Raw genomic sequence first — 60,948 nt, forward strand, 5'->3', positions numbered from 1 at the left:
CCGTACCTAGGGCAAGATTAGTTACTGATTGACAGGAATAGAAACCTGCCGCTGTTGCACTGTGAGGTGATGGTCATGTCTTCAGCAGATACTAACTATCGCCAGTAGGTGGAATCCCCCTCTTTGTGACACCATCTGCACTGTGGCTGGACAACTCACAGGCTGCAGTGCTGGGATTTCATTTAACCCTGTACAGTATTGCTATGTCAGCCTATATCTGTGCCCCTGACTGATATACTGCCCTGTGAGATTCCCTCACATTTACACTTGTTAATGAAGCCGGTGAATATCAATAGCTCAGTTGTTCATGTAAAACATATAGGCACAAACAGAGCCAGTCAGCTGATATCCCCTCCATGCTTTAACATAATGGGTTTCCTCAGCCCCCCATGGCTTCATTCAAAGCCACCCTTCTTATTGCCACAGGCACAACCCATGCCTTCCAGTAATCATTCCCCTGCCCCCACCAAATCTCTCCCAGAGTGACTGCATAGCATGTCATTTCCTACACCTACGCGGTGGGCCCTATGGGATGTCTGGTGTTGATCTGGAGACAGCGGTCCACCCTCGCCTCGGCCTGCTGCCCAGCCAGTGACTGAGCATTCTGCTCTCTGACTTGCTGTTTGTTATGGAGCAAAAACTCTGTGGGCCACACCAAGATATCTGGGGGAGAAGGCGAGCATAGTAAAATCTACACAAAGGAACTCTCGCCCTCACTCTTGATGCAACAAGTAACATTTTTCTATTGGCTGTCACTTGGAATCAAAGGCTTTTATGACGCAGTGGCTATTACCTTTATCTTCAAGAATCTCTTCTAGACCACGCACTCTAGCACAATGTTAAGCAATAGTTGGAATTGTCAGTTTAGGTGGGGACGTCAGCTCACCACTGAGACAATTGATGGAAGACTGAAATCCCCATGGGAAGGGTTTCCCTTTCATAATAAAAATATATGTTCTTTAGCAGCTTTGATCCAAAGTGACTAACAGTCATGTTTCATTGCTATATTTATGGTCAGTGATGAAATTACTTTATCAGCTACAATATAAATACACACAGCTCAACAACACACTCACACAACAAACACAACATACTCACACAGCACACTCACCAACACACTCACACAACACAATCACACAACACACTCACCAACACACTCACAAAACACTCACACAACACCCTCACCAACACCCTCAACACACACACTCAACACATTCACACAACACACTCAACACACTCACCCACACAACACAATCACACAACACACTCAACAACACACTCACACAAAACACTCACCAACACACTCGCACAACACACTCAACAACACACACCAACACACACACCAACACACTCACCAACACACACACCAACACACTCACACAACACACTCACACAACACACTCAACAACACACTCACCAACACACTCAACAACACACTCACACAACACACTCAACAACACACTCAACACACTCACCAACACACTCAACACACTAAACAACACACTCAACACACTCAACAACACACTCAACAACACACTCACACAACACACTCAACAACACACTCAACAACACACTCAACACACTCAACACACTAAACAACACACTCAACACACTCAACAACACACTCAACAACACACTCACCAACACACTCAACAACACACTCACCAACACACTCACCAAAACACTCAACAACACACTCGCACAACACACTTACACAACACACTCACCAAACACACTCAACAACACACTCACACAACACACTCACACAACACACTCACACAACACACTCACTAACACACTCACACAACACACTCAACAACACACTCACACAACAACACACTTAACACACTCACCAAACACTCACCAACACACTCAACAACACACTCACACAACACACTCACCAACACATTCACCAACACACTCAACAACACACTCACACAACACACTCAACAACACACTCAACAACACACTCAACAACACACTCAAAACACTCACCAACACACTCAACACACTAAACAACACACTCAACACACTCAACAACACACTCACCAACACACTCAACACACTAAACAACACACTCAACACACTCACCAACACACTCAACACACTAAACAACACACTCAACACACTCAACAACACACTCAACACACTCAACAACACACTCAACAACACACTCAACAACACACTCACACAACACACTTACACAACACACTCACCAAACACATTCAACAACACACTCACACAACACACTCACCAACACACTCACACAACACACTCAACAACACACTCACACAACACACTCACACTTAACACACTCACCAAACACTCAACAACACACTCACCAACACACTCACCAACACACTCACACAACACACTCAACAACACACTCACACAACACACTCACACAACAACACACTTAACACACTCGCCAAACACTCAATAACACACTCACACAACACACTCACACAACACACTCACCAACACACTCAACAACACACTCACCAACAAACGCAACACACTCAACAACACACTCAACAACAAACGCAACACACTCAACAACAAACGCAACACACTCAACAACACACTCACCAACACACTCAACACACTCAACAACACACTCACCACCACACTCAACACACTCAACAACACACTCAACAACACACTCAACAACACACTCACACAACACACTCAACAACACACTCACCAACACACTCAACAACACACTCAACAACAAACGCAACACACTCAACAACACACTCAACAACAAACGCAACACACTCAACACACTCACCAACACACTCAACAACACACTCAACAACACACTCACCAACACCAGCTTTGTGTAAGATCAGACAATGACAACTCTATGCTATATCCTCCTGGACCACATTAAAATGTTATTGGACACACTGATGACTATGCATTACCATGAAACTCATGAAACATTTAAAACCATTAGAATAACGTCTGCCATAGGGAATATATCCATTAAAAACAAATGGTCCATCTTTGAAAGCTATGTATCATTTTGTCTGCGTAAATGAGTAAGAAACAAAATATACATATTGCATTATTGTTGTGCTTTGATGTCTTAAACTCTGACACTCCCATCATCCCATCATTTGTCTAATATATCATATATTCTCTTGAGGAGTACTTTACCTTGATGAGAAGAAACTCTTTGGTGAAATGATGATACTCCAGATCTGGCTATTAGGAAAAGTATCCTGTATCATGTGTGTGTGGTTTGGTTTTACTATTCTTGTGGGGACCAGAAGTCCTCACAAGAATAACAAAACAAGGAGAATTTTGTTATGGGTTAGATTTAGTTTCAGGGTTAGTGTTAGGGGTTAAGATTAGGGTTGGGTTATGGGTTAGGGAAAATAGGATTTTGAATGGGAATACATTTTTCTGTCCCCACAAGGATAGTAAAACCAATGTGTGTGTGTGTGTGTGTGTACTTGTTTTCCTACATTATCAGGACCCCAATGTCCTCACATTTCAACCGAATGTAGTGAAAATGTAGGAAAACAATAGCTTTTTTGAAAAGTCAGGACTTTTTTTCAGGTCCTGAATTTGTTCAAATGCTATTTTAAGCTTAAGGGTTGGGGTTTTGGGGGTAGGGTTAGGTTAGGTTAAGGGTTAGGTATTTAGGGAAAATAGGAATGATAATGGGCAAATATGTTTACACTCCAGATAGTTCAGAAATATGTCCAATTGGATGTTTTGGTGCCTATAGGGCAATTCAGACCTTATTACTGTTTCCTATGATCGTGTTTTGTATTTCTGTTTTGCACTGTGTATTTGTATTTGATGTGTATATTTTTGTAATTACAAGGCTCATCTGTAAAAGAGACCTTGGTCTCAGCATGAATCCCTGTCAAAATAAAGGTTAAAGTGGCAATATGTAATTTTTTTAGTCGGCCCAAATTCACATTGTTAGTTATAGATCTATCATTCTACTTGAAAGCAAGTCTAAGAAACGGTAGATATGTTCTATGTGTACTATTTCTGTGCTTCCAGTTATTAAGTTTTTGTTTTTGTGTCTATTACTTTTGATTTTGTACACCAGCTTCAAACAGCTGAAAATACAATATTTTTTTTAATGGAAAATATATTTCACAGCGGCTTAGAGGGTACAATGATCCCCCCCAAACAAGTTGTCAAGGAAACAGGGGGCGGGGTACTGGGTTCCTACACGCCTTCACTTTAAAAGTTGTAGCCCGACATCTCTGAATATCTTCCACAATATCCAAGACAGTTTTCACTTGAAAGACTACGGTATTCTGTTGGACCATGTGTGGTAAGGCAAATATGTACTATTTCGTGACTATTATGATTATTAGCTAGATAACTTCTTAGCAAATAGCAGTAACTAACACAGCTGGCTAGCTCGCGGATGGGATACAGTTTATGTCAAATTGACGTCTAAAGTAATGTTTTGTTGTTGTATTTTAGCTAACGCTAACTCTTTTCCTAACTTTGACCTGTTTCTTATAACCCGTTACGTTAATTATCCTAACCTCCTGCGTAAGTTCTCCTAACCTGTTTTTAAAAGTCCATTTTTTTAATGATCAATTCTGACGTAAGAGAGTATCAACTCGACGTTCTCCTCGGGATACAGACCGTGGCCACATTAACAGTTACGCCCACGACCTCATAATGTATATAATAGATCTTTATAATTGTACTGCCATTAAAATGCATATTCATTGGTATTTGTGGAAGTTTCTGCACGCATTTGCGTTAATGACCTATGTAGTTTTGTGTCATACTAAACATGACTAACATTACTAACCTTTACATTACTAACCTCAACATTACTAAAAACAAATAATTAGATAATTCACTAATGTTTGGCTATTGAAAGTTAGAAAATACAGTTTGGCATCCCGTATGTAAAACTCGACCGACCACATCTGGACTGCTCTGTTAAACACAGAGCTTTGCATATAGCTGTTAGACCTGGGTCTCTGAAAGGAGCTCATTTTCACGGATGAAACAGCTGCCGTCAAACTGCTACAGACGTTGGAAATACAGTGAGCTCCAAAGGTATTGGGACACTGACACATTTTTTGTGTTGTTTTGGCTCTGTACTCCAGCACTTTGGATTTGAAAGGATACAATGACGATGAGGTTAAAGAGCAGCCTGTCAGCATTAATATGAGGGTATAATCATCCATGTCGGGTGAATCGTTTAGAAATTACAGCCCTTTCTGTAAATAGTCCTCCCATTTTAAGGGACCAAAAGTATTGGGACAAATTCACGTACACTGTATGTGTATTAAAGTAGCCAAAAGATTAGTATTTGGTAACATATTCCTAGCACTTAATGATTACATCAAGCTTGACTCTACAAACTTGTTGGATGCATTTGTTGTTTGTGTTTTCAGATGATTATGTGCCCAATAGAAATTAATAGTAAGTAATATGGATGCTACCATGATTATGAATAATCCTGAATAAATTGTGAATAATGATGAGTGAGAAAGTTAGATGCACAAGTATCATACCCCCAAGACATGCTAACCTCTCACCATTACAATAACAGTTGAGGTTAGCATTTTGGGGGGGGGGGAATTCTATTTGTGCGTCTAACTTTCTCACTCATCATTATTCACAATCTATTCAGGATTATTCATAATCATGGTAGCATCCACATTAATTTAGAAGTGTTTAGAAACATTCTATTCTTATTCACAATAAAAGTGACTCCAAATGACACAATACATTATTTATCATTCATTTCTATTAGGCAACAAATGAATCTGAAACAACCAAAACAAACGGTTCACCCGATATGGATGAAAATACCCTCCAATTAAAGCTGACAGTCTGCACTTTAACCTCATAGCTCCAAAATGTGTCACTGTCCCAATATTTTTGGAGCTCACTGTAGATCCAGCCCACTGACTCTTCATACCAACCCATTCAATGTAGCAAAGATGCAACCCCATGTATAATATAATGGTTTGAGTCTAAGACATGTAATTTGGGATACTGGCCGTTGTGAATCATGTTAGTTTGTTATTTCTTGAATATAACACTTTTGTGCTTGTTGAAAAATAAAACAACTTGTCCCTTTTATTTCTTGCAGGAATTTTTGCCTACCTGAACTACAGAGTGCCACGGACAAGGAAGGAGATCTTTGACACGCTGGTAAAAGGACTGCAGAGACTTGAGTACAGGGGATATGACTCTGCAGGTAAAAAACCCCATCATGTTGTGGTCTTATTTGATCTCAATCATAGACGAGAGACACCCTGAGGCCAAGGAAGATATCTTGTCTCCACATAGCCTCTTGATAAAGTCCAACAGGTCACTATGGTTCAGGGTTGTAATAATCTCAGTTAACCCAGAACTAAATTATTGTGTAATTTGATGAGATGCTCATGTTTACATAGTCTGCCCACCAGTGTTGTGCTCGAGACCACCTGAAGCGAAATTCTGACAAGCGCGACAAAGTTAGAAGATATTTTTCAATGAAAGTAAAGGACCTTAATGTTACTAGTGAAGTAGGAAGCCCAGGTTTCAATAGGCAATACGTTATGAATGGGTTATGAGGGAGTGTGGATATTTGGCCTGGCGAAGTGGTTTTATGAGCTGATAATTATTAAATTTTTTTTGCTTAGCTGGTCTCGGGAAGAAATTATGAGTTCTCATTGTTCGAGACCGAGTCAAGACCGAGTAAAAATGTATCTGACACCGAGACAAGACCGAGTAAAAATGTATCTGACACCGAGACAAGACCGAGTAAAAATGTATCTGACACCGAGACAAGACCGAGTAAAAATGTATCTGACACCGAGACAAGACCGAGTAAAAATGTATCTGACACCGAGACAAGACCGAGTAAAAATGTATCTGACACCGAGACAAGACCGAGTAAAAATGTATCTGACACCGAGACAAGACCGAGTAAAAATATATCTGACACCGAGACAAGACCGAGTAAAAATGTATCTGACACCGAGACAAGACCGAGTAAAAATGTATCTGACACCGAGACAAGACCGAGTAAAAATGTATCTGACACCGAGACAAGACCGAGTAAAAATGTATCTGACACAGAGACAAGACCGAGTAAAAATGTATCTGACACCGAGACAAGACCGAGTAAAAATGTATCTGACACAGAGACAAGGCTGAGACACTCACTATGTGGTCTATATTACAACACTACCATCCCAAGAGATTATGGTTGTAATAGATTCATGTTTTTTCTGCGTTTGGCTTTCAGGTGTCGGAGTGGATGGCCCTAGGAGAAATGACAATGGTGACAAGGTCAACATTTGCCTGATCAAGAAGAGGGGGAAGGTCAAGGCTCTGGATGAGGAGCTCTACAGTAGGCTGAACTCTCTACTCTCCCTCGCTACACTCCTACATTAAGCTGAACTCTACTCTCCCTCGCTACTCTCCTACATTAAGCTGAACTCTCTACTCTCCCTCGCTACTCTCCTACATTAAGCTGAACTCTCTACTCTCCCTCGCTACACTCCTACATTAAGCTGAACTCTACTCTCCCTCGCTACTCTCCTACATTAAGCTGAACTCTACTCTCCTACATTAAACATTAAGCTGAACTCTACTCTCCCTTGCTACTCTCCTACATTAAGCTGAACTCTCTACTCTCCCTCGCTACTCTCCTACATTAAGCTGAACTCTCTACTCTCTCTCGCTAAACTCCTACATTAAGCTGAACTCTCTACTCTCCCTTGCTACTCTCCTACATTAAGCTGAACTCTCTACTCTCCCTCGCTACTCTCCTACATTAAGCTGAACTCTCTACTCTCCCTTGCTACTCTCCTACATTAAGCTGAATTCTCTACTCTCCCTCGCTACTCTCCTACATTAAGCTGAATTCTCTACTCTCCCTCGCTACTCTCCACCATTAAGCTGAACTCTCTACTCTCCCTCGCTACTCTCCTACATTAAACATTAAGCTGAACTCTCTACTCTCCCTCGCTACTCTCCTACATTAAGCTGAATTCTCTACTCTCCCTCGCTACTCTCCTACATTAAGCTGAACTCTCTACTCTCCCTCGCTACTCTCCTACATTAAGCTGAATTCTCTACTCTCCCTCGCTACTCTCCTACATTAAGCTGAACTCTCTACTCTCCCTCGCTACTCTCCTACATTAAGCTGAACTCTCTACTCTCCCTCGCTACACTCCTACATTAAGCTGAACTCTACTCTCCTACATTAAACATTAAGCTGAACTCTCTACTCTCCCTCGCTACTCTCCTACATTAAGCTGAACTCTCTACTCTCCCTCGCTACACTCCTACATTAAGCTGAACTCTCTACTCTCCCTCGCTACTCTCCTACATTAAGCTGAACTCTACTCTCCCTTGCTACTCTCCTACATTAAGCTGAACTCTCTACTCTCCCTCGCTACTCTCCTACATTAAGCTGAACTCTCTACTCTCCCTCGCTAAACTCCTACATTAAGCTGAACTCTCTACTCTCCCTTGCTACTCTCCTACATTAAGCTGAACTCTCTACTCTCCCTCGCTAAACTCCTACATTAAGCTGAACTCTCTACTCTCCCTTGCTACTCTCCTACATTAAGCTGAACTCTCTACTCTCCCTCGCTACTCTCCTACATTAAGCTGAACTCTCTACTCTCCCTCGCTACACTCCTACATTAAGCTGAACTCTCTACTCTCCCTTGCTACTCTCCTACATTAAGCTGAATTCTCTACTCTCCCTCGCTACTCTCCTACATTAAGCTGAATTCTCTACTCTCCCTCGCTACTCTCCTACATTAAGCTGAACTCTCTACTCTCCCTCGCTACTCTCCTACATTAAGCTGAACTCTCTACTCTCCCTCGCTACTCTCCTACATTAAGCTGAATTCTCTACTCTCCCTCGCTACTCTCCTATATTAAGCTGAACTCTCTACTCTCCCTCGCTACTCTCCTACAGTGGGGGAAAAAAGTATTTGATCCCCTGCTGATTTTGTACGTTTGCCCACTTACAAAGAAATGATCAGTCTATAATTTTAATGGTAGGTTTATTTGAACAGTGAGAGACAGAATAACAACAAAAAAATCCAGAAAAACGCATGTCAAAAATGTTATAAAAGGATTTTGACACACACATATTGATGTTTTAGTCTGATCGTTGATTGTGTGTGTGATCAGAGAATGACTCCATTGACCTGGACATTGAGCTGGACACACACTTTGGCATTGCTCACACCCGCTGGGCGACACATGGAGAGCCCAACGCTGTCAACTGCCATCCACACCGCTCCGACAAGAACAACGGTAAGAACACACTCGTACTGTAGGATCCCACATTAGATGGTGAGAATTGCTGAAGCAATGTTAGTACAGTATTAAGCGGTTTGTAAACATACTATAATGCAGTCATTCACTAAATACAAGAGAACCTTGGTACAATATAATGTGTCCCCATTGGCTTTACATTGCAGCCCCTGAAAGAGCATCTTGAAAACAGTCATCTGCTTTAACATTTAGAGGTCGTTAACTGACCCCTGATGTTGCCTTCATTTAATGGGCCCTGTTTTCCTTAAGGAAGAGAAACACCGGAAAGCAGATGAAAACTTTAAAGAGAAAGGTGTCAGGGGTCATTTTTGCTAGATAATGAGATGGCTTAACGCCATGCTGTCTGATGTATTGCCTGGTGTCCTAGCCTGCCTGAGCTTTCTCCTGAGGCCTATGCAGATATGCTTGAGTTCACCTTAGAGAGTAGCTCCATCATGATAGTAAATCATAAAGAAACCAGGATGTTCGCCTATGACAGGGATCATCAACTAGATTCAGCCGCAGACCAATTTAAATTTTTTACGTATTATTTTTATTGAGTGGATGGTTGGGTGGCCAGAACATAATAATTTGTAGACCGCAAATTGACCGCAAGAAGCTTAAACAGATATAATATTTGACTAATACATAATAATTTGAATCCTTGCTTACATTTGTATAGGATCACGTGTCTCTCTATAATGGGTGGGAATACTTAGATTTCCAAAATTAAAATCACTTGGAGCTGATTTCCTGGTCCAATAATGGGAAATAATAATAATTATATATTGGCTCAGAAAACTATTGGCCAAATAAAACCAGTTTGTGGAACCCTGGCCTAGGACATAAAACAAGAGAGACTGTGACCTTAAATACAAGCATGTTTGTGCTTCTGCATGTACATTGCTTGCTCTTTGAGGTTTTAGCCTGGGTATCTGTAAAGCACTTTGTGACAAGTGCTGACGTAAAAAGCTTTATGAAATAAAATTGATTGATTGTTTGAAAGACTAGTTAGAGCAGAGTAGATATTTACTTACAATAATTACACTGTAGCTATTAACCCATGTTTGACACAAGATAATGTTACGCTGTCACAGAGGAATAGGTATTCTGTGAATGCCAAATATTTGACATGTGATCTCTGTTCTTCACCTTAGAATTTGTTGTGATCCACAATGGCATCATCACTAACTACAAGGAGCTCAGGAAATACCTGGTAAGTTGTGAGAACACACAAGGCCTTCCAATTTGGACATTTATTTACACACCTTGAACACATTATTGCTACTAGACCTTTGTGCACGTGTATACAGCTCTGTACAGACGTCATAAACCAGAAGAAGTGTCGTTTTACAAGTGTAAAGACCACACAGACACGCCCTTAGGCCGTTGGTCATTAGGCCCAATAGAGATCATGTATGTGGGGTTTGTTTGTAGACGTTAGCTAATGTTATTTAATGAAAGGACAGTATTCTATTTCTGTAGCGTGGATGTATAAAGGTGTTGACGTAGAAATGGAATCGATAGAACTGGCCTCCCCATTCAAGTCAATGGTGGCATAATGGGTGGACTGGCAGCCATTGTGATTGTACCCATTAGTTTACCAGTGAAATTACCAGGGTCAGAGTTACCAAGCCCTTTCTATGGATTCTATTTCTGTTGTTGTTGATGGGTCAGACCGTAGATTCCTGTACAGATTGTCAGTTGTTTATTATCTACTTCACTTGCTTTGGCAATGTTAACATATGTTTCCCATGCCAATAAATCCCCTTGAATTGTCTTGTCTTTGCCATTCATGGATGCGTTATGTCAGGGTCTGCATTGCTATTTCATTAGCCAGACTGAGCTAATAACTGAGACTGAGAGTTAGGCTACATCTCTTATTTTTGTTGAGAGAAATCTTGTCTGTTTTGAAGGTTGTTGTGTCTGTAACTAACAGCAGTGTTTTGTTGTATACTGCCGTCAGAAATCCAAGGGGTACAAGTTTGAGTCAGAGACGGACACCGAGGTCATCCCCAAGCTGATTAAATATGTCTATGACAACAGCGAGAACGATTATGTGTCCTTCTCCACCCTGGTGGAGCGCGTCATCCAGCAGCTGGTAAGCCTCATGGAGGGGTGTGGGTTCTTCTGGGAAAATCTCAGTATATGACCACACACAATTAACAGTCCCGTCCGCATGTGGTCTGGTAGTTGATTATGTTGTGACAAACAAACAGAATTAATTTAGGATATGTCAGCTGGGGTTGTATGTTGCAATGTCCGTCCGTCCCCCCCCGTCCCCCCCGTCTGGCTTGTTTTACTGTTTCCCTTTAACCACATCACATAATCAACAGCAGTTGTCCGTATGTAGCAGCTAACCTAATGCCCTCCACAACCTAAAAGGAAAAGGTTTTTAGGGTCTAAAAGTCCTGCTGTGTTCAGCGTGCTGGGATCTGGTTGAGTCTGGTTTTAGAAGTGGCTCTGAAAGATGACCTAATATCCTGAATATCAGCCCACCCCACCCAACTACCCCAGAAGAAAACGAAGACCTCACTCTGTAGCTTCAATAAAAGAAGGGGAAAGTTGAACAACGAGATTAGCTCTTGGCATAATTGAAAACAGACTGAATCATAAGCTGTGTGTGTGTGTGTGTGTGTGTGTGTGTGTGTGTGTGTGTGTGTGTGTGTGTGTGTGTGTGTGTGTGTGTGTGTGTGTGTGTGTGTGTGTGTGTGTGTGTGTTTATTTGTTTTACATTTCTCCTCCCCTCTCAGTTTGGCCAATGAGAGAGCTCAGGGCTAGGGAGCAGAGTAGTGCTTCCACAGAGAGGCCTCTTATTCCTCCTACAGCCTGAGTGTGTGGAGCTCAGGTTCTCTGCCTCCCAGCGTACCCCATCTATCACCCTGCCTCCCAGCGTACCCCATCTCCTCACCTTACTGGGCCCCTGGGCTGGGGTTTAGGCAGGGGATAGAGGGAGGAGGGATGGAAGAGGGAGCATAGTGGCTGGGCTGGGGTTTAGGCAGGGGATAGAGGGAGGAGGGATGGAGGAGGGAGCATAGTGGCTGGGCTGGGGTTTAGGCAGGGGATAGAGGGTTCAGCTGATTTGCCATAGTTTCCTATCTTTTTGTCCTCTATCGCTTTCCTTTGACTGATGTCTATTGGGTTTAGCCCGTCTAGGGACTGATGTCGGACATGAGTGCAAGCTATGAAGTCTAAACATTATAGTGCATCTGACTGTTGTTGATGACTCATTGTGTCAATATCATCCTGTCCTAAATGAGATCATATTGGATGTGAATTCACTGAGGTCTACAGGATGTAATTTCTGACACTGCTAACTTGCTGTACTGCTTTTGTCTCTTCTCTCCAAGGAAGGGGCTTTTGCTCTGGTTTTCAAAAGCATCCACTTCCCGGGGGAAGCTATAGCCACCAGGTCAGTATGATCCCTCTGACATTTCTCTACTCGGCCACATCCCTTCTTTCTCACACGTTCGCCCTGCCTACCAGAACACTTTACCTTCCATTATAGATTGACCCCCTGCCTGACCTCTAACCCTGTTGCTGATCTCAAGGGTTGCATAATATCCTGTAGAACTCTCACTAAGCACAAAGTTCCGTGGAAGTTCAAGTGGAAGCCCCTGAATCAGGGAATCTGATCCTGTTTCAAAGAGTTCGGTCACCACATGCCCACTATAATGCAATGTTCTGGTTTAGGTGAAACGGTAAAGCCAGGTATGAACAAGGCATGAGGGTTATGTAAGAAACCTATACACATTTTGTCATCCTTTTTATCAGCATAATGTTAACTGTATACCTGTAAAAGTGGCACATTATGCACAGTAAGCAACACTGTTCACTGTGTGTCTGTCTGTGTGTGTGCAAACTAGTGGTTGTGTGTGTTTTGTGTTAGTTAAGATTTCTCCTCCCCTCTCAGTTTTCAAATGAGAGCGCTCAATGGGCTAGGGACCAGAGAGGAGCTTTTACAGAGAGGGCTCTTATGCCTCTTTCAGCCTGAGTGGGCTAGGGACCAGAGAGGGTTCTTATGCCTCTTTCAGCCTGAGTGGGCTAGGGACCAGAGAGGGTTCTTATGCCTCTTTCAGCCTGAGTGGGCTAGGGACCAGAGAGGGTTCTTATGCCTCTTTCAGCCTGAGTGGGCTAGGGACCAGAGTGGAGCTTTTACAGAGAGGGCTCTTATGCCTCTTTCAGCCTGAGTGGGCTAGGGACCAGAGAGGGTTCTTATGCCTCTTTCAGCCTGAGTGGGCTAGGGACCAGAGAGGAGCTTTTACAGAGAGGGTTCTTATGCCTCTTTCAGCCTGAGTGGGCTAGGGACCAGAGAGGGTTCTTATGCCTCTTTCAGCCTGAGTGGGCTAGGGACCAGAGAGGGTTCTTATGCCTCTTTCAGCCTGAGTGGGCTAGGGACCAGAGAGGGTTCTTATGCCTCTTTCAGCCTGAGTGGGCTAGGGACCAGAGTGGAGCTTTTACAGAGAGGGCTCTTATGCCTCTTTCAGCCTGAGTGGGCTAGGGACCAGAGAGGAGCTTTTACAGAGAGGGCTCTTATGCCTCTTTCAGCCTGAGTGGGCTAGGGACCAGAGAGGAGCTTTTACAGAGAGGGCTCTTATGCCTCTTTCAGCCTGAGTGGGCTAGGGACCAGAGTGGAGCTTTTACAGAGAGGGCTCTTATCCACTGAGTGTAGTTTGCTGTCTCTTGTCAGAGTTGCTTTCCAGGGGAAAGAATGGTTACAATTAAGTCATTCTACAAGTGTTTGTAGTTCCTCACCCCCTCTATCCAACAATGCCCTCCTTCATGGTATTGTTGCTTGATATTGGCTTCCTTTCCTTCCAGTTCTCTGCTGCCAATGACTGGAACGAATTGCAAAAATCACTGAAGCTGGTCTTATATCTCCCTCTCTAACTTTAAGCATCAGAATTTCTGCAGGCCCATGCCACTGGTCTAACCATAAATATTTCAGGGTATTATAATGAACAAAACAAGTGATTGTACAAGACCAAATTGAGTGATGTTTGTGGTGTGTGGGATGCTGTTGGCCTGTCTTTATAGCTGAGTGAACGGATGTGGTCTACTCTGTGTGGGAGAAAGTGGAGGGTGTGTTATGACTGCCTTTGTCTATTCTAAGAGAGCTGGTCTCAGACAGCGGTTTGATTTGGCCCAAAAAATGTAGGTCTAGTTCATACCAGTTTCTCACATTGGCTCACTCTCTCATTCCAGCCTCAGCCTCTAACGGCCTCTGTCATCCTCTCTCACCCTGTCTCATTCCAGTCTCAGCCTCTAACGTACTCTGTCACTGTCATCCTGCCTTAGGAGAGGAAGTCCTCTGCTGATTGGCGTGAGGAGCAAGTATGAGCTGTCTATGGAACAGATTCCTATTCAGTACAACAGTACTGGTGAGTCCCTCATTGCCTTCTCTCTCTGGGTGCCTCTGGAAAAATAGGCCAGCTGTTGGCAGACAACTCTTGATGGTGGCAAACTGATACTTTTAGTCCTGGTGTTTTTAAGTATTCTCCTTTATAATTTGTAATACCCCTGTTGTGTATTGTAGCTGTAATGAGCATGTGGAGTTGTAGGTTGGGATTTGTGACCAGAGTTGCTTGTGCAATCTCGTCTGTATAGGTAAAGTGCTGTTTGTCATCAAGCAGAGCACTTAGCTTGACATTTTTATGAATTTATGTCAACTTCAGCTCTCAACTTTCTTGTGCTCGGAACCATGCTTTTGATAAATATGTTTTAATTTAGCTGAAAATAAACATGACTGATTTGAAATTAAGTGTAATATTAAGGAGGTGAAAAGGGAAACTTACCAAAGACAAAATGTTAAGAACACCCTTTCACCTTTTGGGTGAGCCTAAATAATATCTCTCTGTAATGTTTAGTGTCAATTACATTTCAAAAGGTTTAGTAATGAGTTATGTTATAAGCTGTTATACAACGGAAGTTCCTTCTGGAAAAATACATTCTGTTCTATTATGTTCTGTCTGCATGACCCCTTCTACTTTCCAGGTCACTTTATAGAAGGCATCCAGCAGAGGAACTTCAGGAACAGGGTGGACAGCACCGTAGCCTTGCACTCAGTCAGTGACAGGAAGGCAGTGGAGTTCTACTTTGCATCTGATGCCAGGTGAGAGCCACGAGAACATGAATCTCCCCTCAACTGGATAACTAACCCCAGATGTAATTCATGTAGCTCTTCCAGTTCAATACTGATTGTGTTCTACACTCCTATCTACTGGCCGTCAACTGTCATTACATGTACTGTATATTACTGCCATGTTCCTTACACACTCTTATGGAAAAAAACTAAGAAAACAACATATCTCTGTCCTTCCTGCTTCACCCCTAGTGCCATCATTGAACACACCAACAAGGTGATCTACCTGCGGGATGATGACATAGCAGCGGTGGCCCAGGGAAAGCTGTCCCTGCACCGTATGAGCCGCTGTGCCGGGGAGGACCCTAACCGGGCCATCCAGACCCTACAGATGGAGCTGCAGCAGATCATGAAAGGTCAGGGGTCATCACAACACACAGTCACACACTGATAACAAGAGCCATGTATTTAGAGAGTTGGAACTTTGAGGTTTCTGATGCATTGACATGACACTACAACATTCTATGGTAGCCATTTTAGTGTCCCGTTAACATGACATGGGGATTATTTAAACTATGGAACGGATTGACTAGAATTAGAACCATATTAGACATTCTAAAAGTTAGCCCCACCCCTCTAAATACATGTCTCTGCTGATAACCATTCAGTGTACAGTAGATACGGCCAGGGTTATGCAGAGGTGCTGGGATAGTTAGAATTATTAAGCACTTAATAGCTCTGTGCAGTTTTCAGAAATGAGTCAGAGCCTGATGCAGTCTTCTTTCACTTGGGGTCTGTCTGTATTCCTGGGTGATCTGTTATTGGGGTTGGTATTGATGCATAACATGGATGTTTATATGTACATATTCTTATTCATCCCTTTACATTTGTGTGTATTTGTGTGTGTATAAGGTAGTTGTTGTGAATGTGTTAGATTTTACTGCATAGTCGGAACTAGAAGTACAAGCATTTCGCTACACTCGCATTAACATCTGCTAACCATGTGTATGTGACCAATAAAATTTGATTTGATTTGGATGTTGACTCACAGGGAACTTCAAAGCCTTCATGCAGAAGGAGATTTTTGAGCAGCCAGAGTCTGTCTTCAACACCATGAGAGGAAGGATCTGTTTTGACACCAACACAGGTATGGCATAGCCTGAAATCCACTCAATGTACTCCGTGTGATGCTAAACATGACGACGAGTGGAATGATAACTCAGACAGACTGATACCCAGGCTAGGAATGGCACACACACTACCCCAAACAGCAAACTTTAGAAATAGATCCGCAGCTGAAGATCAGAAAGGCATCTTGTTGTTTTGTGTCAGAGATGTGCTTTTGATCACCAGTGGTCCTGGGGGGGCTGAAAGACCATCTGAAGGAGATCAGGCGCTGCAGACGCCTCATCCTGATTGGCTGTGGGACCAGTTTCCATGCTGGAGTGGCGGTGAGTGCTAAACGGGTCAGGGGTGGGGGGGCGATTTGATGGACATTTGGCTGCAGACTGAGTAGGAGAATCACTAATTGACACTTGTGTGGGTGTAACGAGAAAGGTCCTGTATGGGTCCTGGTCCTGTATTGCTCAGTTGGAGCGGGACACTAATCCGGATACATATTAGAAACCTTTCGACGAGCCGTCAAATATGCAAAGCGTCAATACAGGACTAAGATCGAATCTAATTTCCTGCAATAATGTGTTATCATTTACACACTGTGTCACGTTTATTTTGTCTTAGTGTGCCTCTTTCAGACAACAACAAAAAACTTTGACTTGACATAATTATTCTCCTTTTTGGCAGTTCTTACTTTCAATCAAGTCATTGCCTGACAATTAAAAGGGACAGCGTTTTAATTGAAGTTTTAATTGAAGTTTTACGGTGTGCGGCTGCTCGGCCATGGAAACCCATTTCCTGACGCTCCAGACGAACAGTTCCAGTGTTGACGTTGCTTCCAGAGTCAGTTTGGAACTCGGTAGCGAGTGTTGCAACCGAGGACAGACGATTTTTATGCGCTGCGCGCTTCAGCACTCGGCGGTCCCATTCTGTGAGCTTGTGTGGCCTACCACTTGGCAGCTGAGCAGTTGTTGCTCCAAGACATTTCCACTTCACAATAACAGCACTTACAGTTGACCGGGACAGCTCAAGCAGGGCAGAAATTTGACGAACTGACTTGTTCGAAAGGTGGCGTCCTATGACGGTGCCACGTTGAAAGTCACTGAGCTCTTCAGTAAGGCCATTCTACTGCCAATGTTTCACTATGGAGATTGCATGGATGTGTGCTCGATTTTATACATCGGTCAGCAACGGGTGTGGCTGAAATAGCCGAATCTACTAATTTGAAGGAGTGTCCACATACTTTTGTGTGTATATAGTGTATCTACCTCATTTACCTGGTACCCGTGTATATAGCCAAGTTATCGTTACTCATTGTGTATTTATTCCTTGTGTTACAATTTTTCTCTGTAATCTGTTGGGAACGTCCCGTATGTAAGCATTTCACTGTTAGCCTACACCTGTTGTTTTACGAAGCATGTGACAAATAAAATGTGTATTTTATTTGGTAGAGCATGGCGCTTGCAACGTCAGGATTGTGGCTTCGATTCCTGAGACCACCCACACATAAAAAATGTATGCACACTTCACTGTGGGTCGTTTTGGATAAAAGCGTCTGGTAAATGGCTTATATTAAGACAAAGGACTCAAATAGTCCAGACTCCAGGCTGAACAGTCGGTTGTTCATAGATGAAAAATAGAGTGATTGATGATACCCAGCGCGGATAAATGAAACCCTTCCTTGATGCCTCTAGACCAGACAGATTCTGGAGGAGTTGACTGAACTACCTGTGATGGTGGAACTGGCCTCTGATTTCCTGGACCGCATCACTCCTGTCTTTAGAGATGACGTCTGCTTCTTCATCAGCCAGTCTGGTACGTGAGACTGCACATTATCTGGTCAGATATGGTGCTTGCTGCGATTGATTGTGCTTTGTTTCACAAGACGCTATGACTCCACCTCCTTCCAGGTGAGACAGCAGACACCCTGATGACGCTGCGTTACTGTCAGGGCCGCGGAGCTCTGACGGTGGGCATCACCAACACAGTGGGCAGCTCCATCTCTAGGGAGACAGACTGCGGTGTTCACATCAACGCCGGCCCTGAAATCGGCGTGGCCAGCACCAAGGTACACTACCACCACCACCACACTGCTGTCTGTTCACAGGGAAGCCTCAGTTAATGTGAACTCAGTGGTGTCGTACTGAGCACGGCGACTATATTGATATCATGATTCACATGTGTATCTAGGTTGAGGTTTGGAGGAGATGGTGTACTGTGTTTATGCGAGTGCCTCGTAGACTTGTGTTTGTGCATGACTACTCACAGTGCCCCATACTTTCTCCAGGCGTACACCAGCCAGTTTGTGGCCCTCACCATGTTTGGTTTGATGATGAGTGAGGACAGAATCTCCCTGCAGAAGAGGAGACTGGAGATCATCAACGGATTGAGGATGCTGCCAGGTCAGCCTGACTCTCTGTGCCTCTCGTCACCCCCCCATAACCTCCGCCCCTCTCATAGCCCCTGTCAACTCCTTATCTATAACTTCTAGCCACCCCTGTCATTTTACACTCCTTATCTGTCTACCTCCAATGCATTCCCTCACTGTGACGTCCTTGTGAGCTAATGCAGAATGTGTATGGTGTTCCTCTCCTCAGGGTTGATTAAGGAGGTTCTGACTCTGGACGACCAGATCAAAAACATTGCAAGCGAGCTGTACCAGCAGAGGTCCCTGCTGGTTATGGGCCGTGGATACAACTACGCCACCTGTATGGAGGGGGCGCTGGTGAGCACGGAAACTACTCTTCATGCAGGGCTCTCCAACCCTGTTCCTGGAGAGCTACCCTTCTTTAGGTTTTCGCTCCAACCCTGTTCCTGGAGAGCTACCCTTCTTTAGGTTTTCGCTCCAACTCTGTTCCTGGAGAGATACCCTCCTGTAGGTTTTCGCTCCAACCCTGTTCCTGGAGAGATACCCTCCTGTAGGTTTTCGCTCCAACCCTGTTCCTGGAGAGATACCCTCCTGTAGGTTTTAACTCCAACCCTGTTCCTGGAGAGCTACCCTCCTGTAGGTTTTCACTCCAACCCTGTTCCTGGAGAGATACCCTCCTGTAGGTTTTAACTCCAACCCTGTTCCTGGAGAGCTACCCTCCAATGTGGTCTAGTGGATCCTTGTGGTGCGCTGGGCGCCTGCAGGCTGACTTTGGTCGTCAGTTGATCTCTGTTTCCTCCGACACATTGGTGCAGCTGGCTTCCGGGTTAAGCGAGTGGGTGTTAAGAAGCGTGGTTTGGCGGGTCATGTTTCGGAGGATGCACGACTCGACCTTCGCCTCTTCCAAGCCTGTTGGGGAGTTGCAGCGATATGACGAGATCGAAAAGGGGATAAAAAAATAACCACAAAAAAATATAGGACGGTAAGCTCTCCAAGAACAGGGTTGGAGTGAAAACCTACAGGAGAGTAGCTCTCCAAGAACAGGGTTGGAGTTAAAACCAACAGGAGGGTAGCTCTCCAGGAGCAGAGTTGGAGAGCCTCGGGGTAGAGAGCTCTAAGGCACTGCATCTCAGTGCATCTACAGACACCCGGGTTCGAATCAAGGCAGTATCACAACCAGCTGTGTTTAGGAGTCCCATAGGGCGGCGCACAATTGGCCCAGCGTTGTCCGGGTTTGGCTGGTGTAGGCCGTTGTTGTAAATAAGAATTTGTTCTTAACTGACTTGCCAAGTTAAATTAAAAAGGTCAAATAACTCTCAGTAGGACCAGATGGCTTATTGACTTTCATTTTATTATTTTCCTGTTACAGAAAATCAAAGAGATCACGTACATGCACTCAGAGGGCATCCTGGCTGGGGAGTTGAAGCACGGTCCCCTGGCTCTCATCGACAAACACATGCCTGTCATTATGATCATCATGAAAGACGCCTGCTACACCAAGTGTCACAACGCTCTGCAGCAGGTCACTGCACGCCAGGTGACACACACACACACACACACACACACACACACACACACACACACACACACACACACACACACACACACACACACACACACACACACACACACACACAGAGGGGGGGAACTCTCTCCCTCTCTCTGACTTTGACATTAAGTAGCTTTTGTACCCCCTGCTATTCAAAAATAATTCACCTGAGGGAATATCACAATGGACAGAATAGTTTAATGATTATATCGTTATTGATGCTGTTTTTCCCCTTCCTGTCAGGGGCGGCCTATTATCCTGTGTTGCCAGGACGACCCTGAGATCACTAAGAATGCTTACAAGACCATTGAGTTGCCACAGACAGTGGACTGCCTTCAGGGCGTCCTCAGTGTCATTCCTCTCCAGCTCATGTCCTTCCACTTGGCTGTGCTCCGAGGATACGATGTAAGTCACCAGGCCCCAATGGTCCTCTGTTACAGCCGACAGCAGTCATAGTATGTGTTGTGTCTGAGGGTGTTTTTAAAAAGCTGTGTGTGTGCTCTGTGTGCGTGCTCTGTCTGCGTGCTCTGTGTCTGTGTGCGTGTGCGAGACCTTAACACTAATGTAGATTTTCTTTCCGTCTTCTCAGGTGGACTGCCCCAGGAACCTAGCCAAGTCTGTGACAGTGGAGTAACTACTAGTTTCAAACCAGTCAAAATACCGTAGTGCAGTCAGGCGTGTCTTTCTCTGTACTGTGTGTGTGTGTGTGTGTACTGTGTGTGTGTGTACTGTGTGTGTGTGTGTACTGTGTGTGTTGGCAGGTACTGAATGTGTAATTTTAACTGGGTATTTATCAGGGTTTGGGTCAATTTGAATTGAAGGCAGTCCATTCAGGAAGTAAACTGAAATTCCAATTAAATTATTGAGAAAATGTATTTTCAATGACTTTTCAATCAACTTAAAAGGAAAACCTATTTAAAAATGTTGGGATTTTCAATTAAAATCCTGAATTTACTGACTTCAATTTGAATTGACCCCAACCCTGGTATTTATGGTAGACGTTAAACTCTGAAGAGTCGTCATGACTAAAGTGGTGTGTTGGAGTTCTATCAGTGAGTTAAAATCAATGATGCTTACTCAATAAGTGCCTTGTGAATGTTTATTTTTTTAAATTTTATATATACATAAGGAAGGGACATCTATATTCTGTTTACTGCTCGGCACTGAAGCAAAGGAACAATGTCAGAGCCTATTGTTTACATTTAGTCTCGAAATGTTTACAGTTGTGCAATACGTAGACTGACAAGGACTAAAGTGTCTTGGTGTTTGTTTGTAATAGCTCGCACATCATTTAATTTGCATGATGCCTACTATACCTTTTTAAACAGTGAAGGAACAGTTGAATCTTAACATTACAGAAGGTAGAGAGATAATATGCTTTGACAATTATGTATTCCAACTCTATTTCTCTGTATTTGTTTGAGCCAAAGAGAAAACAAGCAAAGGACTGTTGGCTATGTGGACAATTTCTCGTTTGATGTCCTCTTTACAACGGGAAGATATCTGAGTACTTTGAGGCTGTTACTGTATAACGCCCTTATCATATGCAAACTATTTTAGACCAAACGCGTGTACATGTACATTGCGATATATGTTTAAAATTGTAGATATTTATTGTATTTTATATCTGATTATTAGTCTTACATGTCTAATTTTGAATAGGCCAGAATCTGTCCCCTAATCTTTGACTATGTATATTACTTTTTTAACATTTTTAAATACAATTCTTTTTTTGCCTTTATGTTTGTGTGTGTGTGATGGTTTCCAGATCATATAGTGCTAGCTGAATGAAGACCAATATTCTCTTGATTTGATTTAATCTATATAAAAACAGTACCAGTCAAAAGTTTGGGGACACCTATTCATTCCAGAGTTTTTCTAATTTTAACTATTTTCTACATTGTAGAATAATAGTGAAGACATCAAAACTATGAAGTAACACATATGGAATCATGTAGTAACTCAAAATGTTAAACAAATCAAAATATATCCTTTGCCTTGATGACAGCTTTGCACACTCTTGGCATTCTCTCAACCAGCTTCACCTGGAATGCTTTTCCAACAGTCTTGAAGGAGTTCCCACATATGCTGAGCACTTGTTGGCTGCTTTTCCTTCACTCTGCGGTTCAACTCATCCCAAACCATCTCAATTGGGTTGAGGTTGTGTGACTGTGGAGGCCAGGTCATCTGATGTAGCACTCCATCACTCTCCTTCTTGGTCAAATAGCCCTTACACAGCCTGGCGGTGTTGGGTCATTGTCCTGTTGAAAAACAAATGATAATTCCACTAAGCGCAACCAGATGGGATGGTGTATCGCTGCAGCATGCTGTGGTAGACATGCTGGTTAAGTGTGCCTTGAATTCTAAATAAATCACTGACAGTGTCACCAGCAAAGCACCATCACACCTCCTCCTCCATGCTTCACTGTGGGAACCACACAAGCGGAGATCCTCCGTTCACCTACTCTGTGTCTTACAAAGACACGGCGGTTGTAACCAAAAATCTGAAATTTGGACTCGGGGGCTGTTGGGGCTCGGGGGCAGTATTGAGACATTTTGAAAAAAATATGTGCCCATTTTTAACTGCCTCCTACACCAACTCAGAAGCTAGGATATGCATATTATTAACACATTCGGATAGAAAACACTCTGAATTTTCTAAAACAGTTTGAATGGTGTCTGTAAGTATAACAAAACTCATATTGCAGGCAAAAACCTGTGAAAAATAGATCCAAAAAAATGTGAATTTTGTGACTGTACTATTTAGTGTCATTGTTTTATAGATACCATAGTGAGAAAGGATTCCTTTCGCAACACCTACGGCTTCCACTAGATGTCAACGATCTTTATAAAGTTGTTTGAAGCGTCTATGATAAACAGAGCAAATTAGAATCCAAGGAAGTTGACATGTCATCACTTCATTTTTTTGCGCCTGCGCATAAATCTGAGAAACGTGAGTTTGTCATCATTTTTTTTATCTAGACATAGGATAGGTTGTGTGAAAATATTACTGATGTTTAACGTTAAAAATGGACCAAAAGATTAATGCTAAACAACATTTGACATGTTTGAACGAACATAAATAGATTATTTACTAGGTTTTTTTTAGCTTTTCGGCGTGATTTTACCAGCCCCCCACCACGTTTTGTGGGAGCATAATGAACGCTAAGTACTTGGTGTTATTTGGACATAAATTATGAACTTTGTCAAAAGAAACCACATTTGTTCCGGACCTGGAATGCCTTCCGGACCTGGGATCCTGCCTTCTGATGGAGATAATCAAAGGTAAGGGGGTATTTACAATGTTATTATCGATTTTAGATGATGCTAACTGTATAGCATAGCCTGTTGTTCTTAGCATAGCACCCCGTTTATTGCAAAATGTGATTTCCCAGTAAAGTTATTTTGAGATCTGGCCATTCGGTAGCAATTACGAGATGATAATATATTATTCTTTGAATGACAATATTATAATTTACCAATGTTTTCAAATAGTAATTTTATGTTCACCGGAAGCATTTCAGAGAAGAAAAAATTCTGAATTTCACGCTACTGTAAAATGCTGTTTTTGGATATAAATATGAACTTGATGGAACAAAAAATGCATGTATTGTATAACATAATGTCCTAGGAGTGTCATCTGATGGAGATTGACAAAAGTTAGTGCATAATTCAAGCTGGTTTCTGCTTTTGGTGACGCCTGACCTTGAATTGAAAATGGATGTTTGTACTTTTGTGGCTATGTACTGTCCTAACATAATCTAACTTTATGCTTTTGCCGTAAAGCCTCTTTGAAAATCGAACAATGTGGTTAGATTAAGGAGATGTTTATCATTTAAATTGTGTAAAATAGTTGATTGTTTGAGAAATTGAAATTATTAGATTTTTGATGTTTTGAATTTCCAGCCTTGTTAGCAATCCCGGCTCGGGGTTCATTGCTAACCTGTAGCCCAAACAGGTTTTAAGACCAAAGGACAGATTTCCACCGGTCTAATGTCCATTGCTTGTGTTTATTGGCCCAAGCAAGTCTCTTCTTAGTAATGTCCTTTAGTAGCAATTCGACCATGAAGGCCTGATTTACGCAGTCTTCTATGAACAGTTGATGTTGAGATGTGTCTGTTACTTGAACTCTGTGAAGTATTTATTTGGGCTGCAATCTTAGGTGCAGTTAACTCTAATGAACTTATCCTCTGCAGCAGAGGTAATTCTGGGTCTTCCTGTCCTGTGGTGGTCCTCATGAGAGACAGTTTCATCATAGCGCTTGATGGTTTTTGTGACTGCACTTGAAGAAACTTTTAAAGTTCTTGAAATGTTCCGGATTGACTGACCTTCATATCTTAAAGTAATGATGTACTGTCATTTCTCTTTGCTTATTTGAGCTTGGTCTTTTACCAAGTAGGGCTATTTTCTGTACACCACCGCTAACTTGTCACAACACAACTGATTGGCTCTAAAGCATTAAGAAGGAAAGAAATTCCATACATTTTAACAAGGCACAGCTGTTAATTGAAATGTGTTCCAGGTGACTACCTCATGAAGCTGGTTGAGAAAATGCCAAGAGTGTGCAAAGCTGTCATCAAGGCAAAGGTCTCAGTTGCAAATGAGAACTTGTTCTCAACTAGCCTACCTGGTTAAATAAAGGTGAAATAAATATGTATAAAAAAGGGTGGCTACTTTAAAGAATCTCAAATATAAAATACATTTTGTTTTGTTTATCACTTTTTTGATAACTACATGATTCCATATGTGTAATTTCATAGTTCTGATGTCTTCACTATTACTCTACAATGTAGAAAATAGTAAAAATAAATAAAAACCTTGGAATGAGTAAGTGTGTCCAAACTTTTGACTGGTACTGTATATAACCATGAATAATATGTAACAATATTTATAGAAAAATAAATAATTATTACCATTATTTTTTGTTAGTGTGTTTTATTTTGAAATCTTCAGTGTGCAACTTGAAGTGTTTACAGGAATGATGTCTGTAAACCTTGGATTGCTGATGCTATGTATTGGCCGTTGAGAGGATTTGAAGCCACCTGTTGGCCATAATTGCACTCCCCAGTAGGAGTAGTCCACCATAGGAATGGAATTCTATGGTATTTCAATTAATTGTTTTATGGACAAAATTACATGTATTAAAGTATTTTTGTTGTTGTAGTGGGGACAGTAACATTAGTAATCTTCAGAAATGATATATTAAGGAAAATGCTAATATTTTTATTTTTGTATGTTTAGCTCACATAATATAATTTAAAAGTATGCATTAAAGTGTCTGTAATAGAACAAACATGGTATAAATTAATGTAGACATTAATACATGCATTTCTAGAGCTTCCAAAATATTTTTTACAACGGTGAGGGAGTGCCAAGATGGACGCGCGGAGTATATTTATACATATTTTACATATTTTTTTATTTAATCTTTATTTAACTAGGCAAGTCAAGTATATAGAACTCATTGGTTCGCAATCGCAGACAGCATCATATATTGTGTCACAGTTGTTTGTGTGAGTTTGTGAACGGTCTGTCGGGATGTGTAGTTACAATATAACAAACTACTGTAGCTACATTGTATCAATTAACGTGCGCTAACTATTACTGCTACGCGATTACGTCATGCACGCTCGCTCGTGGCCACTCGTGGTACTGTGTGGAATTGTCCCAGCAGCACCCCTTCGCCTGCCTCCGCCCCACCGGTCATGCTACGGACAGGACCGCAACGTTTTCAGCCAAACTACAAGGAAACATAAACACAAAGTCGCCAATTTCACTGAACATACCAAGTGGAACGATTGTTCTTCTAGACACATCTGGTGGCGCGACATTTCATTTGGTTAGCGGGTGTACGCATGGGAGTGATCCGGCAAAAGAAAAGGCAGAAGGTAAATCAGGCTATCGTTTTCATCCAGATTGTTCTTCGGCGCACTGTCTGCTGTGACTGGTACATTTACTGTTACTTTAGCTTTGCTATCGAGAAAATAAATGACAGGAATAAAATACAAAATGATGATACTGATAGCATTGAATATGTGAATAAGATACAAAACATGTTAGTCTAACTCTTTAATACTGTACATGTGAATAGGTTTGGCCTTTGTAGCTGGCAACCTGGGTTGAACGTGTCATGATGTCGGTATAGCACGCATACTGAGTCATTCATTCGACTAGAATCAGTCTGTGCGATGCATCCAGGTAGCCTATTGAGGACAGAACGCAAATCCCTCAATGTACAGTGACTGTGTGCCTGAGGTATAGAATGTTTGGCAACACTTACACATATTTTGTTCCATGGTAATTATTAGTAGGCAGTAGAATACTTTGTTTAAAAAAAAAAAAAGCATGTAGCCTACAATTTCAGGTAGAACATAGTTATAGGCCACAGTTGGCTAAATCGTAGCAAGTTATTACATAGGTTATTATTATTACTGTGGTCTGGTGTAAAGTCAAATGTGCTCGAATGTTTTGTAGCTAATTAGCAAAATATAAAAATAAAACAAATGTGTATCATGTAAATGCGAGAAATGAAAACATTATGACAGTCAGCCTCAAATAATATCTGGTTATTAGGCCAACTGAAAAGCCTGACTATGTCCGAGCTAGGCCTACAGTTGTTTAACTCACCCATGTCATCTTGCACAACACAGATGCCCCATAATCACTTCTGACCACTAGATCATATTATTTAAATGACATGTTGGCAACTGTGGGGTCATATCTAACCCGTGGGATGAACCAGTGGTTTACAGTTGGCAGCTGCCCATTGCGCCATTGCTGAGGGACCATGAGGCTTTTCTAGGTCACCATCTATCTACTAACTAGCCACAAGACTCTTGACATACTAGTGTATCTGTCTGCCCTTACCAACGTGTGAGAGAGAGAGTGCATGCGTTTGCGTGTCTAACATAGGATTGACTGCAATATTTTTTCCTGATTGTACGCGTCTCTTAACAGGTCTGCATGCTGTTAGTTGCTGCCGATCTGAGCTCTACCTGACCAGGATCAGGTGAAACACAGCCTTGTCCTCCAGGCATTTAATTGTGAACGTTCCAAGGGGAGATGAATCATGGTGTTTTTCTTCTTTGTTTTATTCACCCAGAACAGCACAGCTTTATAACTTTGAATTCAGGATTTGTATGTAGATGTGGTGTATGCCACCCAAGCACTACATCTGCTGCTCCGGGTAGAGTTCTGCTGCAGCCCACTAAGAGGGTACTGCTCACCCTGAGTCACATTCAGCATGCCCTCCACTCTGTCCATGTTATGGCTGACCGGCTCTGGGAACCATGGAAAAAAGGGAGAAAACAGGACAGAGTCATATCGCCCAAGGTTCCTCTATGTCATCCAGCATCACGCAGATTACTGTTATGGCCAAGAGAGATTGTGTGGGCGCCTGAACAGCGTTGCGTTTGCTGTGTGTGTGTGTGTGTGTGTGTGTGTGTTTGCCAGCTAACAACATCCACTATGTACCATAACTACATTATTCATTTTGTTTATTACATGCTATCATGCAACTATAATGAAATATTGGTTCCACATGAATTGGTCTGTTATTTGTGAATCTTTCCTAATTTATAGTTATTTCCCTCTCTACTGTAGAACTAGTGGTAATAGTAGTAGTGCTATAACATGCCCTAAGAACATAATCTGATATGATATTGGATGATATTATCATAATATTCGAATTCTTCTGTTCTCTCTCTCCTCAGGTTGTATCCTATTCGTTAGTGGCAGCACGGGGGGAGGAGCCATGAGTGAGGGGGAGGGGCTCTTCCACAGCGTGCAGGTGGGTGACTCCACCTTCACTGTGCTGACCCGCTATCAGCAGCTCCGCGCCATCGGGTCTGGTGCCCAGGGCATTGTCTGGTGAGTGGGCATGGCACTGCCACACTGTTATTTAAACTCCTCACAATCATCCTGCTGTTGCATTGACTGTGAACACGATGAGTCATTCCTTCAATAGACGATGGAATACTTTGTTCCACAGTAATCAAGGTGTGGTGTCCTATTTTCATGGAAAACAGTGATAAATCAGATGGTGTCTCCTCTCCTCCCACTCCTCTGTGTGTCTGTCTATGTAGCTCGGCCCTGGACAGTGTCCTTGGGGTCCCTGTGGCGGTGAAGAAACTGAGCCGGCCCTTCCAGAACCAGACCCACGCCAAGCGGGCCTATAGGGAGTTGGTGCTGCTCAAGTGCGTCAATCACAAAAATGTACGTCACTGTGGACATACTCAGCTGTCCACGTATGTGGGTCTTTTAGACCTCGTCATTATGGCGAATTCCTTTGTGTGTGACTTCATTGGCTAACTATACTGTATGTGTGTGTATGAAATTATTGATTTAGTCTTATATCACCAAATTAGTGTCATATTTCAGTCTCCTGATATATTGTCTCTTCTCCTCCAGATTATTAGGCTCCTGAATGTCTTCACACCACAGAATTCACTGGAGGAGTTCCAGGATCTGTAAGTCGGCTGCAGGCTCATACTTTTTGCTTATCCTTTTATGGTAAGCATTATTCTCCTCATCACTGCTGCTGGGCTGCACTGCCTCCTTCCTATGAGAGTCTGGTTGCTTGAGAGAGAGGATGCTATGTAATCACAAGCTTAGTAGTGACCTTCAAAGCACATACACATTTTAACACATTATTATACATAAAAAAGATCTACATGACCGTATTGCAGGAGACAGAGGAAATAACTGAGAAATAACCTCAATGACTGTATTGCAGGAGACAGAGGAAATAACTGAGAAATAACCTCAATGACTGTATTGCAGGAGACAGAGGAAATAACTGAGAAATAACCTCAATGACTGTATTGCAGGAGACAGAGGAAATAACTGAGAAATAACCTCAATGACTGTATTGCAGGAGACAGAGGAAATAACTGAGAAATAACCTCAATGACTGTATTGCAGGAGACAGAGGAAATAACTGAGAAATAACCTCAATGACTGTATTGCAGGAGACAGAGGAAATAACTGAGAAATAACCTCAATGACTGTATTGCAGGAGACAGAGGAAATAACTGAGAAATAACCTCAATGACTGTATTGCAGGAGACAGAGGAAATAACTGAGAAATAACCTCAGAGTAATATATAGAGGGATACCTTAAAATGAAAGTTGAAATAGTTTTTAGGAATAAAAGAGCTCATATTACGACTTCCGACTTCCGACGTATGTTATAAAACTCTAGATGTCAGTGGGCGGGGCTCCATAATAGAGGGGTCCTGGTTGGCTGGACCAGATGTAAGTACTGGAATCTTAGGAGTGGTTGTCCCATGAAGTTAGATAGAGGACTCTAGATGGATATAAGCAGTTTTAGCATGGATATTGATGGGGAGTAGGGCTGACCCCATTTAGTCGACTGGTCGATTGTTTGGTCGATAGGCTGTTTGTCGACCAAGATCTTTTTGTTGTTGAGCACCACGAGACACCTGTCTGATTTGCTCCTGCCTCAGTGGACTAATCCATTGAGGAGGCGGCAGGGATGCAACGTTCCAAGAATAAGGGGAGTGTGGCTCAGATGCACAAGGCACATCTCTCTCCAGCCATTTTGTGTGTATTTATTGTTTCATAACTTCATTATGAGCATTATTTGCTGTGTCTATCAATTCCCCATTACATATATCACCAGTAGTGGCCTACATTTACTGTTAATTCCCATAATTTCTAATCTGCAATGTTTATTTGGTTATGGTAATTTCTGTTAGGCTAATGCATTCAACATGTTAAACTCAGCAAAAAAAGAAACGTCCCTTTTTCAGGTCCCTGTCTTTCAAAGATAATTCGTAAAAATCCAAATAACTTCACAGATCTTCATTGTAAAGGGTTTAAACACTGTTTCCCATGCTTGTTCAATGAATCATAAATAATTAATGAACATGCACCTGTGGAACGGTCATTAAGACACTAACAGCTTATAGACGGTAGGCAATTAAGGTCACAGTTATGAAAATGTAGGACACTAAAGAGGCCTTTCTACTGACTCTGAAAAACACCAAAAGAAAGATGCTCAGGGTCCCTGCTCATCTGCGTGAATGTGCCTTAGGCATGCTGCAAGGAGGCATGAGGACTGCAGATGTGGCCAGGGCAATAAATTGCAATGTCCGTACTGACAGAGCTACAGGGAGACAGGATGGACAGCTGATCGTCTTCGCAGTGGCAGACCACATGTAACAACACCTGCACAGGATCGGTACATCCGAACATCACACCTGCGGGACAGGTACAGGATGGCAACAACAACTGCCCGAGTTACACCAGGAATGCACAATCCCTCCATCAGTGTCAGACTGTCTGCAATAGGCTGAGAGAGGCTGGACTGAGGGCTTGTAGGCCTGTTGTAAGGCAGGTCCTCACCAGACATCACCGGCAACAACGTTGCCTTTGGGCACAAACCCACCATCGCTGGACCAGACAGGACTGGCAAAAAGTGCTCTTCACTGACGAGTCACGGTTTTGTCTCACCAGGGGTGATGCTCGGATTTATGTTTATCGTTGAAGGAATGAGCGTTACACCGAGGCCTGTACTCTGGAGCGGGATAGATTTGGAGGTGGAGGATCCGTCATGGTCTGGGGCGGTGTTTCACAGCATCATCAGACTGAGCTTGTTGTCATTGCAGGCAATCTAAACACTGTGCATTACAGGGAAGACATCCTCCTCCCTCATGTGGTACCCTTCCTGCAGGCTCATCCTGACATGACCTTCCAGCATGACAATGCCACCAGCCATACTGCTCGTTCTGTGCATGATTTCCTGCAAGACAGGAATGTCAGTGTTCTGCCATGGCCAGTGAAGAGCCCGGATCTCAATCCCATTGAGCACGTCTGTTGGATCGGAGGGTGAGGGCTAAGGCCATTCCCCCCAGAAATGTCCAGGCACTTGCAGGTGCCTTGGTGGAAGAGTGGGGTAATAACTCACAGCAAGAACTGGCGAATCTGGTGCAGTTCATGAGGAGGAGATGCACTGCAGTACTTAATGCAGCTGGTGGCCACACCAGATACTGACTGTTACTTCTGATTTTGACCCCCCCCTTTGTTCAGGGACACATTATTCCATTTCTGTTAGTCACATGTCTGTGGAACTTGTTCAGTTTATGTCTCAGTTGCTGAATCTTATTATGTTCATACAAATATTTACACATGTTAAGTTTGCTGAAAATAAACGCAGTTGACAGTGAGTGTCACGCCCTGACCATAGAGAGCCCTTGTTTCTCTATGGTGTGGTAGGTCAGGGCGTGACGAGGGGGTGTTCTAGTTTAAAATTTCTATGTTGGTGTTTTGGTTTGGTTCCCAATTAGAGGCAGCTGGTAATCGTTGCCTCTAATTGGGGATCATATTTAAGTAGCTATTTCCCCACCTGTGTTTGTGGGATATTGTTTTGTGTTTGTGCATGTGCACCATGTAGTCACGTTTCGTTGTTCGTTTATTGATTTATTTGCTTTTGCTTAAAGTTTCACTTTGTAATAAATATGTGGCACTCAACATCCGCTGCGCCTTGGTCCCGTTCTTACGACAACCGTGACAGTGAGAGGACATTTCTTTTTTTGCTGAGTTTATTATTACAGTCGTTTACCGTTCTCGTTGCAAAGTTCACAACCTATGATACGCTTGTGAGAAACTTTTTTTTTTATTACATCCCATTTAGGAGTTCTGTAAATGTATTCATTGTCTTTTGTTTGAAACACTCCTGTCAATGTTGAGTAAGACACGCACCTGATTATGCACATGGAAGTAGGCCTAGGCTACCTGGCCTGATTGGTCTGATTAGTATAATTCCAGCTCTCTCCAATTCGATAACGACTCAGCATGAAAGGGAAAAATGTAATGCTCTTATCCAGTGGAAACGTCATAAAAAACTTGTGCACTTCTTATTCCTTGTACAAATAGCCTACAGCTATGTCTGGCCCGAGCTCACTGGCGGGGAAACTCTGAGGGCCCAGAATATTTTATACAATGCTGCAAGTTTGCTAGCGTGAGTTTCGGGCTGACCAAGTTGATAGTTGATACATTGTTGTAAGTTTGTTGCAAACAGGCCATGTGTAGCCAATGTGATTTATTTTTATCAGGATATTTTCTACCTGCAGGCTGCAATGTTTTATTTGTTGGCTTTATGTAGGCTATTTTTTTTACATTGTTGGTTATGGCAATAAAAATTACTTTTAGATTTGTATAATTTTCATTTAGACTGAAATAGAATGTAGATTAACCACAGACAATGATTTTGAGATACAGACCATTAAAAATGAAACTGTTCCACAAAAATGTGCATATGAAAATCATAACTGGCACGCAGATTGGTAGAAATGGTAAGATAAATTGGCACTCCAAATGGAAAAGGTTGCCGACCGCTGGTGTAGCCTATTACTGGCAACTTCAGGAGAATAACGGCCAGCAGCTGCAGGAGGAGGGCCGGGAACAGGTTTATTTTTTTTCATGTTTAGGCTATCTTGATCTCTGGCTCCCTCTTGAGTCATTTGTGTATCTTAGTTATTTAATCAAACAGCGTGCTTGAAGCAAGTTCAGTAGATATACATAGAGTTGCACATTTTGGGGAATATTCAGAGGTGGAAACTTTCCGTGGGAATTAACGGGAATATATGGGAATTAACAGAAATATATGCAAATTAATATTGATGCCATTTAAATGTAGATGTTTGTTGCATTGGATATATTTATCATATCATATGGAGACGGAAACATAAACCTTTTACCTTATCATAAGTAGACATAATTGCAATTGATAAAATCCTTCCAATAGAAATTTAAAAAATGATTTAGTTACGAATTGAACTTTAATTAAATGAGTTGACTCTTCACATGGGATGATTTCACTGAACAACAAAATAAAGGGAATATCGCATCTCCCAAAAACATTTTCAACATACATCTGTAAAATGATAGTCTAGAAACTAAAGCTTTAGTTCTCTTCCTCTCAGGCTTCCATGTCTTCTCCCTGGACCTCCTCAATGTCCACACCTCTTGAACATCAGACTCTGAGGCCTCATCTTCACTGTCACTTTCCAACCTTGTTGAGGATGGCTTGTTGTCAGGCTCAAAAAGCCTCAATGGCCACCAATTTTTCAACCCTGTTGCGTGCTTCGGTGTGTGTGTGTTCCCAAACAAGGACCAGTTGCGCTCTGAGGCGGCTGATGTTGGTGGGATTTGGAGGATGATCGAGGAAACAGGGGAAAGAGCCTCAGATCCACAAAGTCCCTTCCACCAGGTGGCTGATGAGATATGTTCGCACAACTGCCATATTGCATCTCCATCCCAAAGCCCTTGCTTGGAAGTGTACTTCACCAGACTGCCAAGAACCTTGCCCTCATCCAGGCCAAGGTGGCGAGACACGGTAGTGATGACACCATAGGCCTTGTTGATCTCTGCACCAGACAGGATGCTCTTGCCAGCATACTTGGGATCCAACATGTACGCTGTGGCGTGTATGGGCTTCAGGCAGACGTCTTCACGCTTTTTAAGGTATTTCAGAATTGCAGTTTCCTTTGCTTGGAGCAACAGTGAAGTGGGCAGGGCAGTACGGATTTCTTCTCTTACATCTGCAAGCAGAGTCTGAACATCAGACAGGATGGCATTGTCTCCCTCAATCTGTGCAATGGCTACTGCTATAGGTTTCAGGAGTTTCAGGCTGCTTACCACTCTCTCCCAAAATACATAATCCAGGAGGATCCTCTTGACGGGGCTGTCCATATCGGCAGACTGTGATATGGCCATTTCTTGGAGAGACTCCTTCCCCTCCATGAGACTGTCAAACATGATGACAACACCACCCCATTGAGTGTCGCTGGGCAGCTTCAATGTGGTACTCTTATTCTGTTCACTTTGCTTGGTGAGGTAGATTTCTGAAATAACTTGATGACCCTTCACATACCTAACCATTTCTGTGGCTCTCTTGTAGCGTTTATCCATTGATTTCAGTGCCATGATGTCCTTGAGGAGCAGATTCAATGCATGAGCAGCACAGCCAATGGATGTGATGTGAGGGTAGGACTCCTCCACTTTAGACCAAGCAGCCTTCATGTTCGCAGCATTGTCTGTCACCAGTGCAAATACCTTCTGTGGGCCAAGGTCATTGATGACTGCCTTCAGCTCATCTGCAATGTAGAGACTAGTGTGTCTGTTGTCCCTTGTGTCTGTGCTCTTGTAGAATACTGGTTGAGGGGTGGATATTGATGTAGTTAATTATTCCTTGCCCACGATCATTCGACTACCCATCAGAGATGATTGCAATACAGTCTGCTTTCTCTATGATTTGCTTGACCTTCACTTGAACTCTGTTGAATTCTGCATCCAGCAAATTAGTAGATAAAGCATGTCTGGTTGGAGGGGTGTATGTTGGGCGAAGAACATTCAGAAATCTCTACAGCTCTACACATTGCCTGTGAGCATAGCTTCCCTGTGGCTCAGTTGGTAGAGCATGGTGTTTGCAATGCTAGCATGGTGTGTGGAATCAAACCCAGGGTTGTGGGTTCGATTCCCACGGGGGGCCAGTACCAAAAAAAAAATGCATGAAATGAAATGTATGCATTCACTACTGTAAGTTGCTCTGGATAAGAGTGTCTGCTAAATGACTAAAATGTAAATGTAAGCATCAGAAGTGAACCAGTTGCATACACAGCTTCAGCAAGACATTCATCAGCATTTCTCTGACTATGTTCCTCCATTGAATCCAAGAAATGTCTGGTTCCAGGAGGACCATGAGCTGTTGCTATCGATAAGGTGTCTGATTCATCATTTTCACCTCGAATAGAAGTAGAGGGACTTTTGTCAGGGTTTGCTTGTTGTGAGCCTTTACGGAACTTTATGCACTTGGCCAGATGATTCTGCATTTTTGTTGCATTCTTCACATATGATTTGGCACAGTATTTGTAAATGTACACAGCTTTTCCTTCTACATTAGCTGCAGTGAAATGTCTCCACACATCAGATAGTGCCAGTGGCTTTTTCCTGTATAGATAAAAATAATAATAATACAATTCCATGTACATGTAAATATTTAAGCAGTTAGATTAAAGAACTCCTTTGTAAGATGTTTTAAAATGAAACATGTATGGACACAGGTGAATTAACACTCCTCAGTTAGCAGGCTCAAGCAAGCTAAAACCCATATGGTAGCAAAAACTAACTAGCAGAAATTGTTAACAAGTTAGAATTGATTTAAACACGCTTTGCTGTGGGCTACTATTTATTAGTTAACACAAAATCATGTATATCATATAAAATATATTCACCCCACCCAGTATTGTAATGAAAACTTACCAGAAAGCATGTAGTCCTTGGCTCAGACAGTGTAGTAGTGTGGGCTCTGTAGCATCTCATTAGTGTGCAAGATCTTGAGAATCAGCTGTACATGTGATGGAAGAGTGCACTGCACATGTGATGGAAGAATGCACTGTGCATGCAGAGGGTTGCAATTCCATTGGATTGGGGATAGTTTAACCAAAATATGCCACAAGACCTAGAATTGCCTTATGTGTATCCCACAAAAAAGGTACACTGTTATAAGCTGACTTTTTAAATAAATTTAAGCAAAATTCCCCATATTCCAAGGCTTAACTTCCCATGGAAAATTTCCGGAAAGTTACCGACGCTTTGCAACCCTGCATATACAGAAGTTTATTTTATTAAAACACATATGGTGTTTCTATATATGGAAAAATGCACGTTTTACAATTTCGTTTAAATGATTGGTCGAAAGAAAAGACGATTCTCGGTTGACCATTAGGCACAGCCCTAATGGGGTAGTCTATCTAACTCTATGGGTGGTCCCCTGTCTGTTTGCCAGTTACCTGGTGATGGAGCTGATGGATGCCAGTCTGTGCCAGGTCATCCACATGGATCTGGACCATGAGAGGATGTCCTACCTGCTCTACCAGATCCTCTGTGGCATCAGACACCTGCACTCCGCTGGCATCATCCACAGGGTCAGTCATTGGCTGATCATAAATGGTTGTGAATATGTGTTGTATGCAGATAATAACGTAAGCCATGTAGACATCTACTGTACTTGCCTAACATATTGATTTGAATTTGTATTACATCATCATTATCATCCCCACCATCATAACCATCACCATCATCATAACCACCATCATCATCACCACAATCATAACCATCATCATCACCATCATCATAACCACCATCATCATCACTACCATCATAACTATCATCATCACCACCATCATAACTATCACCATAACCATCATCACCACCACCATCATCATCACCACCATAACCTTTACCATCATCATCATAACCATCATAACATCACCATCATCATCATAACCATCATAACCACCATCGTCATCACTACCATCATAATCACCATCATCACAGCCACCATCATCACCACTATCATCACCACCATCATAACATCATCACAATCATTACCTTCACCATCAACACCACCGCCATCACCACCACCACTATCATAACCATCACCATTGTAACCATCACCATCATAACCATCATCACCACCATCACCGTCATCACCACCATCATAACCATCATCATCACCACCATAACCATCCACATCATCATCACCACCATCATCATCATCACCATAATCACCACCACTACCATCATCACCACCATCATATCATCACCACCATCATCATTCACCGCCATCATAACCATCACCACCACCATCATCATAACCATCACCACCATCATAACCATTATTCACCGCCATCATAATCATCACCACCATCATCACCACCATCATAACCATCATCAACATCATCACCACTATTATCACCATCATCACCACCATCATAACCACCATCATCATCACTACCATCATAATCACCATCATCAACACCATCATCTTCACCAAAACCATCATAATCATCACCATCATCATAATATCATCATCAACATCAAAACCATCATCATCACCACCATCATTACTACCATCATCATCGCCACCACCCTCATAACAATCATCATCACCACCATCATCACCATCATCACCACCACCATCATCACCACCATCATAACCATTATAACCATCATCAACATCATCACCACTATTATCACCATCACCACCATCATCATAACCATCATAACCATCATCAATACCATCATCATCACTACCATCATAATCACCATCATCACCACCATCATCTTCACCAAAACCATCATAATCATCACCACCATCATAATATCATCATCAACTACATAACCATCATCATCTCCACCATCATCACTACCATCACCACCACCACCCTCATAACAATCATCATCACCACCATCATCCCTACATCATCATCACCATCATAACCATCATCATCACCACCATCATCATAACCATAATCATCACCATCATGACCATCATCATCATCATCATCATCATAACCATAATCATCACCATCATGACCATCATCATCATCATAACCATCATCATCACCATCCTTACCATCATCACTACCATCATCACCACCATCATCACCACTATCACCACCATCATAACATCATCATCACCACCATCATCATAACCATGACCATCATAACCATCATCATGACCATCATCACCGCCACCATCATAACCATCATCATCATGACCATCTTCACCACATCATCATAACCATCATCATCATGACCACCATCACCACCACCATCATAACCATCATCATCATGACCATCATCACCACCACCATCATAACCATCATCATCACTACCATCATAATCACCATCATCACCACCATCATCTTCACCAAAACCATCATAATCATCACCACCATCATAATATCATTATCAACTACATAACCATCATCATCTCCACCATCATCACTACCATCATCATCACCACCACCCTCATAACAATCATCATCACCACCATCATAACCACCATCATCACCATCATCATCACCATGCCAACCATCATCACTACCATCACCACCATCATAACCATCATCACCACTATCACCACCATCATACCATCATCACCACCATCATCATAACCATCATCATCATGACCATCATCACCGCCACCATCATAACCTTCATCATCATGACCATCTTCACCATCATCATGACCACCACCACCATCACAACCATCATCATCATCACCACCACCATCATAACCATCATCATCATAACCATCATCACCACCATCATCATAACCATCTTCATCATGACCATCATAACCATCATCATCATGACCATCATCGTCACCACCATCATAACCATCAACACCACCGTCATCACCACCACCATCATAACCATCACCATCATAACCATCACCACTGCCATCATAACCATCATCACCACCACCATCATATCCATCACCAGCATCACCTCCACTATCATAACCATCATCATCATGACCATCATCACCACCATCATAACCATCATCACCACCACCATCATAACCACCACCATAACCATCACCATCAACACCACTATCATCACCATCATCACCACTATCATCACCACCATCATAACCATCATCACCACTCTCATCACCACCATCATAACCTCATCATCACCATTGTGACCATCATCATCACCACCATCATAACCATTATAACCATCATCAACATCATCACCACTATTATCACCATCACCACCATCATCATAACCATCATAACCATCATCAATACCATCATCATCACTACCATCATAATCACCATCATCACCACCATCATCTTCACCAAAACCATCATAATCATCACCACCATCATAATATCATCATCAACTACATAACCATCATCATCTCCACCATCATCACTACCATCACCACCACCACCCTCATAACAATCATCATCACCACCATCATCCCTACATCATCATCACCATCATAACCATCATCATCACCACCATCATCATAACCATAATCATCACCATCATGACCATCATCATCATCATCATCATCATAACCATAATCATCACCATCATGACCATCATCATCATCATAACCATCATCATCACCATCCTTACCATCATCACTACCATCATCACCACCATCATCACCACTATCACCACCATCATAACATCATCATCACCACCATCATCATAACCATGACCATCATAACCATCATCATGACCATCATCACCGCCACCATCATAACCATCATCATCATGACCATCTTCACCACATCATCATAACCATCATCATCATGACCACCATCACCACCACCATCATAACCATCATCATCATGACCATCATCACCACCACCATCATAACCATCATCATCACTACCATCATAATCACCATCATCACCACCATCATCTTCACCAAAACCATCATAATCATCACCACCATCATAATATCATTATCAACTACATAACCATCATCATCTCCACCATCATCACTACCATCATCATCACCACCACCCTCATAACAATCATCATCACCACCATCATAACCACCATCATCACCATCATCATCACCATGCCAACCATCATCACTACCATCACCACCATCATAACCATCATCACCACTATCACCACCATCATACCATCATCACCACCATCATCATAACCATCATCATCATGACCATCATCACCGCCACCATCATAACCTTCATCATCATGACCATCTTCACCATCATCATGACCACCACCACCATCACAACCATCATCATCATCACCACCACCATCATAACCATCATCATCATAACCATCATCACCACCATCATCATAACCATCTTCATCATGACCATCATAACCATCATCATCATGACCATCATCGTCACCACCATCATAACCATCAACACCACCGTCATCACCACCACCATCATAACCATCACCATCATAACCATCACCACTGCCATCATAACCATCATCACCACCACCATCATATCCATCACCAGCATCACCTCCACTATCATAACCATCATCATCATGACCATCATCACCACCATCATAACCATCATCACCACCACCATCATAACCACCACCATAACCATCACCATCAACACCACTATCATCACCATCATCACCACTATCATCACCACCATCATAACCATCATCACCACTCTCATCACCACCATCATAACCTCATCATCACCATTGTGACCATCATCATCACCACCATCATCATCATCACTACCACTATCGTCACCACCATCATAACCATCATCATCACAATCATTACCTTCACCATCAACACCACTGCCATCACCACCACCACCATCATAACCATCACCATCGTAACCATCACCATCATAACCATCACATCATCACCACCATCATCATCACCACTACCATCATATCCATCATCAACACCACCGTCATCACCACTATCATCACCAACATCATAACATCATCACCATCGTGACCATCATCATCACCAGCATCATCATCACCACCACCATCATCACCACTATCGTCACCACCATCATCACAATCATAACCATCACCATCATAACATCATCACCATCATGACCATCATAACACCACCACCATCATAACCATCACCATCGTAACCATCACCATCATAATCATCACCACCATCATCATCACCACTACCATCATATCCATCATCATCACCACCATCATAATCATCATCACCACTACCATCATAACTATCACCATCATCACCACCATCATCATCACCACTACCATCATATCCATCATCATCACCACCATCATAATCATCATCACCACTACCATCATAACTATCACCATCATCACCACCATCATTATCATCTTCATCACCACTCTCATCACCACCATCATAATCTCATCATCACCATTGTGACCATCATCATCATCATCATCACTACCACCATCATCACCACTATCGTCACCACCATCATAACCATCATCATCACAATCATTACCTTCACCATCAACACCACTGCCATCACCACCACCACCACCATCATAACCATCACCATCGTAACCATCACCATCATAACCATCACATCATCACCACCATCATCATCACCACTACCATCATATCCATCATCAACACCACCGTCATCACCACTATCATCACCAACATCATAACATCATCATCACCATCGTGACAATCATCATCACCAGCATCATCATCACCACCACCATCATCACAACTATCGTCACCACCATCATAACCATCATCATCACAATCATAACCATCACCATCATAACATCATCATCACCATCATGACCATCATAACACCACCACCATCATAACCATCACCATCGTAACCATCATAATCATCACCACCATCATCATCACCACTACCATCATAACTATCACCATCATCACCACCATCATCACCACCATCATAATCATCATCATCATCACCACCATCATAACCATCATCATCACCACCATTGTAACCATCATTATCACCACCATCGTAACATCATCATTATCACTACCATCGTTACATCATTATCACCACCATCGTAACCATCATCACCACCATCATCATAACCATCATCATCATGACCATCATAACATCATCACCACCACCATCATTACCACCATCATCACCACCATTGTAACCATCATCATCATCACCACCATCATAACCATCATCATCATGACCATCATCACCACCATCATCATAACCACCATCATCACCACCATCATAACCATCATCATCATGACCATCATAACTATCATCATCATGACCATCATCACCACCACCATCATTACCATCATCACCACCAGGCTATCTGCATTGTGTTCCACCACCCACCAACCCCTCTTTTACGCTACTGCTACTCTCTGTTCATCATATATGCATAGTCACTTTAACCATATCTACATCTACATACTACCTCAATCAGCCTGACTAACCAGTGTCTGTATGTAGCCTCGCTAACTTTATAGCCTCGCTACTGTATATAGCCTGTCTTTTTACTGTTGTTTTATTTCTTTACCTACCTATTGTTCACCAAATACCTTTTTTACACTATTGGTTAGAGCCTGTAAGTAAGCATTTCACTGTAAGGTGAAATGTGCTGAATACCTGTTGTATTCAGCGTACGTGACAAATAAACTTTGATTTGATAACCATCATCATCATGACCATCATCACCACAAGCATCATAACCATCATCACCATCAATTTATCAACTTTGTTTGTATCTCCTCCAGGACCTGAAGCCCAGTAACATAGTGGTGAAGTCTGACTGTACTCTGAAGATCCTGGACTTTGGGCTGGCCAGAACAGCCTGCACTAACTTCATGATGACCCCTTACGTTGTGACCCGATACTACAGAGCACCAGAGGTCATCCTGGGCATGAAGTATAAAGAGAATGGTAAGAAATGCTCAAGGATATTACCTTCTATTCTCAATCTCACCAACAGGATAAAACACTATTAGTTACTTGATTATAAATGTCCATCTTGCACTGTTGACCATCTATGGCTGTTCTCCTTTTACCAGCAGCAAGGGTCCACATATGACTGGTTATGGTGCTGTGTGAGATGAATGTGTGTGATGTGTGTGATCTCTATGTTTGTTTTCCTCCAAGTGGACATCTGGTCAGTGGGATGCATCATGGGAGAGATGGTGAAGGGCAGCGTTATATTCCAGGGCACGGATCGTATCCTTACCCAGTCGATCTATGACTCCCTATATGCTGTTTTTACATCTATAATATTACCATTTTGTCTGTGTGTTTAAACTCTATTTGGTTCACTTTTAGAGACATTGTATTATGTGTCTGCCAGGTTGACTTCCGCATGGCAAGGTCAGGCATGTCGGGATGTTCTTCCCCACATTCAATTGAAAAAACAACATCAGCTAGCTACTTCCTTAGCATACAGGCATTTCATTCACATTGATGAATTGATGGTCCGTACTAACTCGAAAAGTCTGGATCCTAATTGCTAAAGCCTCTTGCTACTGCTGTGTATGGTGCAATAATCAATATCCCATTTCCTATGTTTCTCTACCTCCCCCTGAGGTATAACTAGGTGTTTTGCATTAGTTTGTATATGTGTCCTGAACCAGCTCCGTATCAGACATTGACCAGTGGAACAAGGTGATTGAGGTTCTGGGCACGCCCCCCATGGAGTTTATGAACCGTTTGATGGAGACTGTGAGGAACTATGTGATGAACAAGCCCCAGTACCCAGGGGTCAGCTTCTCTCAACTCTTCCCTGACTGGGCCTTCCCAGCAGAAACAGAGCAGGATCAACTCAAGAGTAAGACTTATACCACCTATAGATGTCTACATACATTCTCTCTCTCTCTCACTCTCTCTCTCTCTCTCTCTCTCTCTCTCTCTCTCTCTCTCTCTCTCTCTCTCTCTTTCTCTCTTTATTGTTTAGCACCTTCCTACCTGATATGCTTCTGACTGAAATATGTTGACAGACATTGGCATATTTTCTGCCTTGTTATCGCTGCAGCCAGTCAAGCACGGGACCTCCTTTCCAAGATGCTGGTGATTGACCCAGAGAGCCGTATTTCAGTGGAGGATGCCCTGGATCACCCCTACATCCACATGTGGTACGACCCAGGAGAGGCTGATGCGGTGAGTCTGGCTATAATATAATAATAAGATAAGCGATTTAACAAACAATCATGCAGTCATACATTTGTTATGGGTGGTCCCAGGAATCAAACCCACTATCCTGGCTTGGCAAGAGCCTTGCTTTACCAACTGAGCTACAGCGCATATCAAATACTTCAGTCAGAAGCATATAAGATAGGAAGGTGCTCATCAATGAAAAGTTTAAATATTGAGAGAGTGAGAGACTATCCTAGCAACGTGATCTGAAGAACTGTAATATCCTATGTTTCCCCAAGTAGTGGCTGAACAAGGACATATTAATTATAAATCTAGCTGTTTTTTCTATAGATCTGCAGGACAGAAAGCTCAGGGGAGGTGGTATGTGTCTCTTTGTTAACAATAGCTGGTGTGCCATAGCTAATTTTAAAGAAGTCTCAAGATTCTGCTCGCCTGAGTTAGAATACCTAATGATAAGCTGTAGACCATACTATTTACCAAGAGAGTTTTCATCTACAGTTGAAGTCGGAAGTTTACATACACCTTAGCCAAATACATTTAAACTCAGATTTTCACAATTACTGACATTTAATCCTAGTCAAAATTCCCTGTCTTAGGTCAGTTAGGAAAACCACTTTATTTTAAGAATGTGAAATGTCAGAATAATAGTAGAGAGAATGATTTATGTCAGATTTTATTTCTTTCATCACATTCCCAGTGGGTAAAAAGTTTACATACACACAATTAGTATTTGGTAGCATTGCCTTTCAATTGTTTAACTTTGGTCAAACGTTTCAGGTAGCGTTCCACAAGCTTCCCACAATAAGTTGGGTGAATTTTGGCCCATTCCTCCTGACAGAGCTGGTGTAACTGAGTCAGGTTTGTAGGCCTCCTTGCTCGCACACACTTTTTCAGTTCTGCCCACAAATTGTCTATGGGATTGAGGTCAGGGCTTTGTGATGGTCACTCCAATACCTTGACTTTGTTGTCCTTAAGCTATTTTGCCACAACTTTGGAAGTATGCTTGGGGTCATTGTCCATTTGGAAGACCCATTTGCGACCAAGCTTTAACTTCCTGACTGATGTCTTGAGATGTTGCTTCAATATATCCACATCATTTCCCTTCCTCATGATGCCATCTATTTTGTGAAGCGCAGCAGTCCCTCCTGCAGCAAAGCACCCCCACAACATGATGCTGCCACCCCCGTGCTTCACGGTTGGGATGGTGTTCTACGGCTTGCAAGCCTCCCCCTTTTTCCTCCAAACATAACGATGGTCATTATGGCCAAACAGTTACATTTTTGTTTCATCAGACCAGAGGACATTTCTCCAAAAAGTACGATCTTTATCCCCATGTGCAGTTGCAAACCGTAGTCTGGCTTTTTTATGGCGGTTTTGGAGCAGCCTTTCAGGTTATGTCGATATAGGACTCGTTTTACTGTGGATATAGATACTTTTGTACCTGTTTCCTCCAGCATCTTCACAAGGTCCTTTGCTGTTGTTCTGGGATTGATTTGCACTTTTCGCACCAAAGTACGTTCATCTCCAAGAGACAGAATGCATCTCCTTCCTGAGCGGTATGATGGCTGCATGGTCCCATGGTGTTTATACTTGCGTACTATTGTTTGTACAGATGAACATGGTACCTTCAGGCATTTGGAAATTGCCAAGGATGAACCATACTTGTGGAGGTCTACAATTTTTTTTTCTGAGGTCTTGGCTGATTTCTTTTGATTTTCCCATGATGTCAAGCAAAGAGTCACTGAGTTTGACGGTAGGCCTTGAAATACATCCACAGGTACACCTCCAATTGACTCAAATTATGTCAATTAGCCTATCAGCAGCTTCTAAAGCCATGACATCATTTTCTGGAATTTTCCAAGCTGTTCAAAGGCACAGTCAACATAGTGTATGTAAACTTCTGACCCACTGGGATTGTGATACAGTGAATTATAAGTGAAATAATCTGTCTGTAAACAATTGTTAGAAATATTATCTGTATTGACCCTCTTTGCACTAACACTTTTGACTCATCACATACGCTGCTGCTACAGTTTATTATCTATCCTGTTGCCTAGTCACTTTATCTCTACCTATATGTACATATCTACCTCAATTACCTAGTACCTCTGCACATCGACTCTGTACTGTTACCCTGTGTGTATAGGCAAGTTATCATTACTCATTGTGTATTTATTCCTTGTGTTATTATTTGATATTTTTCTAATATTTTAAAACTGAAAAAGTTCTCTGATTTGTTGGGAAGCATTTCACTGTTAGTCTACACCTGTTGTTTATGAAGCATGTGACAAGTACAATTAGATTTTCTATCCCTTTGTTTGTGTCAACTTCTTGCAACACTTATTTGGGCTCACACGATCCAACTGTCTATAACTGTATGTGTATGCTGTGATTACGTCTGTAGCCACCACCACAGATATCTGATAAACAACTGGAGGAGCGAGAACACAGCATTGAACAGTGGAAAGGTATGACAACTGTTTTGTTTGTATTTTACCTTACTGTCCCTTCCCCCACAGCCATTATAGAGCTTCTGCTACCTCTCTGTACAAGGATGGTTTATGTGTTTATGTTTTGGCAGCCCATAGCCTGCCTTCCATCAGCCCGTAGCCTGCCTTCCATCAGCCCATAGCCTGCCTTCCATCAGCCCATAGCCTGCCTTCCATCAGCCCATAGCCTGCCTTCCATCAGCCCATAGCCTGCCTTCCATCAGCCCATAGCCTGCCTTCCATCAGTCCATAGCCTGCCTCCCATCAGCCCATAGCCTGCCTCCCATCAGTCCATAGCCTGCCTTCAGTCAGCCCATAGCCTGCCTTCCGTCAGCCCATAGCCTGCCTTCAGTCAGCCCATAGCCTGCCTTCAGTCAGCCCATAGCCTGCCTTCAGTCAGCCCATAGCCTGCCTTCCTTCAGCCCATAGTCTGCCTTCAGTCAGCACATAGCCTGCCTTCAGTCAGCCCATAGCCTGCCTTCCTTCAGCCCATAGCCTTCCTTCAGTCAGCCCATAGCCTTCCTTCAGTCAGCCCATAGCCTGCCTTCCTTCAGCCCATAGTCTGCCTTCAGTCAGCCCATAGCCTGCCTTCCTTCAGCCCATAGCCTTCCTTCAGCCCATAGCCTTCCTTCAGTCAGCCCATAGCCTTCCTTCAGTCAGCCCATAGCCTTCCTTCAGTCAGCCCATAGCCTGCCTTCAGTCAGCCCATAGCCTGCCTAGCTCATGGCCAGCCTTCAGTCAGCCCATAGCATTCCTTCAGTCAACCCATAGCCTGCCAAGCTCATAGCCTTCCTTCAGTCAGCCCATAGCCTTCCTTCAGTCAGCCCATAGCCTGCCTTCAGTCAGCCCATAGCCTGCCTAGCTCATAGCCTGCCTTCAGTCAGCCCATAGCCTGCCTTCAGTCACTGTGAATCAAGGACACCTTTCCTTTCATTTCTTCCAGAGCTGATCTATGACGAGTTGATGGACTGGGAGGAGAGGAACCAGAATGGAGTAATGAAGGAGAACTGTGCAGGTGAATGACCACGGATACTGTGCTTCTGACACATGCACTGCCTGTTGCTGAGGGGCTTTAGAAATGACATTTACAGTATACCTTCCCCGATGTTCACTGTTGGTGAGATCATCCTGGTCCTTATAATCCTTACTCACTTTCTCTAAGCCCAAAAATGAAGACAAATGTTTTTGTTCTCAAGAGAAGGTCAGGGTGTGAGTCACACTGTTATATGTTTTGATGATGTCATACTGTGTATCACTTCATGGGCCCTTATCTCTCTCTCGCTCTCTTTCTCTCTGTCTTTCTCTCTCTCTCTCACTGTCTTTCTCTCTCTCACTGTCTTTCTCTCTCTATCACTGTCTTTCTCTCTCTCCCACTGTCTTTCTCTCTCTCTCACTGTCTTTCTCTCTCTGTGCTGTAGATGAAGTGGCGAACCACAGTGCTACAGCATCCCAGTCGTCCTCTACGAGTGACTTCTCCTCAATGTCCACTGAGCAGACCTTGGCCTCTGACACCGACAGCAGCTGTGTTGACACCCTCACGGGGGCGCTAGAGGAGTGACAGTGAGCCTCTTTCCACCCCGACATCTGTTTCTTTTTCAATCATCACTAACTATCCATCTTCTTAGGTAGCACTTTTCACATTACTTTATACTGTCTATTTTTACTTTGGGTCCCGCTGGATGGTAAATCATACAACCGCTTTTGTTCTTTAAACTGAAAATGATTCCGTTTTAAATTGAACTCTCTCTGTCACTCTTTCCCTATCTCTGTTGTAAATAGTCCATACATACTGTACCATGGATCAAATAAGTCATGCACCTCTAGACTTGTTGTCCAAGCCAAGAGCACACACTGTTCAATGTGTAGTTTGACCACCTACAGTTTCAGTATAAAGTACTGTATATGCATTAAACTAGGGCTAGGCTATAATGTCTTATGACTGTTTTGTCATCGGAAATATCTAATGATGAACAAAAGACGTTGCTGCATGTTACTAAAAATGAATACTTGACTACACATATAAACAGCTGTGATGCAAGATCTTCATGTATTTCCATCCAGAGGACATTAGCCTCCTCTGTGTGAAGAAACAATACTTGGCTCTTGTCTGGGTTTTTCCTCATGAGGGTAAAGAGTGATACGTTTTATGCATGTTATGTGTGTTCATGTACATAAGTATCTATCTATACTGTATACTGTGTGTTTAAATGTAGTGATTGTTGTGATGCTGAGACTGGGTTTTACAGCTGATCCAAATATGCTGAGGCATACAAACTGTACAAAATACATTCATTTATTTTGGAACAAACTATTGTTAAAATGCAATGGGAAACATTTCAGAAATTCGTTGATGTTTGAAAGATGTATTATAATGAAACTGAATGGGAGAAAAGGCGAAGAACGGTGGATACATTGCACTTTCTAGACAATTTCATCTTAAAGTCATTCCAAGAAAAATATTGATTAAAAGAGGGATACAATCATGCATTCAGTTGTTTTTCAGATTGTTTCTAAAAATTGTATGACTATCCAAACTCCCCCTAAACACAAGCAACGCGCAACTGTGTCATCGTCCCAACAGTCTTGAGTCTGCATTTTTTTCCTTTTCTGTGCAGCTCTGTCCTCCAGATACACTCTCATTCTCAATCCTTCAATGGGCAATGTTGAATCTAGCCTGTAATGCTTTACTGTGTGTTGATTGATTTCATAGCGATACGTCTGTTTGGAACGTCTAGACCCTCAGTGTGGTGACAGGAGAAATGTTCCAGGGGTAACCAAAGACAGGTCTCACCACTGATTGGTAGCTTTCTGTCATTGTGTTCTTTTCCAGCCCATTACTGGTGTCCAGAACAGTCTCAATGCTGGACCATTAACTGACAGGTTTGATACCATGCGTCATGTATGTTTGAGAGTACAGTGGACATTCTCCTTGGGACTTGAAAATCAACACTGGCGAGACCCACATTGACTTAGGAATCTTGATAATTCTGGACCTCGATGTCCTGAGAAAGAGCGTTGTGATACCTGACCGACAGATCCATACTAATGTCTTTGCCTCAGTCCTGCTGGGGACAAACTGGACTGGAGCTGTGTTCATGGTGGCAGTCTGCTGGGGACAAACTGGTCTGGAGCTGTGTTCATGGTGGCAGTCTGCTGGGGACAAACTGGACTGGAGCTGTGTTCATGGTGGCAGTCTGCTGGGGACAAACTGGACTGGAGCTGTGTTCATGGTGGCAGTCTGCTGGGGACAAACTGGACTGGAGCTGTGTTCATGGTGGCAGTCTGCTGGGGACAAACTGGACTGGAGCTGTGTTCATGGTGGCAGTCTGCTGGGGACAAACTGGACTGGAGCTGTGTTCATGGTGACAGTTTGCTGGGGACAAACTGGACTGGAGCTGTGTTCATGGTGGCAGTCTGCTGGGGACAAACTGGACTGGAGCTGTGTTCATGGTGGCCCTGAGAAAGATACAATGCATTCGGAAAGTATTCAGATCCCTTCACTTTTTCCACATTTTGTTATGTTACAGCTTCTAAAATGAGATGAAATTGTTAGTATTATTCTAAAATGGATTAAATACATTTTTTTCTCATCAATCTACACACAATATCCCATAATGACAAAGCGAAAACAGTTTATTTTTTTAATGAAAAAAATAAATATATCTGAGAAAGATCAACTCCATGGAGCACACAACACCGCCCCACAACCTCCCAAGGGCTTTTTTCCTCTGGGTTATTGTTTTTCACTGAGTGAATCTAATGTGTGAGGGACATTGAGTGGGGTTGTGTGTCCCTGGTTTGTGCAGTGTAGTAATATACAAGGCTGAAAATCTGAATATGAGTCTGACAATTTTGCTCCTGTTTACTAAGATATGGGGCAGGTTGACTCTTAAATCAACATTGTAAGGTCCCAATCAGTGATGTAGTGGTAAGAGAAAGATGTGGGTAAACTCTGATCGCCAGGCCACCGTGAAAAAAGTCACGCTCCCTTTCAATACATTTTTTCCGCAAAAGGTGGGTAAAGTGTCGGGCAAAATAAAAAGGTGGGTAAACTGTCGGGCAAAATAAAAAGGTGGGTAAACTGTGTTTACTTGTGTTTACAGTCCACTGGTCCCAATCATATTGACCAAACCCTGTGTTTACAGTCCACTGGTCCCAATCATACTTACCAAACCCTACTGGTCTATGTTACCTTATGTATTTATCTCTATCACTCATTTTGTTATCAAACAATCAATACAGACACTTTGTCTGGTTTGCTGTTTAATGCAATCAAACTTGTTTAATACACATTTCTTCAAGACATAGATACATAGTCAAGTCTATAAACTGGAGGTAGAATCTGTTAGATTGGCCTGTCTCTACTGCTTGTGTTCTCTGCTGTGTAATGCCATGTATGGACGCCCACTGGTGGTCTTATTCAGAGATGCATCACTGATGACTCCTTAAAGGTGCTACACATAAGATTTTTTCTTCACATTTTTGCATTGTAATTAAAAAAAATGTCCATAATGTATCTGCCGGTAATAGTGAAATGATAGTGTGTCGCAATATTACTGACCCACCAGTGTTGTGATTGGCTGGTGTATTCGCCTATTGATTTCTTCCGCCACAGCGGCATCTGTGGTCAAACTAGGAAAGCTGTTCTGACTTTGTGGCTGGGATATCTAGTGGAAATCACTCATTTCCTGGTTGAGAAAATTCTATACGGTTGGCTCAATTTCAGTTTATGTGAAAAAACAAGCACTGAATAGTGACCAAAACTGCTGTTTGATGCTGGTGGACCAAAACCAAAAGTAGCTTTCGTTTTGGTCCACCAGCTTCAAACAGCTGTAAAAATGATATGGTTTATTATTGAAAAGATATTTCACAGCAATTTAGATGGTACATTTATTCCCTACACTATGCAGTGCTTGTTTTCTCACATAAGCTGAAATTGAGCAAACAGTGTAGAATTTTAGCAACCAGAAAATGACAAAGCAATTTCCACTAAATAACATAGCTACAAAGTCAGAACAGCTTTCCCAGTTTGAAAACAGATGCTGCACCGGCAGGAGAAATCAATAGGTGAATATCACAGCCAATCACAACACTGGCGGGTCATTAATACGGTGAAACACCATCATTCCACTATCAGTACCGGATATATTATGGACATTTTTCTGAAAATACAATGCAAAAAGAAATCCTATGTGTAGCACCTTTAATATGTTCCACTATATTCATCCTGTCTGAAAAATATGCAAAAACTCAAGAGATGATTATCATTTGACATCAAAGGAGGACAAAATGAATTCTGCTAAATAAAATGCTATTGCTATAGACAGGATCTATTGCTTAAGTCTTTGGTTATTTTATTTCATACAAGTGTGTGTGTTTGCGTGCTTGCATACAAGTGTGTGTGTTTGCGTGCTTGCATGCGTGTTTCAGTGTGTGTGTGCGCGCACGTTCCTCAGCAAAATGATTTAGTAAAAGTATGTTTTATTATTCAGGACGTTAATATTGCACTATACATATTGGTTTCGTGGAAAAGCTACAGGGTATTTTCAAGTGGTGTACTGTTAAAAGCTGTGACTCACCCTGCCCTGTCATAACGAAGTGAAATAGTGTTCAGATGGGTCCCAAATTATAATCCTTCATATTTATAGCAGTGTGAAATACCTGCATCAGTAATATGAGTCTGTTCTTAGATACCCTCATAGACAAACTCAGAACATGACCTCAATACTTGGAAGCACTAAATCAAATCCTATTTAAGATCAGCTTTCACACAGTGTCGAAATGGCTGTGGGATCTTGTCAGAGACTGGGAATAGTACAACTTCTCTGCGTTTCAACACCTTGTTTGGGCCTCACATTCAAATCTGGACCTTGAAGCTAGTTCCAATGCCCCCCCCCCCATTCTTCCCTTCTAAGCAGGGACATATTTAGACCTGGGGCACCAGGTGGGTGTAATGAATTATCAGGTAGAACTGAAAACCAGCAGTACTCCGGATCTCATAGGGTCAGATTCTATGAGACTGTTATGTTACTTCCCAGATCTCTTTCAAAACTTTTCCTGTGTGGCTCAGGACAGACTGGCTGGGTCTGGGCCTCTCTTTTATATCAATGGCCAGGCCAGCTGTCAGCCATCCATTGTCTCCAAGTTTTGATTCTGTATGTTATAGGGCTCATTTCAGTCATAGACACATTTAGTGAGCTCAGTAGCTTATGTTTCTTGTCTGTCTCCATCGTCTCCAGTCCACCTCATTCTGGTCTGGTCTGGTCTGGTGGTCAATATGTCTGGTTGAACAATGTCCAAGGCATCAGAGCAGAGCTGTCTATCTCAGCAGGTTCCATCTCAAAACTGTCTTAGAACCATCCTCAAACATGTACAACTCATTAAGAGACAAATCCAATATGGATTAATCATGGCAACAGACAGTTCTCTCTGTATTCCATTCAGATGGATAGTGTTTTCTCCTGATACTGCTCTTGTAGTGCTCTGATAATGGCATCTTTCTCTAATCTGACTGGCCATCAGAAGCTCTGTAAGATATGCTTGCTCTTCCTGGCCTCAGCGCTCAGCTCTCCAGGGGTGCTAACCCTAACCTTCGCTCTTCCGTGCCTCAGCGTTCAGCTCTCCGAAGGTATCAAAGAACTGCTCCATCTCCCTCTGTAGAGTGGTGTTGCGGCGGTCGGCGTCGGCCCGGGCACGCTCCACGTTGCGGATCTTGATCTCGGCCACGCTGTACCAGCGGCGCTGCTGCTCCAGGCTGGTCCGCAGTCCCACCACCTCCCCCTGGAGGGCCTCGTTACGCTTCTCCAACCTGGGAGAGACAGGACAGAGAAGGACAGGGAGTCACACACAGTGGTTTCACTCTGCTGGTACTACAGGACTGTGGTGTAACATGGAACATGTAGGACTAATATCATGTTATTGTAACCTGACACATGTTGAAGACTATATAGACTACACTGAGTGTACAAAACATTAGGATCCCCTTCCTATTCTTGATGAGTTGCACCACCTTTTACCATCAGAACAGCCTCAATTCGTCGGAGCATGGACTCTATAAGGTGTCAAAAGAATTTCACAGGGATGCTGGCCCATGGTGACTCCAATGCTTCCCACAGTTGTGTCAAATTGGCTGGATGTCCTTTGGATGGTGATGGACCATTCTTGATAAACACAGGAAACTGTTGCTTGAAAACCCAGCAGCGTTGCAGTTCTTGACACACACAAACCGGTGCACCTGGCACCTACTACCATACCCCGTTCAAAGGCATCTTAATCTTTTATCTTGCCCATTCACCCTCTAAACTGTATACATACACAATCAATGTCTCAATTGTCTTAAGGCTTAAAAATCCTTCTTTAACCGTCTCCTCCCCTTCATCTACACTGATTTGAAGTGGATTTAACAAGTGACATCAATAAGGGATCATAGCTTTCACCTGGTCAGTCTATGTCATGGAAAGAGCAGGTGTTCCTAATATTTTGTACACTCCGTGTAGCATGTATATAGACTGTTGACAAGGACTGCTGTTGCATTGGCATGGTTTATTCACAGTTCTATTACCTCTGGATCTTGGCCTCGAACTCAGCCCTCTGCCTGGCCATCTGTTGTCTGAGGCCAGTCAAGAGCCAGTGCATGGCCTGGGAGGCCGGGGGGACGCGGAGGTCTGGAGGAGCAGAGGGCAGGAAGACCTCCGAGCTGCCCGTGCTCAGGGGGGCATCAGTGAGAGCAGAGGAGGAGGCTGGGGAGTTAGGATGGAGGTCCTCGTCTCCTGGGTCAGTCCTGAAGGAGGGGAACCTAGTGGACCCTCGTCCTGGGCTGGTTCTGACCACACCACTCCCACTGTCTTCCAGGGACAGAATCTCACAGGAAGACCAGGAGCTTCTGGTATCTACCATGCTGGCCGTGCCCACCTCTACCTCCACTGGGCCAGCAGGGCTGCCCCAACCACCATCCGCAGCCACCTCCTCCATGCGTTGTAGTGTGTCCAGGTTGTCATAGACAGACAGAGTACTGTCCTGAGCCTCACTGCTGCCACTGGTGCCAGTGGTCCCCTGTTCTGCAGCCCAGCTGGGATCCTCAGGGCCCCTCCAGCCAATGGGCAGCATGCTGCTGGGTTCTGGGGCAGCCTGTAGCGTCACTGTGGAGGCAGAGGTTGTGAGTTGGGAGGCAGGGTGGGGGCTGTCTGCGGTCTCAGTGGACTGGGACAGAGTGTATCTGTGGTACAGAGGCCCAGAAGCAAGACTCGCTGGAGAGAACACCTCAGCTGGCTGCTGCTGGTGGTCTGTGATGGACAGCCGTGTGGCTAAGCTGGTTTTATCTGGGTATTGGGCCGACTCTCTCCTCTTAGGGATCAGAGGCAGGGAGAGCTGGCGGGAGCAAGGGGAAGGATGGTGAGCTAGCTGTTGTTGGGGGAGGTGCTCAGCTGTTATGCCCAGCCTGTAATCATGCGACTGGGTCTGGGCAGTTGGCTGGATGTGCACACCCTGGAATGGGTCTCCTTTCCATCTCTGACATGGGTAAGAGTCAGGACGTGAAGAGCCAGGGGCCTCTATGTCTCCCCCCTCCCTGGAAAAAAGGCACTGGTGCTCCCTGATCAGCTCGGACATAAGCTGCTGCACCACGGCTGCCCCTGGGGGGGGGGGGGGCAGACAGACAGACAGACAGACAGACAGACAGTGAGTAACAGCTGGACACAGCTGGACACATACAGTACAAACAGCATCACATGGCACATAGCATGTTACACAACAATGTGTTGATATAAACAGTCTCAAGGACACACGGGCAGACAGACAGACACTATCTTTACCTGCCTATATCTGTCTCAGTCTGTCTTTACTGGCTCTGTATCTGTAGGCTAGTTCTGTCTGGCTCTGATCCATGTCTCTTTCTCTGAATAACACTCTCACCAGTGGAGGCTGGTGGGAGGAGCTACAGGAGGACGGGCTCATTGTACTGGCTGGAATGGAATAAATGGAATGCTATCAAATATATGGAAACCGCGTTTGACTCCGTTCCTTAATTTCAATTCCAGCCATTACAATGAGCCCATCCTCCTATACCTCCTCCCACCAGCCTCCACTGACTCTCACACACCTTCAATGATACTCTCAGGAACTTCAGCTTTGGGTCGTAGGATGTTTGGGCCAAAAACAGTAGCCAGGTTCTGGGTGCTCATCTTGTTGCTGCTAGAATAGGACTGGACTTCGTTCAAAAACCTGTATTGGCAGTGATTTATCTGTGTGAGACTTGGGCAAAGTCGATTTTGTCACATCTGCTACATAACATACAGAAATGTGTCATGGTTGAACAGATGAGGCTGTATGGCGTATGTTGTGACTGGGCCACAGGTCAATTCTATTGGGTCGTTCCACCTCTAAAAGTCCAAGAAAGAGGATTTTGACACCCACTATCTCAGATTGTTCTGAAATCGTTTCTGTTGTTAGAAACAGATAAGATTAGCATTTTTGCACCATTATTTTTTGGAGATACATATCATCAATTAAGCTAATTGATTTCACCCAAATTTGTCATTTTAATTTATAGCATTCATTCATATGGTCCCATGTGGCTCAGTTGGTAGAGCATGGTGTTTGCAACACCAGAGTTGTGGGTTTGATTCCCATGGGGGACCAGTACCAAATACGGAGAAAGAATTTATGAAATGTATGCATTCACTACTGTAAGTTGCTCTGGATAAGAGCATCTGCTAAATGACTAAAATGTAAACAAATATAATATTAAAAAAATATCGTAACTAACATCTGATTTGGATCAACCTTTTTTAAACAATGAGTTAGACATGAAGAACACACAAAAATGGTCAAAAGCCATGCTTCATGTCCAAATCATCCTGAAGTAGCTAAAAATTGATTGTGTAACTCAATGATGTTACTTGGATATGAAACGTGAAAATGCTAGTATAGGTACCATTGACTTGCATTGGATTTCTGCCACAAATGAAAAGAAGTTAGCATTTGAAACAGTGGCCAGGTAAATAAAAACCAAAGCATAGATTGCTGTCATACCTTGTCCATAAACTGCTTACAGGGTAAGGAAACCAATATGTCATTTGGTATTATGGGTGAACTATTAACCCCTTTAACATTGAGGGGGGAATTCTTTAAAAAATAAATAATAATAATAGCAGGAACAGCTATCTATGGGACATAAACCTAACAACTTCAATGACTCTGAACAGGGGGGATAAACATCACTAAATTCACAGAGAATATATCACATAGGATGAAGAAACTCCAAGCCGCAGCTCCATACTACTAGTCAGACATACTGTATACTTTATGTAAGGATAGGATTGGCGTTGGGTGTGGGGTGTGGGGGGTTTTCTGGGTGGCTTTTGACAATCTATTTGGATTCCACGTCTTACTCATTGTTAGAAAAAAAGTTTGGTCCAAATCGGATGTTGGGTACTATATTTATTGAATATTATATGAGTTCTATAACTTAAAATGCAATCAATTAGCTTAATTTCTCAGATAATTATATTTCAACAAAATTATGTTGCAGGAATTCTATCTAATCTTATCTGTTTCTAACTACAGAAATGATTTCAGAACCATCTGAGATGGTGGGTGTCATGGTTTGTTGAAATGACATAAAACGACCGATAGTGCAGGAATCATCAACTAGATTCAACTGCAGGCCGATTCTTCTTGAGCTAGATGGTCAGGGGACCGGAACATAATTAAAAATCATTTGTAGACTGCAAATTGACCGCGAGAAACAAAAACAGATATAATATTTGACTTAAATAGAATCATTTCAAACCTTGCTTACGTTTGTATACGATCACATACAGTGCCTTCGGAAAGTATTCAGACCCCTTGACCTTTTCCAAATTTTGTTACATTACAGCCTTATTTTCTAATTGATTAAATTGTGTTTTTTTTCTCATCAATCTACACACAAGACCCCATAATGATGAAGCAAAAACATTTTTTTTAAATGTTTTCTAATTTATTAAAAATAAAAAACATTTATCACATTTACATAAGTATTCAGACCCTTTACTCAGTACTTGTTGAAGCACCTTTGGCAGAAATGACAGCCTCCAGTCTTCTTGGGTAAAATGCTACAAGCTTGGCACACCTGTATTTGGGGAGTTTCTCCCATTCTTCTCTGTAGATCCTCTCCAGCTCTGTCAGGTTGGATGGGGAGTGTTGCTGCACAGCTATTTTCAGTTCTCTCCAGAGATGTTAAATCGGGTTCAAGTCCGGGCTCTGGCTGGGCCTCTCAAGGACATTCAGAGACTTGTCCCGAAGCCACTCCTGCGTTGTCTTGGCTGTGTGCTTAGGGTTGTTGTCTTGTTGAAAGGTGAACCTTCGCCCCAGTTTGAGGTCCTGAGATCTCTGGAGCAGGTTTTCATCAAGGATCTCTTTGTATTTTGCTCTGTTTATCTTTGCCTCGATCCTGACTAGTCTCCCAGTCCCTGCCGCTGAAAACCCCCACCATGCTTCACCATAGGGATGGTGCTAGGTTTTCTCCAGACGTGTCACTTGGCATTCAGGCCAAAGAGTTGAAACTTGGTTTCATCAGACCAGAGAATCTTGTTTCTCATGGTCTAAGAGTCTTTAGGTGCCTTTTGGCAAACTCCAAGCAGGCTGTCATGTGCCTTTTACAGAGGTTTGGCTTGTGTCTGGCCGCTCTACCATAAAGGCCTGATTGGTGGAGTGCTGCAGAGATGGTTGTCCTTCTGGAAGGTTCTCCCATCTCCCCAGAGGAACTCTGGAGCTCTGTCAGAGTGACCATTGGTTTCTTGGTCAACTCCCTGACCAAGACCCTTCTCCCCCGATTGCTCAGTTTGTCCAGGCAACCAGCTCTAGGAAGAGTCTTGGTGGGTCCAAACTTCTTCCATTTAAGAATGATGGAGGCCACTGTGTTCTTGGGACCTTCAATGCTGCAGAAATGTTTTGGTACCCTTCCCCAGATCTGTGCCTCGACACAATTCTGTCTCGAAGCTTTACGGACAATTCCTTCAACCTCACGGCTTGGTTTTTGCAATGACATGCAATCTCAACTGTGGGACCTTATATAGACAGGTGTATGCCTTTTCAAATCATGTCCAATCAATTGAATTTTCCACAGGTGTACTCCAATCAAGTTGTAGAAACATCTCAAGGATGATCAATGGAAACAGGATGCACCTGATCTCAATTTCGAGTGTCATAGCAAAGGGTCTGAATACTTATATAGATAAGGTATGTGTTTTTATTTTTTATAAATTTGCTAAAAAAAAATACTGTTTTTGCTTTGTCATTGTAGGGTATTGTGTGTATTTATTTAATCAATTTTAGAATAAGGCTGTAACGTAATAAAATGTGGAAAAAATCAGAGGTCTGAATACTTTCCGAAGGCACTGTATATCTCTCTATTATGTGTGGGAATACTTTGGAACACATTTCCAACATTAAAATCACTTGGATGTCCAACAATAAACAAACAAATAAAAATGAATCAAATACAATATTTTTTTATATTGCTCAGAAAAGTTGAGGTGCCTAATAAAATCCCCGCGGCCCGCAAGTTGGGGAACCCTGCTTTTGTGATTCAATCAATTTCCATTCATTGCTTTGGAAATGCATTAATCGTGAGGTATGTTGTATGCAGATTTGACCATATCTTGATTTGTGATAATTGTTGTAAATTACAGGTAAACGGTAGACTTACTGGCAGATGTAGTTGAGCAGGTTGAAGTTAGCCACTGGAAGTTGATGAAGAAGATGCCGTAGTTCTGTCAAACTCTTGGAGACACAGGCAAAGATATTGTTGTAGGTAGTGCGCTACGCTGCTTCTATCACAATATTAACCATTGGTGGAGTTTATCAATTAGATTTCTCCCTTGGACTTTTAGATCAGCGGTGTTCTGTCTTCATCTGTTTATCCGGTGCATCTCAGCATGGCCTGCATGATGTGGCTGGATGGAGACTTACCTGCTTCCTCTCAGAGGAGATCTTCTTGCCACACACCAGGAAGTCCTGGTATCTAGAGAAGGGCACCAGTGGCTCTGGCAGCTCCCGCAGATACAGCTTCAGGAGAGACGCCACGGTGTGCACGTCTGTACTGCTAGGATGACAAACCCGCACGCACACACACACACACACACACACACACACACACACTTAAAATACAGCACATCACTACCAGTGTATGTGGGTGATCAACTACATATAGTGAGACATCCAGACATACCTGGAGCATAGGTATAACTTTATGAACTTGATCTGTTTGCTTGGGAACTGCAGTGTTTGCAATCAAGCAGAACCTGTTTGGGTTGACTGGAGAGCTCTTACCTGTCAAAGGAGGGCTTCTCCCCAGCGTCGAAGGCATCCTGCAACTCTTTAACCAGCGTGGCCTGGCCTGGCTGGCGGAACAACCCCACCTCCAGAAGACCCCGCTCCCGGATAAAGTCCACACACTGCTCCACCACCAGCGGTGCCATGTTTACCCCGTAACGCCGCTCATACAGAACCGTCTCCTCCAGCCGCTGGCCAAACACGCCTGAGAGAGACAGAGAGGAGAGAGAGAGAGAGAGACAGAGAGGAGAGAGAGACAGAGAGGAAAGAGAGAGAGAGGAGAGAGAGAGAGGGGAAAGAGAGGAGAGAGAGAGAGAGAGAGGATTTAAGATCACCCAGGCTAATTTAATAAACAGATGATTATAGAGTTTGATGGTTCAGGGATTTTCTTTCCTTTCCTCAGACAAGTGAACTCAAACCCTCCATACCCCCATACCACCTATCTACACAGCCTGCCTCACACTGCAGCTCTGTGTGGGTCTCTGTGTGGGTCTCTGTGTGGATGCCTGTGTGTGGTTCTCTGTGTGGGTCTCTGTGTGGTCTGAGAAACTCACGCCTCCTGAAGCTCAGAACCCGCTTGATCTTCCTGTAGGCAGAGTGGGACAGGTAGCTGCTGGTCCTGTACACTGTCGCCTTGTTCTCCGGCATCTTCGCTTTTCTCTTCACACTTATTTTTTCTCCGTCCAGATCTCTCTCTCTCTCACCGTCCAAATCTCTCTCTCTCTCTCACCATCCAGATCTCTCTCTCTCACCGTCCAGATCTCACTCTCTCTCTCATTGTCCAGATCTCTCTCTTTCTCTCACTGTCCAGATCTCTCTCTCTCTTTCCCCACCCAGATATTTCTCTCTCTCTCACCATCCAAATCTCTCTCTCTCTCTTTCTCCTTCCAGATCTCCCTGTCTCTCTCACCATCCAGATCTCTCTCTCCTTTTCCCCTCTTTTCCTCCACTCTTTTCTTTCTGGCCAGTCGGGCTGTTTGATGGGGGATTATGAGAGGACCCAGATGGCTTGTGACAGCTCGGCTCCGCGGAGACCAGTGCGTGTCCTCGCCCACTTTTATCTACCTCTTTTTGTTTTGTAAACTCTCTCCTGGCTGGTACTCCGTGTTATGCCTATTCTCTCCCTCCCTCCCTCCTCCTCTCCCTCTCTTTAGGTAAACAGATAAGGCTCCTTGCTCTGATGACTCAAGAAATGAGGGGGCAGACTTTCCTTGTCAATGCTCAACAGTGGTCCCTGAGCTCAACTATGTGACCTCATCAGATAAATGAGCATTCCAATGGAAAGAATTTCATTCTACAAGAAGAGG

The 60,948-nt window shown here is 43.0% G+C and overlaps 3 protein-coding genes across 5 annotated transcripts; 2 read left to right on the forward strand and 1 right to left on the reverse strand.

Annotated features, from left to right (window-relative positions):
- The first annotated feature begins 4,182 nt into the window (after positions 1 to 4,182).
- On the forward strand, positions 4,183 to 22,129 carry LOC106563757 (glutamine--fructose-6-phosphate aminotransferase [isomerizing] 2). Its single transcript, XM_014129599.3, has 19 exons — positions 4,183 to 4,303; positions 6,098 to 6,205; positions 7,241 to 7,345; positions 9,148 to 9,273; positions 10,431 to 10,489; positions 11,240 to 11,374; positions 12,624 to 12,685; positions 14,572 to 14,654; positions 15,268 to 15,385; positions 15,608 to 15,771; positions 16,407 to 16,502; positions 16,709 to 16,806; positions 18,166 to 18,286; positions 18,382 to 18,539; positions 18,759 to 18,873; positions 19,069 to 19,196; positions 20,209 to 20,376; positions 20,632 to 20,793; positions 20,978 to 22,129. The coding sequence occupies exons 1-19, from the start codon at positions 4,297 to 4,299 to the stop codon at positions 21,020 to 21,022; spliced, it is 2,058 nt and encodes a 685-aa protein (XP_013985074.1). The 5' UTR covers positions 4,183 to 4,296; the 3' UTR covers positions 21,023 to 22,129.
- Positions 22,130 to 26,050: 3,921 nt separating this feature from the next.
- Positions 26,051 to 51,656, forward strand: mapk9 (mitogen-activated protein kinase 9). 2 transcript variants are annotated; one of them, XM_014129605.3, is made up of 12 exons: positions 26,051 to 26,276; positions 28,101 to 28,257; positions 28,473 to 28,602; positions 28,798 to 28,856; positions 36,200 to 36,338; positions 42,455 to 42,620; positions 42,837 to 42,908; positions 43,330 to 43,512; positions 43,717 to 43,841; positions 46,243 to 46,306; positions 47,271 to 47,342; positions 47,746 to 51,656. In XM_014129605.3, exons 2-12 carry the CDS (start codon positions 28,142 to 28,144, stop codon positions 47,883 to 47,885), a joined length of 1,266 nt encoding a protein of 421 aa, XP_013985080.1. In that variant the 5' UTR covers positions 26,051 to 26,276; positions 28,101 to 28,141; the 3' UTR covers positions 47,886 to 51,656. The 2 variants fall into 2 exon arrangements, with proteins under 2 accessions (XP_013985080.1, XP_082814410.1); XM_082958284.1 differs by lacking the exon at positions 26,051 to 26,276 and adding an exon at positions 26,307 to 27,397.
- Positions 51,657 to 51,755: 99 nt separating this feature from the next.
- On the reverse strand, positions 51,756 to 60,731 carry LOC106563759 (rho GTPase-activating protein 24). Of its 2 annotated transcripts, none has more exons than XM_045690152.2 (7): positions 60,196 to 60,731; positions 59,639 to 59,846; positions 59,279 to 59,408; positions 59,016 to 59,089; positions 55,425 to 55,546; positions 53,889 to 54,957; positions 51,756 to 53,135 (listed from the first exon to the last, which is right to left on the reverse strand). In XM_045690152.2, exons 1-7 carry the CDS (start codon positions 60,287 to 60,289, stop codon positions 52,913 to 52,915), a joined length of 1,920 nt encoding a protein of 639 aa, XP_045546108.1. In that variant the 5' UTR covers positions 60,290 to 60,731; the 3' UTR covers positions 51,756 to 52,912. The 2 variants fall into 2 exon arrangements, with proteins under 2 accessions (XP_045546108.1, XP_013985077.1); XM_014129602.3 differs by having other exon boundaries at positions 59,279 to 59,411; positions 60,196 to 60,730.
- Positions 60,732 to 60,948: the final 217 nt, after the last annotated feature.

Source organism: Salmo salar, chromosome 11 (genome assembly GCF_965601325.2).
Source record: "Salmo salar chromosome 11, fSalSal1, whole genome shotgun sequence".
Taxonomy (NCBI): domain Eukaryota; kingdom Metazoa; phylum Chordata; class Actinopteri; order Salmoniformes; family Salmonidae; genus Salmo; species Salmo salar.

What these genes read in the sequence shown, in the direction of transcription:
- mapk9 (XM_014129605.3), top strand. Translation starts at nt 28,142, where the DNA reads ATGAGTGAGGGGGAGGGGCTCTTCCACAGCGTGCAGGTGGGTGACTCC. An exon ending in CTGGAGGAGTTCCAGGATCT is followed by an intron (nt 28,857 to 36,199) that starts GTAAGTCGGCTG and finishes TCTGTTTGCCAG; the next exon opens with TTACCTGGTGATGGAGCTGA. An exon ending in CCGCTGGCATCATCCACAGG is followed by an intron (nt 36,339 to 42,454) that starts GTCAGTCATTGG and finishes TATCTCCTCCAG; the next exon opens with GACCTGAAGCCCAGTAACAT.
- LOC106563759 (XM_014129602.3), bottom strand. Translation starts at nt 60,289, where the DNA reads ATGCCGGAGAACAAGGCGACAGTGTACAGGACCAGCAGCTACCTGTCC. An exon ending in CTGCTCAACTACATCTGCCA is followed by an intron (nt 55,547 to 59,015) that starts GTAAGTCTACCG and finishes CTGCCAATACAG; the next exon opens with GTTTTTGAACGAAGTCCAGT. An exon ending in TTCGAGGCCAAGATCCAGAG is followed by an intron (nt 53,136 to 53,888) that starts GTAATAGAACTG and finishes TGTCTCTCCCAG; the next exon opens with GTTGGAGAAGCGTAACGAGG.
- LOC106563757 (XM_014129599.3), top strand. An exon ending in CTGTTTTGACACCAACACAG is followed by an intron (nt 16,503 to 16,708) that starts GTATGGCATAGC and finishes TTTGATCACCAG; the next exon opens with TGGTCCTGGGGGGGCTGAAA. An exon ending in CTTCTTCATCAGCCAGTCTG is followed by an intron (nt 18,287 to 18,381) that starts GTACGTGAGACT and finishes ACCTCCTTCCAG; the next exon opens with GTGAGACAGCAGACACCCTG.